Genomic DNA, 65,997 nt, shown 5'->3' with positions numbered 1-65,997 from the left:
CCCCATAATGCTCATCGCTATTTACTGAGCCCCTATATAGGGGAGGCACAGTTAAGAATGTGACAAGCGTTGCTCCTGTACTCTTGTAACAACCATTCCCAGGTCAGTATTACTGTCCCCATTACGTAGATCAGGAAATTGGGGCTTGGGGTGATCAAGTCACTTGCCAAAGGTCACGCATCTAGGAAGCAGTGAGGTCCACACAGCTCTAGATCCATCTTGTCCCCTTCCTGCTTCTCCCAATGTCCCTCGGAGTCCAGGGGTCTCCTGGAGCAGCAGCCCGTCTCTGAACCAACCAGCAGCAGCTTTCTGTCCCAGCCCTTGGCATAAATCACGTCTCGGTTCCTGCCCATGGGTCATTGGTTGGGCTCCCAGCTGTCTTCCGCCTAGTTCCAGGAGTGCGGCTATATTAAGAATGTGAACCGTAACATTAACACTTTAAAAAAATCCCAAAGAGAAAGGCAGAAAGAAAGAAATACCCCTAAAGAGTCTAATGTCAGGTCCAGCCAAGGGTCATAAATCAATGTCGGTAAATTTATAAACAGTTCATAAATGTAAGTGCTTTTTACAGGGCTGTTTGTTATTGTGGCAGGGCTGGGATGGGGCGGGGCCGTCCATCCATCTGTTTTCCAGTCGGGAGCCGCTCGGATGGCTCCAGCACCTCCAGCAGCAGAAGCGATAAGAACTGGGCCAGCACGGCCAGGTGATCTCGGCACGACGGAAACTTGCGGGAAGGTGGGAGAACCAGCCTGGATGATGCGTGAGCTGAGCCCTGAACTTGAACTGAGGTTTTGAGGACATTCATAGCAACAACATCACAAAGATGAATTTTTCTCCTGGTTCTCTTTTGGATTTTTCAAATTGATTTTTCTAAGTCTTCTGCTTTTAGAAGCTCTGGTGTGTCCTAAACTGAGGTGCATGGCCAAAAGGGAATACTCCAAAGCAGAGAACCAGATTCTTCACATGGAGTTCCCCCTGCGCACCTTAATGGCATGCCACCTCACCTTCACTCGGCTCATTCCAGGACCCAAAACCCAGAGACTGGGTTTAAAGACAGGCTTGGCCGGGACATACCCTCTGCCACCACAGGAGAGGATCTAGCTAGAAATTCCTGGTTTTTTAAATGAAAGGGGGGAATGGTGACCCCCGCCTCCTCCCATTCTGTCACCGTGTTGAGAAGCAGCAGTGCTTGGGCCCTGGGAGCTCACAGAGCAGGTCTTAAAAAGAGCTTCTTGGCTTCTCTCCATCAAGACTAGGAAACACACAATATTCCCTCCACCATCTTTATTTTTCTCTCCTCCTTTGACGTGCCCACAATCCACTTCCCCACCAGCCCCAAACCAAGACCCTATGCAAATGAGCTCTTGCCAATTGGTCCTGGGGGTGGAGGACAGAGAGTGGGGTTGCCTCCCTCTTCTCCCCAAAAGCTCCAGTTTCTAGAGCTCTGGCGCTGGCCCAGCCCAAACACCCTGTGGTACGTCTACCTCGACACCTGCTAGCCAGGTAGCCGGTTGGTAAAGGTGGAATGAGTGTGAGTGTTGACCTCTAGCCTTGGCCACCCACTTCCACGCCCTGGTCCCCTGAGCTAAGTCATTGATGAGCAGCTCAGAACAGTCATGAAGACCTGAAGGATTAATCCAAGCTGAGTCAATATGACTTTACTATTATACTCCACAAACTTAAGATCTTGTCTCTGTGGATCTTGAAGGTAGGTGATAATGAAAGGAGGTGCGTAGATCCAGTGCCTTCTAGAAACTTCTCCCACAGCAATTCTGAAACACATACATTTTTATTTAGCGATGATATTTCTGACACAAAGCAGCTCTTCTTATAGTGAGACTTTTAAAAAATGCATTTGCCCATAACAGTTGTTTCATTATTCTATAACCTTGCCCCCCAATTTCCAGGAGACTCTGGTCACTCTTCAAGAGGCCGCTGGGTCTGGGAGAACCATCTCGTACAGACAGAACTGCCCATGAAAAATCCCTTAACCAACTGTACCTTTCCAGGCCAGTGCTAAACAGGGATTTCATTTATTTGAAAAGTAGGTATTAAATATGTCAGAGATAGGAAGTTAAATGTAATGGGCCCAATTCCACACTCAGTTCCATATGCGTAAATCCCACTGATGGAGAACAGAGTGTGGCTGGCGCAGCAGAAGCGAGGTGCCTGGTCTGTGGGAGGAAATCGCGCTCTGGATGGATCTCAGCTGACATTCTCATGGACTTGGAGCCGAGGCTCTTAAAACTGGAAGTGGCCCTGAAGTTCCTGGTTGGGTTGCTTGGTTTTTGTTTTTGTTTTTGTTTTTTTTTAATCTTTAGGAGTTGTCACATTCCTGCCTTATTCCTCGGTTTTATTTTCTAACTCTCGGTAAACATTTGCCATTTCTCCTCAGTTTTGTTCCAGTTCAGCTGTGCTTGGGCGCAGTTTTCCAAGAGGGTGGCCAGGTGCTTGGCCAAGGAACAGGCAAACATTTCAGAGCCTAAGTTTGGGGAGCAGTCTGAAGGCCCCCAGCCACTGAAACTACATGTAAAGTCTTGCTACTCAAAGTGTGGGCCCTGGACCAGTAACATCAGCATCCCCTGGGAACTTGTTAGAAATGCAGGGTCTCGGGACTTCCCTGGTGGTCCAGTGGGTAAGACTGTGGGCTCCCAATGCAGGGGGCCGGGTTCGATCCCTGGTCGGGGAACTAGATCCCCCATGCATGCCACAACTAAGAAGCCCACATGCCGCAAATAAGAAGCCTGCATGCTGCAACTAAAGGATCCTGCATTCCTCAGCTAAAGATCCCATGTGACGCAACTAAGACCTGGTACAGCCTAAATAAATAAATAAATATTTTTTAAAAAAGAGAAAGAAATGCAGGGTCTCAGGCCCCACCCCAGACTTACTAAATCCAAGTCTGCATTTTAACACAATACCAAGTGATTCATGGGCAGATTACAATTTGAGAAGTCCTGGATTAGAGAACAGAAACTGGGCATGACCCCGTCTTCGACACGAATTTATCACCAGGCATTATCTTAAGCACTGCAAGAATCCGGTTCAGATGTTTGTGATAACTCTGCAGTGGTGACTCACCAGCCCAGTGGCTGTCTTCAGTGGCTGTGCCTTAGAATCACCAAGGGAACTTTTTAAAAATGGGGATGTGCAGACCCAACCCAAGAGACGGTGATTCAGCTGGTGGCTGGGAAGGGGCTTGGACATCTGTATTTACTTAGAGCTCCAGGTGATTCTACTGTGGAGTCAGGGCTGGAGGTCCTGGGATAAAATATCACCTTGCATAGTGAGACTTCTTTAGGAAGGGGAGTGATGCAATTTTCTGATTCTCCCAACATTCATAGCACGCTGGACCCCATGCATGATACAGAAATGGATACCGTGACTGCTCTCCAAGAGCCTGCAGTTCAGTTGAGGATAAAGTGAGATGCATAGCAAGAGGTGTGTGGTTTTGAGAAGCGCTAATGTTCTGTGAGGAGGGTTGAGGGGGTGACTTTATGGCAGGAAAGGATGCAACTGGACGGAGCAGAAAGAGCTGGAGTGCTGGATCTGAGAGGAGATGCATTCACATGGCATGTGAGAGCTGGGAGGACCTGAGGAATTTTCCGGTTTTGCCACAGAATACCACAGAGCAGGGTTTTTCAACCTCAGCACCATCAACATTTGGGGCCCGATAATTCTGGACCAAACTAACAATGTGGGGATGGTCCTGTGCATTACAGGATGTTCAACAGCATCCCTGGCCTCTACATGCCAGGAGCATCCATGCCCCAAAATGTCTCCAGACTTTGCCAGGTGAGCCCTGGGGGCAAAATTGCCCCTGGCTGAAAAGCACTCCCGTAGAGCAATCAGGGAAGATGGTGGTAGGTCCAGACACTGACTCGGAAGGTGCGCTGGGATCTGTTGTTAAGAATAAAAAGTAAGCTGCCCACAATATGGATGTTAGTCCCAACAACAAGGGGTGTGTTTGTGTGTGTGTGTGCACGCTTGCGTGTATGTCCAAGGGCTGGGTGCAAACAGTGGAAGTGGTATCTCCTCTCTAAGTGGTTAAAGCATGGAGGCTGGCACTCAATTACCGGGCTCCAATCCCAGCTCTATCACCTATTACCTACCCTGACCAATGTCCTCAATTTCCATGTGCCTCAGTTTCTCCATCTTTAAAATGGGACTAGCAGTGCCTGCCTCAATGGATTTGTTATAAAGATTAAGTTCAATCGTGCCATGGAGATAAAGTACGCGGTAAAGCAGTTCCCAGGTTTGAGCCCTGACTGACAGCATCAGCTCTGAAGACACGAGTGGGAGACAGGGACAGAGGACACAGGGAGACTTTCAAGTTTTGCTCTGTAAACTTCTGTTTGAATCCTGTCTAATGAGATTTCTATACTAATTGTGTAATAAAGCACACACGCAAAAGAAAGAAATGTTCTCGTTCAGCCCACCTCGTCTTTGTAAATAAACTTTTTATTTTGGAATTATTTTAGATTTACCCAAAAAGTTGCAAAATAGCACAGAATGTTCCCTCACGCTTCTCACCCGGTGTCGGTTTCCCCTCATGTTATCATCTTACATTTCCATGGCACAATTGTCAAAACTGGGAAATATTGGTACATCGCTATTAACCAAATTCCAGACTTCACTTGGATTTCACCAGATATTTTACGAATGTCCTCCTTCTGTTCCAGGAGCCCATCCAAGACACCACAACGCATTTAGTCATCCTGTCTCCTTAGACTCATCTGGGCTGCGCTGGTTGCTCTATCTTTTGTGTGTGTTTCATGACCTTCACACTTTGGAGGAGCATTGGCCAAGCATTTTGTAGAACGCCCCCCAGTTTAGGTTTGTCTGTTGTTTTCTCACGGCTAGACTGGGGCTATGGGTTTGGGAGAAAACCACAGAGGTGAGGTGGCCTCCTCGTCCCATCATGCTGGGGCCACATGTTGCCACCACGACAGTCACTGGTGAGGCGGACCTTGACCTCACCTTGACCACCGTGGTGTCTGCCAGGTTCTCCACCGTAAAATTGCCCCTCCCCCTTCCCACACTCTACCCTCTGGACTCGAGTCACTGTGCAGTCTACACTCCAGGAGGGGACAGCTTAAGCTGAGGAGGGAGTGTCTAGGTTTTATTTGGAGTTCTTCTGTAGGAAGATTTGTCTCTCCTCCCCCATTTATTTACTTACTCAGTCATTTATTTATACAAGTATGGACTCATGGATATTTATTTTAGACTTGGGCTTATAATCCAATACAGTGATATTTATTTTGTTGTTCAAATACCCACTTCATTTTCATCAGTGGAGAAGCCCTGAATTGGGTTGGGGGCTGGGGTGGGGGGCAGCTGATTTGTAGATCAGGGTCTCCAACAGGGAGATGGATCATGAGTTACAGACACAGAGCGGGGTCTCTGGTTTGGGTTGGTCTCCGTGAAGGCCACGGCCAGCGGGGAAGCAGGAAGAGCGAAGTCCATATGGCCTGTGGCAACGCTGCTGCCAGTGCGGTTGGGGGATGGGGGGAGCTTCAAGGGTGAGCCGTGTAGACAAGGGGACCTAAATGTGCCATTTCAAGGCATGTCCCATCTGTAAAATCTTGGGGAAGCCAAGGCCATGGTGCGGTTGAGAAAGAGACACTGTGGAAACCCAGGACTTTCTCAAGGATCAAAGAACAAAGTCTGTCAGAGCTGTAGGCTCTGTGTTCTGCGGGGGAAGGGGACGCTGGCCTGCTGGAATCCCCAGGGTGGGAGTGGGGAACACAATGTGGTGTGACAAACACGGAATCACGGGCTCTGACGTTCAAGGGGGTGTATCAGCCTTGCTGCCATTAGTCAAGCTCGAACAGGGAGCCCCACTGGACCCAACAGTCTTGACTCCAAGGTTGAGTCTTATCTCCTGCCCCATCAAGAGTCCACAGCGATGTGGGAGGCCCTCTTTGCTCCGCCTGCGGCTTCCCAGTGCCCGGACCTTTTGCTCCCTCCCCCAGGGTCCCGCCTCTCCCTTCTCCTGGCCTCCCATGTGGGCTCTCAGGCCCTCTCTGGTCATCCTGGCCGCACTGGTCTGAGAGCACGGCGAAGGAGGGGAGAGGAGGGAGAAGGACTCAGATCCTGCGAGCTGACCTCTTGCCAGAGCTCGGCCTTCCAGAGCCAAGCTGGCCCCGGGGCTCCTCCCTGCCCGGAGTTCCCTCTCCCGGACTCTCTCCCCCTTCAACTCCTCCGTGCATTTCCCCAGGAGGGAGAGAGGACCACCCGTCCTCTCTCAAATTCTTGTCAGACATCCTATGGGAAGAGTAAGAGACTCTATTGTTTTCACAGAGGAAGAGACAGAAAGGGCAGCTCTGCAGCGTCTTCTGGGCTGGTTGGCCTGTGCCTAGAGGGAGCCCACCCGCAGGGTCAAAGGAAGCAGTGTATGTAAGATAATCACCATTCTTAACTGGAGCCGTCACACTATCCTTTGGTGGCAGGCGGAGAAGTCGTGGGGTTTTAACATTTATCAGGAGGAGAAATGGGTCACAGATCAAGTGTGGAAGCTCAGGCCTAGTCCAAACCCCGGGTTTGGGCAGGTGAGTGTACAGGCCTGGGATGGAGGGAGTCTTGAGGGGTCCCCTTGAGGGGTCTTTTCAGCTGACTGGAAGCCGCGGGCTTCTTCAAGACTTCGTCCCATGGGGTCTGGCTGGTCAAGGCAAATATAAGTCACACTGGAAGGAGAGGTGAGTCAAAGAGGACGGCTTCCAGGAGAGGGGAGAGCAGACTGACCACAGACAGGCCCCCCAGGCAGCTTTCGACTCCCACACATCATGCGAGAGCCTTCCTGGAAGCTGGAATCCTCTGGCCAGGAAATGGTTTTTTTCAATACCAAAGTGAACCATATGTAGGTCCTGGGACCATCAAAGAGGAAGAGGAGGAGGGATGAGAAAGCCCTCGAAGAGGATGGGATGCAATTGCACTGCCCACAGATGGGCTCCCAGAAACCACCAAGGAGGTGCTATGGAAACGGGAGGAAGCCCCCGAGTGCGGGAGGGGCTTAGCATGGCTCAGCCAGGCGTGGCCACCTCTCCTGACCACTGCCCTCCAGGAAGGAACCCAGCCTGGCCGGCCCCAGCTGGAGGGGCTCCCACTGCCCAGCAGCCTTATTTCTAGAAGGAGCAGGTTTCTGTGAAGGTGGAGAGGCTGCCGGCCATCCTCTATGGCAGGAGCACAGGAAACACACGTGGCTGATTCTGTTTCCAACAGGAGGTGGTAACGGGGCTGCACAGGACATGGGAGACACAGTCCCTGCCCTCAAGGAACTGACCGTCTTCTTGAAGAGACAAGTCTGGTCTGGGAAATAGCACAGCCTGGGGGTCCAAGTGTGAATTGGAGCCTCAGTGAGGCCCTGGGGGTTAGCACCTGCATAGATGGTGTCATGATTACCTTCCTCACGTTACAGATTAAGAAACAGCCCAAGAGCGATGCACATTACATGTCAAGAGAATCAACTGAGGGTCTTGGAGGTGGGCGGGACATGAGGGATGGAAAGAGGACAAAGACAACCCCATGAATAACTTTCTAGATGGACTGCAGGGGGCCAGCTCGCCATGGACACAAATCCGGTTGTGACGTCAGAGATTCCTTCTGCAAAGCAAGCAGTTATCGCCCCCTTGGTAACATGCCCTGGTAGTCCCTTCAGCCTGAGGGCAGGTGTCTTGGCATTCCCGCTCACCTCTGCTTTTCAGGCCATCATTGCCCTAGGACACCAGCAGTCAGTGTCTGGGTGGGAGACTTGATTACGCAGGAAGCCTACAGTCTCACTGCCACCATTCCTCCGGAAAGTGCCCTGAGGCTGGATCTATCGTGGAGCCCGTAGCTTCAGCCCCAGGCCCACATCGCCTTCCTTCTCTCCTGTCCCAGGGAGGAGAAACAGGCCCGCTTCAGGACCTGCAGCTCCTGCCCAGCTTCTCATCCAACCTCTCCTGACACCAGGAAGCCTGGCTTGGAAGACCCTAGGTGACTTCCACTGCCCCCAGACTCAGCCCAGGGAGGAGAGTGACCTTCAGGGTTCCTCCAGTGTCTCTGAAACAGGAACGTGCTGGAAACCCCGGAGGCCCCAGGAGCAGCAGGCTTGGGCAGAAATGTCTCCATAAATACTTCCCAGGGGGTTTGATCTGATGCTGCTACCCCAATCTTGGAAGCCCTGGGACAATCCGTAACTGAGAGATTCAGGGAAACTGTGTCCCATGTTTCTGCACAACTCCATCTTTTTTTCCTCTTTCATGCTTAATTTTTTGACTCTGGCCCTGGTGGAAGTTTGGGTAGACTTCTCCAGCAATAGTAACCACATCAGTGATGATGGCTACTGCACTAAACACTGGCCTGTATGAACCAACTCCTGGACTAAGTGCTTTATAGGTATTATTTCTCTTCTTCTTCTTTTTTTTTTTTTCTTTTTTTTGGCCCCTCCACGCAGCATGCGGGACCTTAGTTCCCTGACTGGGGATCGAACCCATGTCCCCTGCAGTGGAAGCGTGGAGTCTTAACCACTGGATCAGCAGAGAAGTCCCTACAGGTATTATTTTTAATCCTTACAAGAAACATGCAAAATAGGTGATAGTCCCATTTTACAGATGTGGAAACTGAGGCCAAGAAAAGCTAAATAACTTGCTCAAGCTCACACAGTACATCGGTGGCTGAGCAAGGACGGAACCTAAGTCTATATGACACAGAATTCTTATTTTTTTCACTAGATCATTCTGCCAATCTCGACCAAACCCAATGGTACAGATACTCCAACTCAGGACCTCCCAATCTTTTTCACGTGATGACACACACAGGCAGCACAACACTTGTGTGGCACAGGGCAGCAAACAGGTGAGGCTGCTTGTGGAGGCGGTGACACACTTGGGGGCTCTGGCGGTCCCACACCTGGCTCTGCAGTGAGGATGAGTGGACGAGGAATTTGCAGTCTGTGACCCATTCCCAGGACCCCTTCTTGGAAATTCTGTCCTAAATTATTGATTCAAGCAGTAGTTTCCGACTTTGGCTAGTCACTAGAATCACCTGGGGAGCTTTAAACATTGCCTAAGCCTGGGCTACCCATACTCTCTGGAAGTGGGGCCTGGTTTAGGTATTTTTGAGAAGGCATTGGCTCTGTGCTGTTCTTGCTGATGACTCAGCCACACTTCCCCACCCACCCCCTACCCTTGTCCAGTCTCATGTTCCAACTCCTTTCAGGTACATATGCACATACACTGCATGCCCTACAAGAGCAAAGACCATGTGTGTTTTGTTCACCACTGGGCTCCGTGACTAACATAGTGTCTGGCACGTAGTAGGTGCACAATGGATTCTTTTTTAATGAATAAATGTTGAAGATCTTGGAGAGATTTCAGGCAAGGGTCTTCCATGTTTCTAATCGAATGGCAACTTTTTACATAACACAGTAGTTCATGTCACGTAGAGGGCTAAGATTCGTTCAGTTAACTTTTCTTTCTCCACATTTAGAATTTGAAACATTGGTTTGTACTTTAACACAGAGGTCTACATACTGATCACAATTCTCATCACGTGTGTATATAAATATACTACCCACATTGATTGATTTGCAGATCTTGAACCATCCTTGCATCCATGGGGTAAATTCCACTTGATCATGGTGTATGATCCTTTTAATGTACTGTTGGATTCAGCTTGCTAGTATTTTGTTGAGAATTTTTGCATCTATGTTCATCAGTGATATTGGCCTGTAATTTTTGTGCGTGTGATATCTCTGTCTGGGTTTGGTATCAGGGTGATGTTGGCCTCATAGAATGAGTTTGGAAGTGTTCCTTCCTCTGCAGTATTTTGGAATAATTTCAGAAGGATAAGTGTTAACTCTTCTTTCAATGTTTGGTGACAAGAATGTATTGTACAACATGGGAAATATAGCTATTATTTTGTAATAACCGCAAACGGAGTGTAACCTTTAAAAATTATATTAAAAATTTCAAAATAAAAAGTAAAAATAAATAAATATACTACCCAGACCAAGTGTTTTTATTCAGTTAAGAAAAATGAGCTATTTTTCTCCCCTGGCTCATGAGAAAGTATTTTGTTGACATTCAAATAAAGTAGAGGGAGTGACGTTTGCCCAGTGATAGTCATAATATTCACTTACTTAGGAGGAGAGAAAACAGGGAGGAACCAAAGTAATGGGGGGAATGTAAAATATGGCACATGAGGAAAAAGGGAGAGCAGGAAGCTTACCATCCTATGTAAATGGGTCAGCTCTGGGTCTTGGATAGGCTAGAAAGTAAAAAAAAAACCAAGGCTCAGATGGCCTCCCAGCTGGGACCATCCATCACCCACTGATTAAGAGTCAGCTGCCTCCAATGCCAAATGACTAACTTGGTTAAATCCAGTTGAGGCTCTGAGGAGGAAGAAACCCTATAGGATGAAGAGGTTGTGGAATGCTTCCTAGAAAAGGTAGGATTTAAACTGAGACCTCTGCTTCTGGCAATAAGGTAGACCAGGTGTCCAGGCTAGACTTCCTGCTCGAAATACTAAAGATGCAGGGGAAAACATTGGGGTTTTTTCACTATTTTCAAATGCCTCCATGAGTTAGCAAGAAAGTATGGAATACTCTGGCTAAAAAAATAAGTAAATAAATGAAGGCAGAATCAGAAGTTGAGAAGGGGACTGAAGCCGGCATCTGCCTTGAAGGAATTTTCTGGATCTACTGAACTTGAAAATTGACGTTTGGAACCTTATGAGGTTTGGTGGACAGGAGACCAAACCCAGGTCTGCCCAAGGTAGATGGTCTAATAGGAGATGTCCCATAGAATTAGAACTTCCAAGGGCCGTACATTTAGTGTAAGGGAGGACTGGAAATAAACCCAACATCCTTCCCAGATTTGGGGAGCAGGTAATACCTGCTAGGAAAATTGCTTATCTTGAATCGTGGCACTGGAGCAAAGGGGGAAATATCTGTCCTGAGAACTACAAGCCAGAAGCCTTGTGTATTTGTAGCCTAAATTCACTAAACATGGGTCATCTGAAAAAAACAAAACAAACAAAAAAACAACAAAAAAAAGAAACAGGCAGAATGTTTAAAGTGATCCCAGACTAGACAACTAAGGAAAAAGCAAACAGAAATTTTATTTGAAGGTGTTCACCTTTTCCCTAGGCCTCCAAGAATTCCCAGCAATTTCTTTTCTTTTTTTTTTTTTTTCTCGGTACGCGGGCCTCTCACTGTTGCGGCCTCTCCCATTGCGGAGCACAGGCTCCGGATGTGCAGGCTCAGCGGCCATGGCTCACGGGCCCAGCCGCTCCACGGCATGTGGGATCTTCCCGGACCGGGGCACGAACCCGTGTCCCCTGCAATCAGCAGGTGGACTCAATCACTGCGCCACCAGGGAAGCCCCTTCCCAGCAATTTCTAAGGAAGATGAGAAACTTGCAGCTAGAAATCACTACAAATATAAGGAAACAAGGCACCAAGATCAAGAGCCAGCAGAAATGACAGCAGAATCAGCCTGCAAAGACTTCTGGTTTGGGAATTATCAAATGGAATATAACCTATTTTCAATAAATGGCAGAGAATCTTTTAAATATGAGTGAAGGGTCCTCAGATTTATAAATGAATAAAAGAAGAACTTCTATAAAATAAAAGTCTGGAAATAAAATAAAATAGAAATTAAAAACTCAACGGAGACAATTGAGCAGCAAACCAGCACACAAAGAGAGACTTTGTGACCTGGAAGATAGTACTGGAGAAATGATACAGAAGGCAGCCCTATGCGATAAAGAGGTGGAAAACGTAAAAGAAATTAAAGGCCATAGAAGACAGAGTGAAAAGGTCCAAGATATGTCTAATCAGAGTTTCAAAAGTTAAGGAAGAAATAGGACAGAGGCATAATAGCTGAGAGTGGCCCAGAACTTAGGACTGACCCCAAGCCTCAGATTCAGGATTTGAGCTGAGGTGCAAAGATAGAAAGGGTGGAATTTGGATGCTTGGAGATGAAGCATGTGAAAAGCAGCAGGACCTCAGAGTGTGCCGATGGGGCCAACAACCTGGGCACTAGCCTGCTGGGACCAACAAGTTTCGGAGCCTCTGCGAGGCGTTGAAGCGCGGAACCTCGCCATTCCTCCCAACGGAGCATCAATGGGAAACATGCCCTGCTCCCAGATGACATAGCAAAAACAGCAGGGGTAGTTCTGTTTTGTCCTTGGGGGGTCAATATCCTTCTGAGAAAGGGAGAGAAGAGATAGTATTGATCCTGATCCATCGTATGGATTGGGGAACCGAAGCACAGAAAACAGAGATTCTGAAAACAGAGTTCTAAAAACGTTAAGTGGCAGCCCCGGGATCAGAGCTCTTTCTGTTCATCCCTGAGGCAGGCACCTCTGGGTAACTCACCCAGACACTCTGATTCACTATGTGTTTGGTAGATCAGCTGCAGAGTTGGATGGAGCCACTGGCATCCTTTTCAGCCCTGATGAGACTTTCAAAAGTAAAAGTAAAGCAAAAAGCACTCCAGGACCCAGGTCTGGATGCCTTCCCTACAGACTAAGTCCTAATTAGCCATGACTGCCTACACCTGATGACTTGGACCCGGCCGATTTTGATGCAGTGTTGACATCTATGTGAGTGACGTGCACATGAGTACATCTGGACCTAACAGCTGTCACTGGGATCTGAAAATGGGTGTGACCATATGGTTCTACATGCAGCGTGGTGGAACAGCAGACAGAAACTCAGCAGTGCCGAATTGCGTGGGTGAGTCTGGTTCCTCGTCCACCTCTATCATAACTTTCTCCTTGGTCATTCCAAGATGATTTTGTTTGTTTGTGTTGCTAGTGGTTATGTTCTCCAGTTCATCTGAACTCTAATTCCAAGCCTATGACTGTCACAAGTTACTTTACATCTTTAAGCCTCAGTTTTCTCACCTGTATGATGGGCTCTGTACTATGTCTTGGAATTAGGCAAGACTATATACATTTTGGTACATTTATCCATAAATAACATCAGGCTTATTTCTCATATTATGATTAAGTGAAACAGCCAAAGGATTCAATTCGCCTGTAATTAGACATGGTTAATTTTGGGTTAAAGTTTAGAAGGAAGACTTAGAAAATTGTCGTTGAATTTCAAAATGAAGTAGCAAGAATGTGAAAAGAAAGAATAAAAATGCCTAAGGGGGAAAATTAAGTGAGTTAGAGTTTCACTTTCTTTAGGTTCATATTTGACAGTGATTCTTAGCTGGCATAGCCTAACCTTTTTCTGGGTCTCAAAGACATTCTTCCTGTTTTGCCACATTCTGCATTTTCTTCCTCCACCATTCTAAATTTGGCTCAGAGATTGAGAGTAGGGCTGTGGGACCCGGCACAAAGAGGTAATGTTTGTATGTGTACATATTAGAGAATCAACAGTGTGGTCAGACAGATGGCTGTACCTGGAGCATGTCTGAGTCTAAGGGATGGGACGGACCCCAGTGCCACAGGCATAACTGCTGACAATTCAGAAAGTGTGTCAGAGACCAAATAATGTCGGGAAATTCCAGTCTACGTGTTTGATGAGCAGGCACAGTGGGTGGTCCTAAGGGATCCAGCAAGCACATGACAGTAGGAAAAGAAGGAGAGGAAAATTAGATTCAATCAAAGGGGAAAAAAAATTCCAAATGGTAAGTTCGTTCTATTTGGCTACGGTATAACCCCTCCAGGGAACATGGTGGAACTTGAGTCATTGAAACCTTGGCTGGGAAAAGTCATGGAGGATGTACGATAGACAAAGCTGGAGTTTGGATTAGTCTGGTGGTGAGAGCAAGAGACCCAATAGGTGATTTGCATCCGCGTTGCTCTGATTCAGCAGACATGCCCCCTGCCGACAGAGTCTGCTGAGAGGCTGAGCTGGGCCAGGAGGATGGGCTGAGCCTGGACGCGTGTGAATGGCTGTGTGTGTAAAGGGAAGTGTTTTCCAAGTCATCATTGCCTCGTTTCCTCAGGCTGACTAGGATGTTTGGATAGTTAGCACGTTCCCTCTCATAATAAATTTCACATTTCTTGCAGAGAGTTTGTTTCACAGAAAAAAAAAAAAAACATAGAAGCAGGAGAAGGATATTCCATCTGAGTTTGCAGGAAATAATCTTTTTAATTAGAAAGCTGCCATACATTTCGGATTTTTCAATAGTGCTTAAGTTCACTGCCGTCACGCGTATGTGTGTTTTTTAGAAAAGCACACTACGTATTAACTATTTGTTTTTCCTAGAAAGTACTGGTGGAGGTGTGATTTCTCTGAGATTAGACCATTTGGGGCGATCCATGGGACCAATATAGAATAGCATGTTCCGTGGAGTTGGGTTCCTAAAGGTATTTGAAGCCAGGAACCATCACTGTAAATACGGTATAAACCAAGATTTTACGTCCAGTATCATCCACACCTAGCACCAAGCTGAGTCAACAGACAGCGGTCCATAATGACATGTTGATTGATGGATTGATTTGGTAAGTTGCCCAAAGTCATATTTCCTCCAGGGTCTCTGTAGCAAGCAAATCCACGATAACTAGCTTTTTCAAAACCAGCTTGCTTTTCATTTCAGAAATACACAGGAATCCAAATGGGGGGTGGGATCTAGATTTTACACTGAGACCTGGATTTGAATGCCACCCTTTTCATGATTCATCAAAGGACTTAAGCAATAGCCCACCGGCCCACCCTGCCTTGGTTTCTGAATCTATGAGATCAGGGAGCTAGTTCCGGTACTTTCTGCTGTTCCCCTAACCTTGCGACACTTGGCCCTGCCTGGCGACAGCCAGAGCTACGCTGCCCAGTTGTTATCCGGTCTGCAGCTGCCCAGGAGTCAGCGATGGGCACCACAGCTGCTATTGAGGGAAGATGCAATGAGAATATTCTCATAAAGGAGTAGACGGTTTACCCTGGGGGGTTGCCAACACAGCAAAGCAAAGAGAAATCAACAATAAAATTAAAAAAAGAAAAAAAAGGACCCCCGGGGTTCTGGCTCTAATTCTGTTTCTGACCTGACTTGCTATCCGATCTTAAACAAGCCATTCAGTGTGGGTCTAGACCAAGTGTTACACAAATATAAAGGGGCATGAGCACAATTATTACTAGCAGTGATTCATTAAGGGTATGTTTGTCTGCTGTTTGTTCGTTTAAGCAGCTTAAAACTGAGGTAACACCCTAAAGAAAATCCAAATCAGACCCCCTTCTCTGGTTCTCTCTCAGTACTTTAATGCTGGTTGTTAAAAAGACAATGTGCCAGTGGTTGTCCTGTTCCCATCCAGGTCCCGCTCACTGACACATTAGTCATATAACTAGGGGAAATCACTTCACTTTCTGGAACTTGGAGTCTGCGGTGGTTCTAAAACATATCCTCAAATTCTTTACTCCCTTCCCGTAAAGATATGATGCCTCACTCACCTCCGTTTGAATACAGCCAGCTCCGTAACTCACTTCTAACTCACTGAAGTACAAAGTGCAGTGGAGGTGACGTTACGCGACTCTAAGGCTAGGACTGGCATGTTCTTGCAGAACACACACCTTTGGACCCCTGAGCTGCCCTAAAGCCACCTTGCTGGAAAAACTGCAAAGAGACAGAGATAGAGAGAGATGCCTGTGCCCCCAGCCATTCCAGTTTCCCACTTGAGAACCAGGCATATTCATAAAGGAGGTTTCAAGATGATCCCAGCCACTGGCATCCTGTGACTGCCCCCAAATTCCTGACCCACAGAAACTGTGAGATAATAAATGCCCGGGGTCATTTTAAAACACGAGCTTTGGAGAGATGCGTTAGCAGCAATGGGTACCTAATACAGGGACTTTCCATCCTCCCCTCTCCAAGGAACACCTAAGGACTCAGCATTATTCAGGGGGTGGGTCTCAGGCGGCAGTCTCAAACACTTCTTGGGTTTCCATGATAGGAACCCACATCCTATGGTTTTCCTGAAACAGACTTGGGAATCCAAGGAGCTGGAGACTTCTAACTCTGATACTGATCCTGGGCAAATCAGTTCCTTCGGACCTCAGTTTTCCCTGCTGTAAACAGAAGAGGCTTCCTCTTCTCTTTGTACTTCCCAGGAGTATAAATTATACAATCTGGAACTCACAGGTCCACGAAGCATTTTGAACTCCTCTGAAGGTCCTGTTTAAATTCAAGTACTGCCATGACGCGTCTTCCCCATAAATTCCCTGTGCGGGCTCAGCATCCTTCCAGGAGGCAACAGGAGAAAAGGTCTGGCTCTAGTTCTCCTGCTTCTGCTCTTTCCAGCCCTTGGCAAGTCACTCCACTGGTCACTGCTCTGAGCCCCATCTTGCCTGTAAGTTGGGTGGATTGGCCAATATCCTCTCAATCCCTTTCCGGCTATGAGATGCTACAAACGAGACAACTGAAAAGATAGGCTCACTGCTTCTAGATGTTTCCAACCAGTGAAGAGGGAGCCCAACTACTGCAAACACCAGGAAACGATAGGCAATTTAATATGAGATGGGGTGGCATTGAAGACAGGCACATCTGCAGAATCCAAGGCTCCGGACAGGGTCGTAGAAGTTTCTTCAGCTGCTCTTGAAGGATGGGGCTATGGATGGAATGTTTGTGTCCCCCACAAAATTCATAGGTTGAAGCCTATTCCCCAATGTGATGGCATTAGATGGGGGGCCTTTGGCCAATGATTAGGTTAGAGGGTGGGGACCTCATGAATGGCATTAGTGCCCTTACGAGAGGAGAGATGATACCCCTCTCCACCATGTGAGGTTACAAGAAGATGGCCATCTGCAAGCCAGGAAGAGGGCCCTCCCCAGCACCAGATCTGCTGGCACCCTGATCTTGGACTTCCCAGCCTCCAGAACTGCGAGAAATAAATGTCTGTTGTTTACACCACCCAGTCTGTGGTATCATGTTATAGCCGCCCCAAATGACTAAGACAGATGGAGTAATAGCCACAATCCTCAGTTGCAAACAACAGAATCCATTCTTGTTCATTTAAGGGGAAAAAGGAGTTTAATCAAGACGATTAGAGAGCTGGCAAAATGTCCAGGAGGGCCTGACTCTGAAGCCATCAGCCATAACGTACCCAACCACGAAAAGGAGTTTCTTAGAGAAGATCCCACAGCCACTCTGGAACTAGGACCCTCTGCCCTGGAAACCAGGAGCTCAACCCTACACCCTCCAGAATCAAGGGTCTCTGCTGCCCCCTTGTGGTTCCCCTGATGGGGGTACCACCTCAAACCCAATTCTCATGTGGACGCGTCAGGTACAATTCAAGGCACAGAGGTCTAGAGATGTTTTCTAGCTTCTCCCTTGATAACGCAGGATTTGTAATGTGGGAGATACCCCGAATGTAGGGACGGTGGGCAGAGAGATGTGCCCCAGGCAACAAGTGCCCGCAAAGATGGGTAGAGTGTGAGTTAGGAGAGGATGGAAGAGAGGGAGCCCTTCTGAGGGAGGGGCCGGGCCAGAAATAATGCGGGGACAGAACGTCCCCTGAGCTGGTGCGGAAAGGCAGGCCGAGTGGCTGAGGGCACAGCCGAATGGAGTGGGGCTGACAAGCCATGAGCCCCACACTCGAGATGCCTGTCGCCTGGCTGTCTGCGCCCCTTCCTCCTGGCTCGCCCCAGTCCCGCGCGGTCGTTTGGAAGCAGCCGTTCTTCCCAGAGCTTGCGTTTGGCAGTTGGCAAGGAGCACCCCACCTTCTCTCAGCAGCCGTCCGTCTTCTTGTCTTCCCCTTTCCATCGGGGTGAACACATTTCTCTTCTGCTGCACATGCCAACATACCTCGAATTTGCTGGCAGCAGGTACTTCTCATGTGTTGGTTTTGGAACCTTTTAGCAGTTTGTCCTATTTCTCTTCCATCTGGGCTAGAAACATGCCAACCAGGATTTCTCTGGATTTTTTTTCTTAATCCCGGGCTGCAACCCAAGGGAATGAGCATCCAGGACCCCCTGGGTCTCAGGGTCCATCACCGCCTGGTACCTGCCTCCCCTCCCCAGCTGTCGCTGGGCACCATGGCCCTCGGTCCCCCAGGCGTAGTCCCAACTTGTGGTGACCTCTCAAACTTAGTGCCTGGAGGCCAGGTTATTACAAAGGGACATTTGAGCTTCCACTGGAAATTGGCAATATATATTCTTGGCAGCAGTAAGGACAGGCTGTGAAAATTCTTTTGGTGTTGGACTTCTTTTAAGGAGTGGAGTTTGGTTTTAGCATACTCCCAGGCAATGAAATGGGAAAACCAGGCTAAAGATGGAGATGTACGAGAGTGGCAGGTGGAACCCAGAGTCCGGGGTCCAGAGAACATCAGTGCCCGCCACCTGGTAGGGGCTCAATTATCATCTGCCGCTTCGATGACTGGATGAAGTGTAGCAGCAACACATGGTGACATTTCAGCTTCACTTATTAGACCGACTGACCCCGTCAGGTCTACCTCCTAACCTTCTAGGTCTGTATCGCCCCTCCCCGCTCCCCTTTGGCACCAGCTGGAATGCCTGACCTCAACCCCTCCCACCAGGCTCCTGACCAACTTCGTCCCAGGTCCCCTGGCCCCCAGACCCCAGCCTCTCCAGTCCACCCTGCAGACCATGGTTACTGTTTATCTTCCTAAAAACAGAACTTCAAAATGTGGGATCCTGGATGGGACCCTGGTACGGAAGAAGAGCATCGGTAGAAAAACTGGGGAAATCGGAACAGAGCCTGAAATTTAGTTAATAGTAATGTATCAATGTGAATCTCCTAGTGTTGACAAATGTATCTAAGACATTAGCAATAGGAGGAACTGGGGGGATGGGTAAACTGAACTCTCTGTACTATCTTTGCCAACTTTTCTCTGAATCTAAAATTATTCTTACAACACAAAGTTATACCAAAAAAGCAAATCTGACCATATCACTCGCCTGCTTAAAATTAGGGTGACCAATAAGCTTATCTACGAAACAGAAACAGACTCACAGACATAGAGAACAGACTTGTGGTTGCCAAGGGGGAGGGGCGTGGGGGAGGGACGGACTGGGAGTTCCAATTCTAGAATCCCACTCCACAGAAATACATATGCCTCAAGATGTATGAACAGGATATTCTGCTATAGTGAAATATTGGGAATAATCTGCAGGTCCATCGATAAGGAAATAGCTATATAAATTGAGGTAAATTCAGGTGCCGGGCCGGGGGAGGGAGGGGGTGGCAAGGGAGGCGTGGGTGTACGACCCCAAGGGTCCCTTAGCCCTGGGTTCTGGGCCGCGGGGCGGAGACGATCCGTTGGTGGGGTCGGGGTCTGGGGACGAGGTGGACGCGGGCCTGGCCTTCCCGGCAGCGCACCGACTGCCCTGCGGGGTGAGGCCCCGTGGGGTGGGGGCTCCGCAGGGTGAGGCTCCATGGGGTGGGTGCCCCGCGCTGGAGCTGGGAGGAGCTGGCCGGTGGTTCCCTCCCGCAGACCCGTCGGCCCCAAGATGTACATACTCCCGCACCTGTACAACGGCTGGCAAGCGGATCAGGCCATCCTCTCGGAAGAAGACCGCGTGGTCGTCATTCGGTTTGGACACGACTGGGACCCTACTTGTATGAAGATGGACGAGGTTCTGTACAGCATACCTGAAAAGAAACGGCAGATAACGGGGGATCTTCCTCATCTTGCTGCGAGCCCTGTTTGGATACCCCAGCTGTTTTAAAAGTTAAAAATTCCTCAGTGATTTATCTTGTGGATATTACAGAAGTACCTGACTTCAACAAAATGTATGAGTTATACGATCCGTGCACTGTCACGTTTTTCTTCAGGAACAAGCACATCGTGATCGACCTGGGTACTGGCAACAACAACAAGATCAACTGGGCCATGGAAGACAAGCAGGAGATGATCGACATCATCGAGACGGCGTACGGGGGTGGGGGGGGGGGCCCAGAAGGGTCGCGGCCTGGTCGTGTCTCCGAAGGACTACTCCACCAAGTACAGATACTGAGCCCTCGTCCAGTCCTGGTGCATACAGTGCCGTGGAGTCATTGTCACGTGGAAATACTTTCAACTATTTAAAGCCTTCGAGAAAGCGTTTGGGAAAGTACACATAGCTCAAGGAGCTGGAGGGTTTTGCAGTGAGGGTGGCATTGCCTCCACTTTCAGTCTGCCTGGTCCTGTATTTTTGTATCAGCAAATATCTGTAAATATCTAGCTGATATAAATAAAATACATGGTGATGGGAAAAACAAAAAAAAATTTTTTTAATAAATTGAGGTAAATTCATACAATGGAATACTGGGTAGCCATTAAAACAATGAGGTAGATCTCCATGTATTAACAGGAAGAGATCTCCAACATATAATCTACGTCAGGGGTCGGTAAACTAAGTGCCACAAACCAAATCCAACCCCTGTCTGTGAATGTACTGCCCACGGGCTAAGAATCGTTTTTACATTTTTAAATGGTTGAAATGCAATCAAAAGAAGAGTAGTATTTTGCAATATTGAAAATTACATGAAATTCAAACTTCAGTTTCCATAAATAAAGTTTTATTGGAACATAGCCACACCCAATCATTTACATATTGTCTATGGCTGATTTTTTAAAAAATAAATTTATATATTTATTTATTTTTGGCTGTGTTAGGTCTTTGTTGCTGCACGTTGGCTTCCTCCAGTTGTGGCAAACGGGGGCTACTCTTCATTGCGGTGCGCGGGCTTCTCATTGCCGTGGCTTCTCTTGATGCAGAGCACCGGCTCTAGGCACGTGGGCTACAGTAGTTGTGGCACGCGGGCTCGGTAGTTGTGGCTCGTGGGCTCTAGAGTACAGGCTCAGTAGTTGTGGTGCACGGGCTTAGTTGCTCCACGGCACGTGGGATCTTCCCAGACAAGGGATCGAATCTGTGACCCCTGCATTGGCAGGCGGATTTTTAACCACTGCACCACCAGGGAAGTCCCTAGGCTGATTTCTTGATGCGGCGGCAGAATTGAGTACAGGTGACAGGGACCATATGGTTCCCAAAGCCAAAAATATTTATTATCTGGCCTTTTACAGAAAAGAAATTGCTGACCCTAATCTAAGTGATAAAGGGCAAATCACATATTGTATATGTATAAAATTCCCTTCATAAAATATGCTCATAAAAATTATATATATACATATATGTATTTAAGAATGTAAATTAATAGAAGAAGGTATGGGAGGACCCACCCTAAATGGTTAACAATGGTTCCTTATGAAAGAGGACCAGGATTAGAGAAGGAAAATGGATAAAGGGAGATTACATGTTTTATTACTTTACATTTATATATGTATTTATAGTCTTTCAATTTTATACTGAAAAAGTATATATATATATATATCTCCAGTCAATTCTTGTCATTTGCAGTAGTTATGTTCTATAAAGTCAATGAAAACACTGAAATACAGAACACTGAGCTGTTGCTTCTAGGGGAAATATGAGGTCAAGTTCCTGAGAGTCTCTGGTCAAAATATTTTCATTAGCCAATCAATCCATAACCTTGTTTTATGTGTGATTCTGTATAAAGACACCTGATTTAACATACTTTGTTGATCCATTAACACTGAACTCACAGCCAACAGCTCTGTAACTCAGACCTGAATGAAGCTTACCTAACACATGTATTTTTTCTGTAACGCACATCACAGCCATCTTTGATTTAGCAACACTAGACAGATTTTTCAGCACTACGCTTGGGGGCCATTTTAAACAACAAAATCACCAACAAAAAGCACAAAAATGCAAAAAACGTGGCACTCGTGAGATGGGGGAAAGGATCCTTGTTGACAGTATGAGAGCTGAAACAGCATCACTTTGTTTGACCTCAGCTGGGGCTGTGCTCATGGGTGACTCAAATCTTTTGTCCCTCTGCCCATGTCCACAAATGGCTGCGAAAGCACCATGTCTATTGATTAGTGGGTCACAAATATATTTTAGTGAGTAGAAAAATCCACATAATGGAACTGGTGAATAAGGAAGACTGGAGACATATATATATGTATATATACATATATACACATATGCATTGCTTTTGTAGTTAATCAACAAAAAATATGTTTACTATTTGCCCTTGACCAGAGTTGTCTGCAAAGTCTTTCTTTTGGGCAGCAAGCAGAGGGTCCTGAGCCATGCCTCTGATGGGTAGAGATGTTCATTTTTACATTAAGACAGCCCACCTTTCACCAGGACCCCCAACAGGGCACAGACAGCACAAAGCAGAGGACGTGTTAAGGCTTCCTCATGGCTGTTTCCCAAGTTGCAGGGTTGACTTCTTGGGTATCTGTGAACAGCTGTGTCCTGGACACACACGGATGGGCCAGCCAGAGGCGTGCAGTGAGGGGTTTGCCCCTCCTCACCCAACTTCCATTTCTTCATTCATTGATTTACTCACACCATTCATTCACGCAGTCAACACATTCATGAAAGACAAAGCATCATATGACATCCCTTATATGCAGAATCTTTCAAAAATGATAAAAATGAACTTATTTACAAAACAGAAACAGACTCACAGGCTTAGAAAACAGACTTATGGTCCCGGGGGGAAGGGTGAGAGGAAGGGATAGATTGGGAGTTTGGGACTGACATATACACGCTGCTATATTTAAAACAGATAACCAGGGCTTCCCTGGTGGCGCAGTGGTTGGGAGTCCGCCTGCCGGTGCAGGGGACACGGGTTCGTAACCTGGTCTGGGAGGATCCCGCATGCCGCAGAGCGGCTGGGACCGTGAGCCATGGCCGCTGAGCCTGTGCGTCCGGAGCCTGTGCTCCACGGAGGGAGAGGCCACGGCAGTAAGAGGCCCGTGTACCGCAAAAAAAACAAACAAAAAACAGATAACCAACAAGGACCTACTGTATAGCACAGGGAACTCTGCTCAACACTGTGCAATAACTTAAATGAGAAAAGAATAGATATATGTGTATGTATAACTGAATCACTTTGCTGTACACCTGAAACTAACACAACATTGTTAATCAACTATACTCCAATATAACATAAAATTTTTAAAAATTAACTAATAACTAGTAAAAAAAAGCACAGGGGCAAAAGGGTGCTGCCGTAGAGAAGGTGCCCGAGTCAAGTAATATTGTTTCCAGGTGGAAAAGCTGCTTTCAACTCTTCTCCTAAAATGAACAATGTAACTTCAGCAGCGCACAGGGCACTAACTTACATGTATTCATCTGTTGTCTGATGGGGTTTTGATCTCTGGCTCATCTTCCCACTGGCCTTTTGAGAGTCCCGTGAGTAGAACTCTGTCCTCCTGTCCTCCACACTCCCACAGAGCTTATGGAAGAGCTGAAGGGAGGCGGGGGTAAAATCAGAACTGGTCAGCAGGTGCAAGTCAGACCGAGTTAAGGCAATCAGACAGGAAAGAGAGGCACACTCAGGCCCACATGAAATGAAGTCTCAGCCTCACCTGAAGACATTAAAGGAATACCAGACCATCGGGGCTCTGGAGGTGAGGTCCGGTCCTTAGCGCTGGACGCCACCCCTCAAGCTGGGGCTCCTACAAAGCGCTGTTGCCACCTGTGGTGAGCAGAGGTGGGCCTCGGAGCTTCCTGACTTCTCCTGCTGGTTCTTCTCAGGTAACAAGCTCCGGAGGCTGACACACATTCCTGGAAACGCATCCCTCCTTAGGGCTTCGGCTACCCTACATCCCACCCCCCAGACTGTGCCCCAGACCAGGCTCCAGGGGATGAGCCAGGTGGCCAGAGGTGACTCCTCTCTGGGCCCTGTCCCTCCTCTGTGAAGCTGCAAGTCGTCCTGGCATCACAAGCCCCCAGCATCCCTTCTAGTTTGTAGAGTGAGGACCCGGAAGCTCTGGGAGCTGCCCCTCAAAGCACTCAGCCTCGGGCTGGGGTTGCCCAGAGACTGTGCCCTGAACCAGCCTGAGGCGTCAGGGCCCTACTGCTCTTCCTTTGAGAATTTCCAGTCAGTGTCTCTTTGTAAGTAGGGAAGGTGAACATGTCTCTTTTGTGTCTGCACTCCACACCCAAAGTGGAATGCACTCTCTCCACATGTGGTGGCCAGAGTGACAGGTAAGGTGGCAGGTAAGACCTGGGAGAGGGCGTGCAGGTGTCTCTGTGTGTGTGTGTGTGTGTATGTGTGTGTGTGTTCCGGTGCCTGTTTCCCTATGAGAAGAGACCAGACCTGGAGGAAGAGGGAGGTAAGAGAGGAGCTGGCCTGCTGGCATCTGGGGAATCGAAAAAAGCCTGCTGGCTTTTCTCCCATGAAAATCGAGGCTGCGCCTGAGGAAGCAGACAGTTCCAGTTCCCAGGGGTGGCCCTCAGGACTGGAAGCAGCAGCCTTTGTGGCCATTGTTTCAGCTGCGGGTGAGACTTGTATTGCTTGTGACAACAGTGGCAGAGTGTCCTACTGCAGGGCAGGGACCCCAACCGGCGTCTTCCCTGTCCCCCCAGCAGATCCTGCACCTCACACTCTAGAACGCCCCTCTTCCGTCCCTCTGTCTGTCACCTGCACTGCTCTGTCCTGGGACCCAGCCGGCGGGCTCCACCCACGTCCCGTCCACGCCATCTCGGGCTCACAGCCAGGCTCCATCTCTGTCATGGTCCCTGAGCAGCACTGCCAGAGTTCCTGGGAAGAGGTGGGTCCTCCCTGTGAATCCAAGAGCAGTGATTGCAAACTCTGGGAAGTTTGGCTTTCATACGTTCCAGAGAGAATGTTGCTGAACCCCGCCCGGGTTGGATGGAATGGGGAGACAGGGAGAGAGTACCAAGGGGCTGGGGTGGTCACCATTCCACTGTGAGGGAAAACAAGCCCGGGTCTGGGGAGTCTCACAGGTCCCTAGGAGCACTGGAATTAATACATGAAACTTCTATACCCTTTGCAAAAGACGATGTCAGTATTACTGTGTCCATTTTACAGGAGAGAAAACTGAGGTGTGAGTCCATTCATCCATGAGGTTCACGGTTTCAGTAGTAATACTATTTATATACATATATTTTATACTTTACTATATTATATCTATCTATATATACACACACACATGCACACTTTCTACCTCTATTTCACATTTTTACTTTCCCATCATCATTCTTGATCCCGACAGCTCTGTGAGACAGAAAGGTCAGACTGACAGTCTCTCAGCCCATGACAGAGCTCTGCTAGAACAGGTCTCCTGCATTTCTGGTTGGGAACACAGTTGATTGCTTAACTGCTTTCATTTCCAACTCACTGTCCCCCTGCCTTCCTTACAGAGTCCAGCTAAAGCTTCCCCCTGTCCCCCACCCCCACCCTCATGTCATGCCTGTGTCCCAGGGGAATCTGATCCCAGCAGTTAGGGTGACTCAAGTCTCTTTGCTTGTGTTAGGTTCAGAAGCCTGGGTTAGGCCAATCAACCCAGGATATCAGCCTAGTGGCTGCTATTATCCAGGTAGTGGCTTAAACTGACCAGTTCAAACTGAAAGGAACTGAAAGGAGTTTCCTCTCCTTCTCTCTGGACGTGACCGAAGAAACAAGTGCTAGAGCTGCTTCTGGCAGCCATCTTGCAGCCATGAGGCGAGTCAGCCTAAGGAAAAGAATTAGAAGAGGGCAGAGTAAGCAGGATTACAGGAAAACAGAATTAGCACCCTGATAAAACCCTACCTGAAGCCCTAGCTCTGGGCTACTTGTTAGATCCTATAGTAAATTCTTTATTGTTTAAGTCAGTTTGCATTGACTTTTCTCTTCCTTGTATCCAAAACCACCTTAATGGGCAGGTCTGGACGGACACACTTTCTCCCGCTTCTGCTGTCAGACTTCTCCTTGCTTTCCTCTGGCTCCTGTCAGAGCCAAGTCAGCACACATTGAAAGGGCCAGGGCGGACTAAATGCGTCTCCTGGACACCACAAATGTCTTTGTGGTATCTTAAGACTTTAAAAACTGTGCAGGGAGCTGCGGCCTAGCTCGGTCCTGCTTCCCATTAGGATAAACACATCCCTCAGCAGAGCGACCCATGCCCAGCTCCAGAAATAGCCTGCCCACCAGAGAAAATGCACTTTATTTGACAGGCTTCCACAGCCATATCATTATCATATAATCTCTTTTATCCACCCCTTTCCCCTGCCCTGGAACTCAAATTGCATCTTTAAAATGTCTAAATAGCAGTTTGGTGATCTTCAGTGATGCTATACTTGATACTGAGCTGGGAAAATCAATGTCAAATGCCCGACTTCAGAGAAGTTTGGGTGAGGGGTGAGAGGGAGGTTTTCCATCCAATTACTTTTCTGTGAAGAAATATGGGTTGAAAATACTTGACAAGGGACTAAGTTTCAACGTCCACAAGTCCAGCTTTTGACTTCCTAATCACCAACATCAACCCCACAGACCTCGCCTGAGCGCCTGTGGGCGACTTTCCACCCTCATTTCCTCCTACAAAAGTAGGAGTAGGTGGGGACTCCTCCTTTTGACTTCCTCCTCCCAGGCTAGCACAGCTCTGCATGGGTGCCGACGCCCCAAGGGCTCCAGGAGGAATCAGGCAAGATGCAAAGAGGCAGCCCCAGGAACAAATGGTGACGGCGTCCAAAAATGCCCACTGGTAAGGGACAGCGTCAGGACTGTGTCCCTAGGGGCTGCTCAGGGCAGTCACAGTATCAGAGTGAAACAAAGGAAGCTCTCCACAGGAAGAGGGAGTCTGCCCGGGGGCTGTGGAGGGCTGATGACGCCTGTTTCTGGAGGTGGGTGAACTCCATTTACCCAGGGCTGGCTCTGAGCAACACTCTGGGAAGTGGGCGGGAGTCTGTGTCCCGCCAGGTGGAGCTTTCACATTCCTCTTCCTGTTACTGAACACCTACTCCAGATCCTTCCTGGACCTGAGTGACAGACTCCAGCTCCCAGGGCTGAGCGAAAGGCCAGGGAGGCAGCCAGGATATAGGAGGGTGGCTTCCTAGAAGGGAATTAAGCCTTCCTTCTGCCAAATCCATTTCCAGCAGCAGCCTGGAGGACTTGTTGGGAGAGGAGAATGTGGGGCTTCTAATCCCCTGAGCACCCACTCTGTACCTGACACTGTGCTTTACAAGAATTGCATATCATGGAGATCACTGGGCCAATTTACAGATGAGAAAACTGAGGCTGAGAGAGGTCAAGGAACTTTCCCAGGATCACACTAGCAAGTAAAGTGGCTGGTGAGATTCAAGTCTAGGTCTTTCTGCCCCTTGAGGCCTGGCTTGTTGTACTACCTACCCTGCTTGCCTGCTTAGGTGAGGTGAGCTCTGACTTTCCTAACTGCCTCTTAAACTGACCTGGGGAAGCAAATAACAACTCCCTTCATTGGAGCCCACAGTATGCAGAATGGGGCAGGGGCTGGTAGTTACAGACCTGAAAACCAACCCTTTCCTCTTCCTACAAGTTGCTCCTGATCAATGCTGGGCACCCCAGGCCATCGCAGGAGAAAGGGCAATATGGAACTTCCTGGACGTTCTCAGGATCCCCACCGTCCCAACGCACACACATACACACACATACACACGCCTGCACACACAGACACACACAGAGATGCACACACAGACATACACATACAACAATCAATTTTTCTTGAGACCAAAATAAATGAGCGATATAATCGTATTTTCTTCAAGATTTCTGGAGTATCAAAAATAAAATTAAAAAAAAAGACCATTATCCCTACACTTTTGGTTGCGGAAAAATTCAATCATCAAAATGAAGTACAGAGAGGCAGAGCAGATCTGTTTCTCATGAAGAAGGTTTGGGGAGAGGCAGCTCTGCTGCGGGCACGCGTGTGTCCCAAGTGCCTTCCGTTGGTGCACGTGCTGCGGGTAGGGTGTTGTCCTGCTTGATCGTGACCCCTCATGCAACTCCATGCGCCTGAGCGTGTGTGCCGAAAGATCCAGAAGCACCAGAGCCCCTCGTCCGGTCAGAATCAGGCAGCAGAAAATCTGCATTTAATTGCAAATGTTGTAAAAATAATCATGCAGAAGACCGAGCTAGCATTGCAACTATGTGTCCTCGACTTAGTGCCTGAGTGTGGGACGTCTTTCTGCGGAAATGCTTATAGAGCTGTAAACTCTAAGCCGAGATTTCTTCAAGAACATGTCTTCTCTCGTTAGGATGATTTTACTTTGGAGGGTGTTCCCAGCCTTTTCCAGGAAAAGAATATGGTGGGGGACTTGTAGGGTGAAGAAGGGGGACAGGGAGGCCGACTCAGATGTGTCTTAAAGATGTCTTTGTTTTTAATTATCCGTGTACTGGGCTACGGCGCAATCAGCCTCTCTCCAGAGTTTCAACTCAGATCAAATGCTCTGTGCTGCAGTCTTACTCTCCACCTCCCAGACGGCGGCCTTTCCCCATTTGAAGATTATTTATTGCTTCTCAACCACCTTTCATGCTGCTAAATGTTTCTCCATGCTCAGTGAAGAAAACAGCCCAGCGGGATTTTATTTTATTTCCCTGAGTGCCGGCCTGTCCTCCCACTTCATCCCAGGGAGCATTTTAGGCTCGACAGTCTGCACACACCCCCTCGCCTCCTAGGGCAGCTCCTCGGCCTGGGTCTGGCCAGGGAAAGGTCCCCAGGGTCCACTGGTCACACGGCTGCCTCTGGGCCTGCACGACTCTACTTTCAAAAGAGGGGGAGAAAGCAAACTGCTTCTAGAAGCTTGCTGAGAAGCAGCTCAGTCCGAAATGCTTTCCTTCCAACTCCTCCACCCCCCAGGATATCCAGTAGGTGGGCACCCCTCCTGGACTTGAAAATGCAGATTTAGCCTAAGTGGGGTGAGGCCAGCCACCACCCTGACTCCCCACCCAGGTCCGAAATAAATTTACACCTCCTCATTTCTGTCCTATTAATCAGTCAGTCTGAGGAAAAACAAGCCAGCCAAGCTGGGCCAGTTGGACGAGTCACAGAATATATGTTTTCAGATATTTTAAAATTAATTTTATTTCCTGCTCATATTTAAAATTTTGCTTCCATTACCAGAATGCAACTGTGCTGGACCTCTTGTAAGGAAAACTGCAAATTCTATAGTTAGATTTCCCTCACCCACCCGCTGAGACTCCGTGCAGCGCATCCTCATAGGCTGTAACCCTGGGGGGTGGGCGGATCCCAGCCCCTTTCTCCTTCAGGTTCTGATTTCCAGCTCTGGCCCTCCTCCCTTGCCGGGCCTTAAGTCTCACTTCCTGGCCCGGCTTGGATGGCGTCTAGGGGGCCCTGAGAGCACCACCCACTCCCTGGCCTCGGGGGTCGAGGTGCCCCCATGTCAGCCTTGTCCCCCAGCTGCCCTGCTCTCCCCACCTTGCTCCTCCTCTTTGCAGCCCTTGCCCTTGAATGGTCCTCCTTCTTCCACTCCTGGGTCTCTTTAAAAAAACAAGAAGCCTGGGCTTCCCTGGTGGCGCAGTGGTTGAGAGTCAGCCTACCGATTCAGGGGACGCGGGTTCGTGCCCCGGTCCGGGAAGATCCCACATGCTGCGGAGCGGCTGGGCCTGCATGGCCGCTGAGCCTGCGCGTCCGGAGCCTGTGCTCCGCAACGGGAGAGGCCACAACAGTGAGAGGCCCGCGTACTGCAAAAAAATAAAAAAATAAAAAAAAAAACAAGAAGCCTAAAGAGCCAGTGGGAAAAAATTCTTAAATATATATTCTTTTAATATATGAATACAAACAATAAGTGAAATAACAACTACCTTCAAAAGTATCTTTTCTGTAAATTAGTCTATCTCAATTTTTAAGTACAGAAAATGCTGGCATATGTCACAATATGCTAGGAAGAAATGATTCTTGTTTTATGACTTTAGGTTTGTTTTTTTAAATTTTGTCTATCTGTTTTAAATATAGCAGTGTGTACATGTCAATCCCAAACTCCCAATTTATCCTTCCTCCCCCTGCTTCTCCACTGGTAACCCTAAGTTTGTTGTCTAAGTCTGTGAGTCTGTTTCTGTGTTGTAAATAAGTTCATTTGTACCTTTTTTTTTTTAGATTCTGCATATAAGCCATATCATATGTCTGTCTTTCTCTGTCTGACTTACTTCATTTAGCACAATAATCTCCAGGTCCATCTATGTTGCTGCAGTTGGCGTTATTTCATTCTTTTTAATGGCTGAGCAATATTCCATTGTACATATGTACCACATCTTTTGCATCCACTCATCTGTCGATGGACATTTAGGTTGCTTCCATGTGTTGGCTATTGTACACAGTGCTGCAATGAACATTGGGATTAAAGACCTAAATGCAAGACCAGAAATGTTTACAAGAAACTTTAAAATGCTCTCTACAGACAGAGACCATAATAACAGCAAACACTCACTAGAGTTTACTGAGCTCCAGGCATTCTCCGAAGCACCTTACATGGATTAGTTCATTTACCACCCAGAACCCTGTGAGGTGGATACTGTTATCATCCCGTATGAGGGGAGCCAAGGAACAGAGAAACCAAAACTTGCTTGAGGTGACCCAGCCAGGATGCGGGAGGGCTGGGCTTTGGACACAGGCAGCTCTTAACAATTGCATTATTCTATCTCTCTAAGGAGAAATTTTCTCTAAAGGGAGAAAGGCTTATTTTTAGTCTTCTTACTAGTACAGTGATATTCCATTTGTAAATTGGTCAATTACTTGATAATCTCAACCATACAGGCCTCGATCAAGAACTGAAAACATAAGTAAAGGAGACCTTTGAGACACTAAAGAATGCGTCACAAAATTCAAATCCAAAGTTTCCCGAGGAGAGCCGTTCAGGCCTTCCCACAGGATCTCCAGATGACAACTCTTACCTTACATACAGTCCTAACAGGCCTGGAGGGTGTTTGCCCAGCCTCAGCCTATTAGAAACAACGAATTAGAAAGAAGGTAAAATCAACCTTAGAGGGAAGCATGTTAAACCATAGCATGGTGCCCAGTCAACTGGCTGTATTTATAGCCAATAGAGATGACATTTGTGATGAATTTTAAATTAATACAGGGAAATGCAATATTCTAATTGTATCTAAAAATAAGCTGGAGGCAAAATTACATCTACAGTATGACTTCAACATGTAAAATAAGCAAACAAAACTCAAAACGATGGAAAAAGAGAAAGTAGGAATATACCAAAATGCATTTTTCTCTAGATGCCATGGGTGATTTCTTTTTCTTAATTTCTACTTTTTTTGATGTTTTTGTTTCAAATTCTGTGTAGTGTGTGTGTAGTCTTTTACGAGTACAAAAACTCCCAATAAACTTTAAGAAAGAGAAATAAGGAAAGAGGAAGAGAGAAAGTCCAGGGAGGTTGCGGGGAGGATGGAGGGGAGAAGGCCACCCCCAATCAGGTGCAAGCCCTACCACGGGTGATTAACCAGAGGAAGAGAAACTATTGCGTTCACATCCAAGAAATCAGAATGCCTGATGGTCTAGGTGCCACTTCCTGGAAGGGCAAATTGCTCTCCATAAATCAATCACCTTGAAAATATCACGATATAATCAACTGGCAATTAGAAAAATAACTACTGTTGACTAAGCACTTACCTCTTTCCATGCAAGCGCTTTACTTACAAAACCACTGGGCCTCAAATAGGCCTTGTGAGGGAGCTATGCCTTTCCTCAATTTACCCCTGAAAACCTGAGGCATGACAGTTAATATCCATTAGAGTGAAGGTTTGATTCTGTTCATGAGATCCAGCTAAGAAGGCCTAGAAGCAAGAAACCCAAAGTAGACAGATTCTCATTTAAAATATCAAAAATGAATGAACGCCTTTTATTCGTTAAAAGGTGAGTTTCAAGTGTGAGAACCACTTACCTAGCACACCTTGTGGTGCTAGGTCATGGATACCTGGGGATTCCAGGTGAAGTTCCCTAGAAACCCTCCAGCCCCTACGTCCTGCTGGAAATGGGTCCTGCCTTCTAGCACCTTGAAGGGGTGCATTCCCTTCTGTGAGGGTTATACCTAATACTGCCCTAACACTGGGCTTCATGCAAAGGAAGCTCTCAATGCAAGGGCCACTGAAAGGAAAGAAGGGGCAAGGGAGAGAGAAAGGTTCTGTGACCCGGGGGGCCTGCCTGCAACTCTATTGCACAGCCCTAGCTACTCAGGGAGCCTCGGATAATGACATCCAAGTAATCCGTTAAAATAGAAATGGGATCCAGGAAGCCTGCTTAAGGCATTAGGTCAGCTCTCTAATGAGCACCGTGTTAGAGAGCAGTACACAGGAGGGATCAATTTTGATGAAGGAAGAACTCGGTATGCCTGGGGAAGGGAGATTTTGAGTCTTTTCCTTAGAGTCATAGTTAATTTAAAATAAAGTTGTTTTCATAGCATCATAAATTTTAGCTCTGAAAGATACCTCAGCCATCATCTGGTTTCTAGTCCAATTTCCTTCTTTTACACATAAGGAAACTGAGTCCCAGAGAGGGGACTTGATCTACCCGGGGGCACACTGCGAATCTGTGGCCAAGCCTGAAGCAGAAATCACTTTCCTAACTTCTTGCTACACCAAACTCATTTTGACGGTGGGAACCTGAAACTGTAGTTTCTCTTCAAACCCAGCTTGCTGCTCCTCTGCTCTTCAAATTCTCTGTGAAGTGGGTTCCCCGGCCACATCCTCCTGCCCTTTCCATCTGGGATGGCTTGAGATAAGGGTCTTGCAAATGACCACCCTGTAAAACCCAAACCAGAAGGGGCCTCCGCCCTGGCCTAACCCTAACCTGTACCCAACCCAAATACCAAGCTTTTTGCTGAACCACAAAAGGAACTAAAGTCTTTCAGAGAAACTCCCAGGGAAGTGTTATGAACCAGAACCAAAAGGATAGGCTTTCAACGCAGCTAGAGCAGAACAGAACCTGGCATGTCAAAATGTCCTCTGACACTGAGAAATTCCAGCTCCGGGCCATTAGTGGGATGTGGATAAAGAAGAGAGGAGGTAGGGGTAGGAAGAAAATTCTCTCCCGGTAGAGAGAAACGGAAGGTAGTGGTCAGCTACCCGCTGACATGCTCTTTCCAGGTCCAAGCCCTCTTAGGGCATCTGAGACTCCGGTTTATGGGGAGGAACAGAAAGCTGAGCTCTGTGCCTCCGTGGCATTGATCTTGGGGGTCAGACACCAGACACTCCCTCCTGACAGAGGTGAAGCCCGAAGACAGAAGGAACATCAATGTTGTGTGTGTTTTGTGCAAGTGGTTGACCTGTGCTCTTGGTTATAGAGGTGATGCTGAGTTAGAAGACCGTACTCAAAGAACCCAGTGTGAATTGTATCTGGCTTCCCATCAGAGGGGCAGCATTTTAGGAATCTAGCAACTCGTTACATTGAGGTGAAAGTGCACATACGTAACAACACATGTGCACTTCTGTGAACCGCTGGAGCTTGTACCTTGGGAATGTCAACGTATCATTTGAGGCCAAACTCTCATTCTTCTTTCACTTTCCAAATCAGTGTCCTTTCCTCCACTGAATACACCTGATTATTCCACACACCCCCATGGTGGAAACAAATTCTCTCCTCTGAACACAGACGTGAGTACAGCTATATTTCTCCTAAAAGGGTGAATCTCTTCTAGTTCTGATTATGGTTCTAGATGTCTGTGAGCAACTTGGGGAAAGGTCCCCTGCCTGCCCTTTCTCCCCTCACACAGCACCCAGTGTGTGACAGCCACACTGTGAACGTTTACCAAATGAACAAATGGATTTTTAAGGTTGCTACCTCTTGAGTGTGGATTCTTAGCCTCCAAAGATGGGCTAAAGAGGAGCCATAATCCCTCTGAAATCATATGCAAATTTATGCAGATAGTCCATGCATATGTGCTGTTTGGGGAAGAGAGTCCAGAGCTTTAATCAGATTCTCAGGGGTATCCAGTTTCCAAAAAGGTAAGAATCATAGCTCCGGGATTGCTGTGAGGACAGACCAAATGACATGGTGCCTGTGAGAGAGCTTGGAATTCCACCTGGGGAATGTCTCGTGTTGAGCTCCTGGAAGTCAGCAGACAGGCCACGCTTCCACTCTCTCCCTCTGTCCACACCTCACTCGACAGTAATAACGTTAATGACTACCACCATTTTTCAAGGGCCTATTGGGCGCCAGGCTCTGCTCTAGTGTTTGCTGCATTACAAATGAAGAAACCAAGGCTCAAAGAGGAGGAGGTCACTGAGGGTCACAGCTGGTGAGTGCAGGGCTGTGTTCTGAACCTGAACCTTACTCCTCTGAGGTTGCTAAGAGGACACATGCAAACAGGACTCCAAATAGTGCTCTTGGGATGGCAGGGAACTCCAATTAGAAACTCCCAAAGTCCCAGCTATATAAAGTAAGTGTGTGTGTGTGTGTGTGTGTGTGTGTGTGTGTGTGTGTGTGTTTTGTGTAACAAGAGATGGATAGATGGATGGGTGTGTGGATGGATGGATGGATGGATGGGTGGATGGATGGAGGGACTGGGGAGAGAAAGGAACCCACCTTTAGCTTCTTCTAGATGTTTATCATCCAGATTCATAGGTGTGGCACAGACTCAATCAAATTGACACACCTTGATTTGGAGAACAATAAAGTCAAACAAGAATACAATAGTCTATGTTATGGGCTGAACTGTACCCTCCCCACCAAAAAAATTCATGTGTGAAGTCCTAACCCCCATACCTCAGAATGTGACTTTATTTGGAAATAGGCTTGCCGTGGACATGATCAGTTAAGATGAGCTCATAGTAGGCTAAGGTGGGCCTCTAATCCAATATGACTGGTGTCCTTATAAAAAGGGGAAATGTGGACACAAGCAAGGAGGACATCACATGAAGGTGAATGTGCCCTGCAAGCCAAGAAACACCAAAGATCACCAACAAACCTCCAGAAGCGAGAGGAGAGGCAGGGGACGGATGTTCCCTCCCAGCCCTCAGAAGTCCCGGCCCTGCGGACACCTGTGTCCGACTCCAGCCTCCAGGGACTGTAAGACAATCGGTGTCTGTTGTTGAAGCCCCGCCCCCCACACACACACTCTGTGCTGCTTTGTGATGGCAGCCCTAGGAAACACATACCCTCTCTCTCTTCCAAAGCAGAGTGAAGGTGTGAAAAGGTCCATGTGCGCTGAACTCTAGTCCTGCCCCACATGCCAAATTCTAACCTTTGAGTCCTCTACCCCCCACAACATGGAGACAAACAAGTCAACCAGCACCAGCGTGGCAGGACTGAGGGAAAGCTTTTCTGAATGGATTGCATTTTAGCTTGTTTTTCATCAAACTTGTGTTAGATTGTGTAAACTTCTTCATTCAAAACACTGTTCTCCAGAGGTTGGCATTGCTTATGTACTTGTACGCTTTCAATGAATTAACTAACCAAGGTTCTGGAAATCTGGTTGGAGCACACCTTGTCCCGGTGTCTAGCTTTACGATGGGAAAACCCTCCAGCCTTGACTGGGACTACAATGTGCTGGACCCTGGGCATGTTTCACCGAGGGGGAAGGAAAGAGGCCTGAGGACAGCCCCTGCCCACAGGGGTCTGCAGCCCGGCCAAGGAGACAAGACTGAAGGGTGACACACAGCACAAGGTCTGAGTCATGACAACAGGAAATAATTCGAGAGACATCACAGCAACAGCCAAATGGAAGATGCAATAACGAAGGTGATGAGTTTGGAAAAGGGAGCAAGAAGTTTAGGGACATTGAGAAGATGAGAACAGATAAATTAAAATGTGCAATAGCTTGAAATTCAGGCTTTGCCCAATGCAAGGGGAACTTGAAACTCAAGTTTCCAGATCGCATCTAAATTTAGAGCCAGAGTTTTCAGTGGGTTTGAAACCTGGCCAGATTGCCTATCTTTCAGGTTCTCTTGATATATTTGAAGCCACAGACGTGGCATTTCTAAACAGAGGAACTAAAAGTTAAAGGGAGTCAGCTGGGGTGGGTCTCTTAAGTATCATTAATGTCCCCCGAGTCCCAGAGGAAGAAGTCCTTCACCCATTGTAGGGGAAAGACCAGGCCTATTGTGTTTCAGATGGGTTTCGACCTGCTATCACTCCCCTGGGCTGGGGGTTATCGAGCACTTCCTGTGTGCCTGACAAGGCTTACCAGCCATCAGCTGAGGACCTTTGTTCTTCCACAGGCTTCCCAATCACCCCAATGGGTACGCCACAAATCACTCGAGAGGACCAATGATTTCATTCCAACCTCGTTCTAGAAAACTGTGAAATGCTATTGGTATGAGAAGGGCTGATGGGAGCATCCTGCAAAGAGGAAAGGCACAGGCCACAGAGCAAAGAACCCAAGATAAGAGAACATCTGTATTTTTCTGATCAGCTACTGGCTGTTGAGGCAGTGGTGGGCTTCCATGACCCCCCAAGAAGTAGGGGCTCCCAACTTTCAAGTAGGAGGGCCTCTTTCTAGTGTAGAAGTTGAGAGTAGTTATGTTTTTTCCATCTGTGGTAGAGAAAATTCCTACCGATGAAAAACGACTAAAATTCAGTAACATTTTTCAACTGATTTGCGTCTGGCTCCTTTCAAAGGACCCACGTCTGTCATGTACTTATGCGCAATGTCAATGATTCTCTAAGACTAGATCAAGACATTGGCTTGCTTACCGCAGAGACTTATTTGGTGAACTCACTGGCACGGCTTTATAGCTTTCGTCAATTTGCAGTTTGGTTGAAAGAATGAAAGTTTCTACCCTAATCTGGCCACACATCCAGTGTGTTTTAGAATTTAAAGTGTGGTGCCATGTGTTTAAAACAAGAGTGTCACTTTACAATGCGAAGTCCAGCAGAAGCTCAGAAATGCCCAAATGGTACAGAACAGGTGGGCTATCTCATTGCAGAGATAAAAGAGAAAAGTCATCATTTCATTTCCAAAAGCCAGAAAAGAAATCGTTTCCATCAGGCACAAATGAAGTACTAACAATAAAAAAAAAAAAAAAAAACCAACACCAAATCTATCATTCATGTGTGTCAATTGGGAAGCAGGAGCAGTTACACATTCAGATTTGGAGACAGACCTTCGTTGGAATACCTCCTCTGCCTCTTATTAGCACTCTGACCTTGGCAAGTTTCTTAGATTCTCTGAGCTTTGGTTCTCGCAAATTGAGATGTGTTCGTTCTATATCAGTGCATAACGAATTACCACAAACGGTGGCCTTAAACAAACACTCCTTATCTCACAGTTTCTGCAGGTCAGAATTCAGGGGGAGTCCTCTGCTAGGGAGTCTCAACACCTTGGAATCAAGGTGTTGACCAGTCTGCGCCCTCCTCTGGAGGCTCTGAGAGAGAATGTTCTTCCAAGCTCATTCAGGTGTTGGCAGACCCAACTCCTAGCAGCTGTGTGCTTGAGGTCCCCGTGTTCTTGCTGGCTCTTGGGCCTGACCTCTCTTGGCTCCTGGAAGGTGCCCTCAGCTCCTGGCCATGTGGCCTCCCCCACTGGCCCTTCACAACATGACAGCTCACTGCTTCAAGGCCAGCCAGAGAGTCTCTCTCCCTGCCTGTCAAAATAAAGTCTTATATAACCTAATCATGGCATCAACAATCCCATCCCCTTGGCCTTATTATGTGACCTAATCAGGAGTGACATCCTGTCATGTTCACAGTTCTGCCCACACCTAAGGAGAGGGAATTAAGCAGGACGTGTACACCAGGAGGCAGATCTCTGGGGCCATCTTAGAATTCTACCTACCAAAGCGTTGTGGGTTTAAATAAGACACTTTATGTAAAGTGCTTAGCTCTGCACCTGGCCCACAGAAAGCTTCCCCAAGTGGTAGCCGTAGTCACTACCATCAATATGTATAGTAGGCAAAATAATGACACCCCCCCCCGCAAAAGATGTCCTTGGAAACTGTGAATATATTATGCTACATGGTAAAGAGAATGAAGGTTGCAGACAGAATCAAGGTTGCTAATCAGCTGACCTTAACATGGGAAGATTATCCTGGATTAGCTCCTTATGTTATCACAAGGGTCCTTCCAGGTAGCGAGAGAGGCAGAAGAGTCAGAACCAGAGAGATGGCAGCATGAAGAGACTTGGCCCAACGTTGCTGACCTTGAAGATGGAAGAATGGACCACAAGCCAAGGAATGTCGGCGGCAAGGGACGTGGCCAAAGCTGGAAGGGGCAAGGAATAGATTTTCCCCTGGAGCCTCCAGAACACAGTCCTGCTGTCACCTTGATCTTAGCCCAGTGAGACCCATGTCAGACTTCAAACCTCCAGACCTGTAAGAGTATAAATTTGTGTTGTTTTAAGCCACATTTATAGTAATTTGTTACAGCATCCGTAGAAAACTAATACAATGTTATATATTTTATGGGGGCTAAAGAAAAAGATTAAAATGATAGCTTTCAGGGTGCATATTGATTCGCTGACCATTTATAAAAGCTGGTTGGGAAACTGTGAAATGGAGAATCTAAAGTGGGGTAGGTGACGGTCTCCCTGGGTCCACCCTGCTTAGCCTGAGTGTATGTGTTATGGAGCATGAAGACCAACAACGCGCTTCCAACGGAGACTGACGTGTCCCAGAGATAACAGTGAAGAAACTAGGGCTGAAAACACAGCAGTGATGTGGGGATTGGATGGGATTGCTGGGAAATAGTGGATGAACTGTCTTTTGGAAGAGAACTTAGAAATGTCATGTACATTCCCAAGGGGAGATCTACCGGATGGAAGCTACCAGAACTCAGCACTCAGCTCAGTCTGAGTCATTGCTTCCTGGAAGTCAATGATCAGTAACTACAGAGACCAGAACTAACAATGGCTTAAACAGAAGAAAAGTGTTTTTCTGCTACGGTAAATGCCTTCTGGAGGTGAGTGGTCCAGGACTGGTTTGATGATTCCATGATGTCATGGATCCAGGCTCCCTGATGCACTGCTTCCCCAAGGTTGATGCTCTCACCCACAAGGTCCAAGACGGAGAAGCACATCCACATTCCCAGCAGCAGGAAGGGGGAAGACCACACCCTTTAAGTTCACATCCCAGAAGTTGCATACCTCACTTTTACTCTCATTCCAATGTCAACAATGTAGTCATATGCCCTCCCTTGGCTGCAAAGGAAACTGGGAAACTCATCCTTATTCTGGGTGGCCATGCAACCTGCTGAAAAATTGGAGATTCTATGACCATGGGAGAAGAGCGGAGAACTGATATTGGGGGAAGGGGAACCAGCTAGCTCTGCACAATGATGACAGGGTTATTTTAGATTATCCTCCCTGTGATATGGCCCCTCACTGGTTTGGCACTCTGGTAGCATCCTGATTCCCTTTTTGGAAATGAACTTCTCTCCCATGGTAATGAACTGTGTGAAGGGACTATTAACAGAGGTGCTTCCCTGCTATAGCCAAGAGTTCCATCATTCACTCTACCTCCAGCCTCAGGGAGAGACTGATTCCTGGTACTCCTGCCCCGAACTGCCTAGTACCTGCCCTAACTCAGACCAGGTCTCAAACCTTTCCTTACCCGTCCAAAAAATATCCTTCCAGCTTTGATCAGTTAGAGGGGGTTTCTGTCACTTGCCACCTACGACTCCTCACAGATAACACCTGTTCCTGGGTCTTCCGGCAGAAGCTTGCAACATCTTGGCAAATCCAGAAGCAATCCTGTGGGAGGGCAGTGCACTTTCTCCTATTGCATCAGAGAGTCAGAAAGCAAAATACCCACTAAATTAAATGATTCATGTAGGGATTTATATTGACATCGGTAAGACACTCAGGGATAAGCAATCCAGCGTTGGCACAAGTTTAATCCCCTGTTGGCCATTAAACAGGGGTCGGCAAACTTTTTCTGAAAAAGTCAGACCATCAATAGTTTAGGCTTTGCTGGCCACGCAGACTCTGTCACCACTACTCCATTCTGCCACTGTAATGTGAAAGCAGCCACAGATAATACATAAAGGAATGGGCATGGCAGTGTTTCAATAAAGCTTTATTGACAAAAACAGATGGCAGGTCAGGTTTGACCTATGGGTCCTACTTGGCCAACTCTGCTGTTAAGGGCCCAATTCCTTCTCTCTCTTCCTGCTCTGCTTTAGCATGTGGCTTTTGTCATCATGCTTGTCCCATCATTGTCACAGGTGGCTACGCCACCTCTAGCATCATCTCCTTTTAAAGAATCTTGCTAGATCCCACCCAGTGACTCCCACCTACATCTCACATGACCACCTCTAGCAGCCAATAAAAAAATTGAAACATAGTGGTTTTTAGAGGGACACTTTCCACCCTGAATAAACCAGGGTCCATCATTGGAAGGAAGAAAGGGAGGGAGGAAGGGAGAGGGGAGGGAGGGAGGAAGGCAGAGGGCAGGGAAGGAGAGAAGAGAGAAAGGGAGAAAGACTGGATAAAGAGCAGGCGCTGAGCAGTGTTTACCGCACGTCCTGTTCACCCTGGTGCCTCCACATTCAGCACAGTGCCGGGCACACGGCGGCAAGGAGGAAGAGGATGGTAACCGCTATAGAATCAGGTGCTGGGCTAACCCATTTCCATTCATTTGTTTGTTTAGCCCTAAAACCAACCCTGCAGCATAGGTGTCATTATTCTTTCAGGTTTACACACTGTGGAGCTGGAAGTTAAGCATCCTGCCCAAGGTCACAGTTAGGAAGTAGCACAGCCAGGATGCAACCCCGCCTCTGCCTGACTTGGAGCCAGCGCTCAAAGCCACCAGGACATGTTTATGGAAAGACTGAGGCTGAACCAGACGACCTTGATGTTGACAGCCCCTCCACCCTGATAGGCTGTGATAGCTACCATTGCTTAAGCAAACTGAAACAGAGACTCTCTGTGGTTTCCACCTCATGCCCAGGACCACGCTCCAATTACTGTTCTTTCCAATTTCTCTCTCCCCAGTTATGCTGACCATATTTTCTGAAACAAAAATCAGGACACATTCATCTGGCCCTGGCCTGACACATGGCCTCCCAACATGGCAGACTGTTTGAAATCAAGACTTCTTGGAAATTCTGGGACACAGAGTGGCTGCCCCGAGGCCCCTCTGAATCGGGGATGAAGGCTTCACCCAGCCAAGACACAAGGACCAGAGCCACCACCTGTGACTTTCATTTTCATTCAGGAAAGATGGATGGTGGCTGTGGACATTTGGAAAATGATGGAACCCAAAGGTTTTCTTGCCTCAGAGCAGAGATCAGGCGATCAGAAATCTGCTGGAAACGTTGGGTCTCTGGAGTATGAGATTCTGCTTCACTGAGGCAAATATTCTCAGAGAATCGGAAGGTAAGAGCATCATAATGACCATGCGGGTTCTCCCTGGCGAGCCAGGAAGGAAACCACAGAGGTGAGTTCAAACAGGAGCTAGCCAGATGGACTCACTCAACTTATGGACTCTCAGAACAGGAGTGAAGAGGGAGCCGTGACCACCTGCATTTGTCTGCCAGCATCCCCCTCCCCTTCAGAGACAAGCCCTCTTCTGCCTTTGCGTGTCTCCAGGCACCTCCATGCTGCCCCCCAGGCAGCCCAGCCTCCTCCCGGAAGGTACCTGGATATAACACCCCCTCCCAAGAAGCCCTTCCCCATCTCAGCTGCCTGCTCACCAAACAGGTACATCTACCTTCACGCCCTCACCTATTTTATAGCTGAGGACACAGTGTCACTAGAGATTGAGTGACATCTCACTGTAGTCCAGAAGAGGGGCTGGAAGATAAGGCCTAGAAACCCCCATCCCGACTCATGGGCTTGCTGGTCTCTCTAACCCACCCTGAATGCAGACCCAGAGGTGAATTGGAAGACTTTGTAAGCAGGGCAGGTGCGTGAGGTACTGTTGGGAAGCTGGTGTGAGGACTGACAGGGGTCACCACAACCCTCCGGGCTTGAGCTGAGCAAAGAGCCCAGGCCAGGCCCCTAGTCCTCTTCTGACCATGCGCCAACCACGCAACACCTGCAGATTCCCCAAAGGGCCAGGATGCCTCAGAGCTTCTGTCCACACTGCTCTCTGACCTGGGATATTTCCCCCCCCCCCGAGCCCCCTGCCAGAAAACAGGACCCTTGAGGAAGGGAGGCCGTGTTGTGTGATCCAAAAAGCACTACCGTAGAGCTCGGGGAGCTCTGCTCAATGTTATGTGGCAGCCTGGGTGGGAGGGCCGTCTGGGGGAGAATGGATACGTGTCTATGTATGGCTGAGTCACTTTGCTGTGCACCTGAAACTATCACAATATTGTTCATCGGCTATACTCCAATATAAAATAAAAAGGTAAAAAAAAAAACAAACCCGAAAAACCAAAAGAACAATCTCCCATCTGTAAATTGAGAGAGGAGGGTCACCGTCATGAGCTACCAGGAAGATCTGATAAGAGGATGTAATCAGAGTACCTTGAGCCATACTGGAGCCAAGGGCAGAAACATGGAGAAGTGAAGGGTTCTGGGTATCTGGACCATCACAAAAGGAAAGGGACAGCCCAGGGGGAGAGGACGGGGACTCCACAGCAAACTGTGTCAATGTCACAAGTTGTCCTAGGACAAGGGAGGACAAGGTTCTTTTCTAGCCTTGATATAAACTGTATCTTCAGACAGAGGCAAAGCGTGGACTACGGAGCCTGCCGGCCTGCGTTCAAATCCCAGCTCTGCCACACTACCACTTGAAGAGAGCAATAGAGACACATCCCACCCATCCCTTCTCCAGAGCAGAGGCCCTGCGCCCCTCATCAGCAACTCCTAGCATCACAACCTGCCCCAACAGAAGCCCTACAGCCTGGATTTACTCTCTGTACCAGAGTCAGCACCTCAGAAGAGAACCAGCAAATAGGCTGTGAGAGCCATCAGTGGGAAGCTGGCCCTCAGGAGGTTCTGACCTCCCGTGACCACCCTATATCAGGACCCCACACATGCCAGCCCTCACCACCCGGTTGCTGATACCATACACCTGTGAAGGGCTCAGACACACACATCTTTTTAAAATTGAAGTATAGCTTATTTATAATATTATATCAGTTTCAGATGTACAACATAGTGATTCAATTTTTTTTCTTTTTTTTAACATCTTTATTGGAGCATAATTGCTGACAATGTTGTGTTAGTTTCTGCTGTATAACGAAGTGAATCAGCTATACATATACACATATCCACATATCCCCTCCCTCTTGCATCTCCCTCCCACCCTCCCTATCCCACCCCTCTAGGTGGTCACAAAGCACCGAGCTGATCTCCCTGTGCTACGCGGCTGCTTCCCACTAGCTATCTATTTACATTTGGTAGTGTATATATGTCCATGCCACTCTCTCACATCGGCCCAGCTTACCCTTCCCCCTCCCCGTGTCCTCAAGTCCATTCTCTACGTCTGCATCTTTATTCCTGTCCTGCCCCTAGGTTCATCAGAACCATTTTTTTTTAGTTTCCATATATATGTGTTAGCATACAGTATTTGTTTTTCTCTTGTATTTTTATAGATTATACTTTATAAGGTTATTATAAAATATAGGCTATAGTCCCTGTGCTGTACAGTATGTCCTCATAGCTTATTTATTTTATATGCAGTAGTTTGTGCCTCTTACTCCCCTACCCCTATCTTGCCCCTCCCCATTTCCCTCTTCCCACTGGTAACCACTAGTTTGTTCTCTCTATCTCTAAGTCTGTTTCTGTTTTGTTATATTCGTTTGTTGTATTTTTTAGATTCCACATATAAGTGGCAACATACAGTATTTGTCTTTCTCTGACATATTTCACTAAGCATAATATTCTCTAGGTCCATCCATGTTGTTGCAAATGGCAAGATTTCATTCTCTTTTTATGGCTGAGTCATATTCCATTGTAGATGATAGATAGATAGAGATAGATAGATATCACATCTGCAAATGATACGACCAATAAGGGGTTAATATCCAAAATATATCAACAGCTCATATAACTCAATATAAAAATAAAAGGCACATGAGTCATCTTAATGTCTCCCCAGCCATGGTTGAGAACCATTGGGTCAGACCACCTTCAGTGAAGGTCTTTGAAGGGCTCATGTTAGGGGTTGATGATTAAATATGGCTCCATTCAACCCTCATTTCTTGGAGAACTGCTCTGTTGCATGAACTTGTGCCAGGACCTATGAAGATGCACAAGGCAGGCTCCCAGCTGAGAGTGAACAGCTGGAACACGACGACGACCTCTAAGCATTTTCTAAACCCAAGATCCAGGGCGCCGTGAGGCACAACTCTAGGGGGCACCCTTCACACCACAGACATGAGAGATGTCTCCAGAGGGTGCTCCCAACATGGAACGGATGCTTATGGTGCCCGGCAGCTGTGCTACCTGGAGCTCCCGCAGGAACCTGAGTAGCTAATGAAGGCAGAATGCTGGTTCCCTCTTTGGACACACATGGATAACAGTAAGGTACTGGCCACCTGCAGTCCAGCTTTATCTCACTTCACTCATTCCAGAAACATGAGCTCACTACACTGTGAGCTCCTGGCAGCATTTTTATACTGAAGATTAACATATAATGTATGGTGCATATAATGTAAGAATTATATGCGTATAAGAATTACATCAGATTCTATTACATGTTTTCCTCCTTTTCCTGTTCACTTCCTGTATTAGTTATCTACTGCTATATGACAGATTATCCCAAAACACAGAAGCTTAAAACAGGAAAAAAAAAAAAAATTACATCAGAACAACAAGTATAAGCTAGGACCGCCCCAAGCAATGGAAAGTGTGCCCCTCCCACCCCCTCCCACTCACAACTTCTATTCCTCCTGTTTCCCCTTGGGGCTGGCAGAGAACTTTGCATATAGGAAATATTGAGAATATTAAATATTTCTTGCTTGATGGATTTACTTCCTTCTTAGCAGCTGACCCAAGTACAATCTTCGTTTGAGACCGTCCGGCTTTATAGCACCAAAGAAGCAGTAGCCTGCTCAGGGTCTCTGCGTTGAATTAACTTCCCTGGTAGACAGAGCAAAACCAGGTTGCAGGTTGCTTCCACACCCAGACAGCACAACGAAAGGGCACACATCCAACTCGCCCCACCCCCCAGGGGTGGTCAAGGGGCAAAGTCATGGCCCCGCCCTCCAACATGGAGCCTTGAGAGGGGATTAGTTCCTGATGTTTAGGTCGAACTGGGGTGGACGGGAGGGGGAGTTCCACTTCCCTTGCAGAACATAGTAGAATAACAGGAGAGCACTGGCAGAGTTGCCAATTAATTTCTAGTTCCATGAACTTTTGGACCAACGAGTGGCCCTGAATCCGCAGTCAGTCGACCAAGACAGTGAAGCCGGTGAAATCGAGACTTATTACCTCTCTGTACTTCTCAATACAATTTTGCTAGTTGCCAGGTCCCCAAGCGGCTCCTCCCACTAGAAACTTCCTCCACTGGCCGCAGGGCTTTTCCTGCACTCACCTCCGTATCAAAAGGTGCCTGTCCTACGTACGTATGTTAATGCCCTTTACCGTGGACCCTCCCCCTTCAAAATATAAAAGCCTGCTCGGATGTTGATGCCTGCTTATGGTAAAGCAGGCTGCCCCTCTCTGGTTAGCTGTTTCTTTTTGATGGGAGCCTCCTTGACCTGAAGGCGTGTCTCCCAGGAGGAGAATTTCTATTTCAGGCCAAAGGGTAGTTGGACATCTTTGAGCTCTTTAAAATTACATCCTATGTAAGTGGACACTTCTCGCCCGACCCACAAAAACACGGAGGACTGAGGCCAAACCCATCAGTAGCTGGAAAGTGGTGCTCTGGGGCGATGGGCCGTGTTCTCTGGTTTTGTTTGCGACTTGCTCACAGCCCAATCTCTTGAAAATAGACCCGCTGCCATCTCTGTGGCTCACGTCTGTGTGACTGGTCCGGCCACAAAGCCCATCTGAAATGACAGACACTCGTACAGAGCAATGCAGGGGATCGGCCCCAATCGGGAACGCAGAGGGCTTCTTGGGGGTCAGGGGATGAGAGCACAGGCCTGTTGGCAGGTATTATGTTCCCTGGCAAGTCTAGAAGAGAAGTGAGGAGAGGGCAAGAAGCCCAAATGGCCAAGTGTCTCCAAAAGCTGGAGGGTTGAAAGGCAAGGAAGAGAGCTCTCTTGTCTTTTTTTCCTGGCTCTCCTCACATCTGTTTTTATTTTGCCAAATGTACTGAAATTAAAATGCTGATTAGAATTAGAGTCTCAGTTTGAGGCTTCAAACAGGACTCTCTCTCTCTACTTAGGGGACTGCATCTCATCAGCTACTCAGCAAGGAACACATGGTTCCCACTTGTGGGAACTGCAGCGCCCCTCACCCGTCGCAAATGTATCCAGGGACTCCGCCTATCTGCCCCAAGTTGATGCTTCCGGGGACCAGAAAATAACTGTCCCCTGCACCCGCCGAGAGCCCCGATTCCCTGAACTGTTGAAGATCGCCCCGTCGACCCCAGCACAAGACACCCTCAGCCCATCTTTCAGCGCCTCCTCGTCCCTGCTTCAGTGCCCTCCCCCAGGGCCTCCCGGGACACTGTCCCTCCCTCAGACCTTTTAGGGAGAAGGAACATTTGTTGAGTAGCAGGTACTCCACTCAGCACCTAACACTCACCATCACATTTCCTCCCCATGACCCAGATGCAATGACAGAAGTATCTTTCTGATCACCCAGATGTCCCTGCGGGAGTGAAAATATGAAATAATCTTGATAGCTCCAAAGCCCATGGTCATCTTAAATCCCTATTTCCTACTCCCCCCCCAGCCACTCAAAACTTAACTGTCAGCCTTTCTAAACCCTTGGCATCTAGCTTTCTGATAAATAAAAGGCAGTAAGTGCTCAATTGTTCACAGCTGCTAATGGTTTCAAATGGTTTAAACACCTGCCCCTTTCTTCCTAGCTTTGTCCAAGATCGCTGACTTTCAGTTCTGGATACCCAGGTGGTGCCTCTCTCCCCACCTCCATCGCCCCCTCCCTTGTCTCTCTATCTGTTGGTGACAGACCCTCCGCTCTTCCCCAAAACCCAAACCCAACACCACATGAGGGAGAAGCCAGTGAACTTCGGTCCAGAGGGAGATGAGTGGAGACCAGGCAGGGCCCTTAGCTATTGCTGTCATGATGAACAGATCAAACATACATACTGTGGATTCAGGGATGTTTCCATCTCCCAAAGGCCGTCTGACCTGTGGGTTACGGGCCCTTGGTGCCCTCAGACTTATTGCCAACAGTTTGTGACTCCATATATATGTCCAGCAGTGTTGGTATGTCACATAAATGGATATAAACAGAGAATATAACATACCACTTCTCAAATGTATATAGATTAATAAAGCACAAATTCATTTAAAAGCACTTTGTACTTTCCAAGTATAGCTACTATTATACATGTATCTGTGAAATGTTTTGAGCTTAAAAGAAGCCTACTGAAAAAGGTTAGGAGTCGTGGATTAAAATATTACACAAGCTTCATCCCAACCTCAGCATCGTCAGTTTATCGACCTTCAGTTCATTCAGCAGAGGTTTGCTGGGTGCCCACTATATGCCAAATACCCTTCTAGGTGCTGGGGTGGTATCCATGAACATGGTAGACAAAAACCTCTGGCTTCGTGGAGCATACATTCTGGTAGGAGGAGATAGAAAATAAACAGGCAAAGGGTATTGTATGTTAAGTAAAAGTGCATAAAAACAAAATAGGGCAGGATAAGGGGAACTGGAAGTTTAGGGTGGCAGGACTGCAGTTTTGAACCTGGCAGTCAGGTGGACCTCACTGAGATGTGGCTTTGACTGCAGGACTCATTGATTATGGGCTTTCCAGCAACATTGTCAAGCCAAAGACTTCCCTTTGGGTAGACATTTCCAGATATCAAAAGGGTGCTAGGGAGATGTTATGGGGCCCAGGGGGGGCTTTTAGAACCCCACAAAGATTCCTCACAGACCACCACATAGGCACAGTCTGTCCTCCGTGCCTGGCCTCACAGAACATGAAGGGACTGAATAACTTTGGTCTTTCCATTACCTGAAAGGAAACAACAGAGCTCCTTCCTAAATACCCTTGTGGAGGAGAGCATAAGCCCCAACCTTATTCCCTGTGGTTCCTTTGGGCCAAGAGGCCAGACCCCTCACCATGGGGCCAGCCACACACAGGCAGGCCACCCACCCCAGCACACTCTTGTTCCAGAGCCACCTGCCCATCCCCCACTCCGTTCTCAGCATCCTCAGTCTGTCTGCATTGCCTTGACCTTGACCAGCCTGGCACCACTTCCCAGCTTCCCACTGCTCTCAGTCTAATGTGGGCCACACCCCTTTTTGCTCCTGACTGGTCGAGGGCGGATGCAAATACTCCAACTCCCAAAAGCAAAGATGTCTTTCCAGGCCCCTGGCATTGAGAATCATGCGTTTTCTGCACCTATTTTCCACTCCCAGGCCACCATCTTGTAGATTACCAGTAACGCTTTCTCTTTGGAAGGTCTTCCCTCACCAAGAAACAAAGTCCCAAGGTGCACCCATGAGAGGAGGACAGGGGTGCTGGCTGTCATGTGACCCCCTCCCCCATGCTCCCCACAGCAGCAGCAATTCAAACTGAGCCTCAGTAAATTTCCCAGTTACCTCCTGGGACCAATCAAACTCCGGAACTACCGAAGCTCTGCCCTCGAACACCAGGGGCCAGCCTCTTGCCTTATGACCTTCGTGTCGGATAATTTGCCAAAAGCCCTACTCATGGTCCCCTCCTCATGAATCAGGTGGGCTCTCTGGGCCCGGGGGCACCTCTCGGTGGCCCGGGGTGGGACCCATGTAGGGGGAGCTCTCAGATTTCTCCCTTTGGGGAATGGAGTCAAGGCATGGAGTGCATAAGGGATCAGGAGCTCGAAAAAGTCCTGGAACAGAAACAGCATCCCTTCTTAGCCTAGGTTCCAATCCCCTCTCGGGCACATTTCAGTCCTGGTCTTGAATTTTTCAATGCTTTTTTCCTTTATCATAATAACTGTTGTCTTCTGGTCATAAAGCATCAGGGCAGTGGTCACCTCTTGGAGACACACAATAGGGAGGTTCCGGGGTGCTGGTGAACATTCTGTTTCTTGACCTTGTGGTGGTTGAAAGGAAGTTGACTTCATAACCATTCAGTAAACAGAGCATATATGTTTTATACTTTTATATATATTGTATTTATTACATATAAAGAAGATGCTGACATGAAGACATCACCTGGTCCTTGAAGGGCTGTGGTCTCCTTAGGGCCTCACTGGCATGTGTTCCTGACCAGACGCCCTCTCCTCCCTCTCCTCCCCCTCCCCCTCCCTCACCTCTCCCTCCCCGCACTCCTCCTCATCTTCCCTCTCCTCCTCCTCACCCATCCTTTGCTGTTGCCTGCCCTTCTGGTTTCTCTTCCTCCCCACCTTCCTGCAGACATCACCGGTAGCCCGCAGTCAATCCACTCCTGCCCTTTCTTTCTATCTTTGTCTGAGATTGCTGACTTTCAGTTCTGGGTACCCAGATGGTGTCTCTCTCCCCACCTCCATGGCCCCCTCTCTCATGTCTTTTTCTATCTGTTGGTGACAGATCTTCCCCTCTCCCCCCAAACCCCAAACCAACATCACATAAGGGAGAAGCAAGTAAGCTTTGGTCCAGCGGGAGATGAGTGGAGACCAAGCCGGGCCCTTACCTATTGCTGTCATGATGAACACATCAAACCTACTCGTGGACTTGGAAATGTTTCCATCTCCCAAAAGCCGTACCTCTGTAGACAAGACTAGAACTGATAGAGAGGCAAAAGGAAGACTCAAACAAATGAAAGTCACAGCACAATCTTGGAGAGGAAGATTCAATGTCAAAATAAAATGTCAATCTCTCCTCAATTACTGTTTTAATTAAATGAATTCCCAAAAAAAATGCTAGCATGTATCTTTCGAACCAGAGTATATGGTTCTAAATTTCACGTAGAGATAAAAACAAGTAAGAATAACAGACAACACTGAAAAGGAAGAGAAATGAGAAGGTCTTACGCTACCAGATATTAAAACATGTTCAGTGTTTTAAAGAACTGACATACCGGCACATAGATACACCGATGGAACAGAATAGAAAGACCAGAAATGGGTCAAAATAACATAAGATTTGTTATGATAAAGGTGGCATTTCAAATCATGGATAAAGAAACTAGATTATTCAATAAGTGGCATTGGAATGTCTTGCTAGCAAGCTAGATAAAAATAAACTTGGGCTCACTCAATTAGAAAATTCAAAATTGGTCAAGGACTTAAAAGATAATAAAACTATAAAAGTGCAAGAAAAAGACATGGGAGAATTCTTTAAAAACCTTGGAGTAGAGAAGGCCTTTCTAACTCTATCAGAATATCCATATTATAAAGAGAAAGTATGATTTGATTATGTGAAAATCAAAGCTTCTGCATGGCAAAAAAAAACCAAACAAACTAATCCTAAGCAAAAAAACAAAAAAAATTTAAGTCAAACCAGGAAGAAACCAGGAAGAAACGTTCACAACTTATCTCATTGACAAACAGCTAATGTCCATAATAAATAAAGAGCTCCTGCAAATTAATAAGAAAAAGATCAACGGAGGGAGTGGTGGTGTGATGAATTGGGAGATTGGATTGACATACATATACTAATATGTATAAAATGATAACTAATAAGAACCTGCTCTATAAATAAATAAATAAAATAAAATTCAAAAGAAAAAGACCAACAACACAGCACAAAAACAAGTAAATGAGAGAAACATAATTTTTTAAGAAAAGAACTACAAGTCTCTCTTAAGCATTTGAAAATACATTATAACCTCACTCATAAAAAGAGAAATGTAAATTAACACTATTTCACTTTTTTCCTATCAGAATGACAAAAATCTGAAAGTTTGAACACACATTCTGTTGGTGGAACTGTGCAGAAAGTGGCACTCTCACATATTGCTGATAGGAATAAAAATTGTCACAATAAACCCCTATAGAGGGCAATTTCGTATCTATCAAAATATAAAATACCTATATGCTTTGACACAGCGATTCCTCTTTTAGGGATTTACCCTTCAGGTATATTGAATACCTGCAAACTGTCATATGTGGAAGATATTCACTGCATGATGATTTTTAATAGCAAAAGGTTAGAAAAAACCTAAATGTATATCAGTGGGGAACTAGTTAAACAAATCGTGGCATTCTTACAATCTATACATCTGTTGAAAAGAGAGAGAGCAATCTTTATGCTCTTTATTATTGTATGGAAATACTTCCAAGATGTGGTAAGTGAAAAAAGCAGGGTGCAGTATAGTGTCACACTGTTCACAAGAAAAGCAAGGATAAAAATAATGCGTATTTCAATTATCTCATAAATTTACAAAATAAAATCTGCATGGGAATAATGAACTAACAGCAACAGTTACCTGTCAGATGGAAGGGTGGGGACATGGGTGGAAGAGTGCCTTTTTATGCTATACTTTTCAATATTTTTTAATGTTTGAACCCTATATATGTTATCTATTCAAAAAATAAACTTAAAACAGTACAGAAAGAGAAAAACAGAACCAGCACTTAACGTGGCTTAGCTATAAAGGATGTGGCTGGCAAACAGGCACACCCCAAAGAGGGCCCCCAAAGCAGGTTGAGCAATGACAGTCTGGTTAGATCGAGGGGCAGCTTTGGGGCAGAGGGTTCATTGGACACCTCATTCCGCCATGTTTAATTTTTTGCAAAGTCTCAGCGGTTTTATTGCCACTCACCTTCCTAACCAGAGCACACCTAGAACCAGGCACTTGAGTCCCCAGAGACACATTTCCATGGTCCTACCTCCCTGGTGCTGGGTGTCTTACCCAGGGACCCCTTGCCTTCCAAGGGTCCAAAGTTGGCCATGAGGCTAAGGATATGGAAGAAGGAGCCAAGATTTTCCTTGAAACTCTCCCTTCTTTCCTTCCTTCTACCCCACTGTCAGCCTGGCCCTCTACCTGGGTCTCTAAACCAGGTGGGCGGTCTCTTCATTTAGCTCTTATCGCCCTCTCTGTGCTTCCCCTTAACTTTCAACCGTCCTGCTGCTTATTTTCTAGCGGCATGACCTTGGGCAGTTCACTGCTATAGTTTGCTTATCTGTAAAATGGGAAGAATGGAAACCAAACCACTTCCTAGGTTTGTTATGAAAAGCAGGTGATAGTATATAACTGAAGGGGCTATTTTGATGTAAAGGGTTACATTCAACAAAGCAATTAATGCCAGCAACCAACTAGTAAGCCTCCAAATCTCGGTGACTTAGCACAATAAAGGCTTATTTCTCACTCAGGAAAATTCCAGTGCCAGTTGGGCGGCCTTTCTCCATCTCGCAGTTAGCCCACCTGGACCACGTGGTCTCCAGGGTTGCCGTAGCCTTTGGAGAAGCCCAAAGAAATCTCATCTTTGTCCTATTCGCTAACCCGCAGGATGTCAACACATCATCTGTTTTCCCTCCACCCTCTCCCACACAGGAGCCGGGCAGCCTTGCTGGGCCAGGAGGGAGGGGACAGCAGCCAAGATTCCCACCTGAGCGTGGCGCCAGGTGAGCCCCTTAATTGGCTCTACCTGGGGTAAGGCACTGCCGGGGAGGACAGAAAAGCGGACAGGTGCGTGGCACCAAGTAGGGACGATGTTGTAAGGACCAGAGTGAAATGGAGCCACTGGGTCTCTTTGCATTTTGCCCCTGACTCCTCGGCTGCCGTCGAGCCCAGCTCCCCCGGTGACTGTACCAGGCGTCCAGCTGTTGGAGATACCTTGCCACTTGGCACTTGTGTAGGACCGTGGGGTCCGTGAGGGGCTGTCACACATCTCATTCTCTTTGCCTCAAAACTCCCGTTGTAGGTGGCCTCCTGCAGCCTTTAGTGAGAACCCAGCCAGAGGAGCCAGGAGAGGTTTGGGGGTCAGGAAGTCTTTCTTTGGGGTGTCCCTGCCTTTCTCTGGGAAGGTCACTTTCCATTTTGAGGCCAACATGGCAGTGAGGGTGAAAAGCAGGAAGGCACCATATCAGGGAGATGAAGCAGAGAAAAACCAAAGCAAATTCTGTCCCCACCCCCAGCTCCAGTCCTCACATCCCTACCTTCCCAGAAGAGCCTTGCGGAGGAGGAAAGACATGGGCAGAGAAGGGCGTCCTCCCCAGGGCTCCCTGCAGCTGCTAGCTGCCCCCTGCACAGCCAGCTGCGAGGGCTGCTTCCTCTCCTGTGGGCACGTCCTCGCCATGCTTCCCGGGAGGGTGGTACTTTCAGTCAGCCACGCCGGGGAGGAGCCCCCTCCACATGCCAGATGGCCCTCGCCAACTTCCTGGGGCCTGGACCACCCCGGCCCTCCCCTAATAGCCAAACAGAGGGCTCCAGTCTCATCCCGTGTGAATGTCGGAGAGCAGCTCTGCCCCCTGATCCAGAGACTCCTAGGAGGTGTCCATCCCCAGGGTCGCCCCTCCCGTGGCTGCTGTCCTCCTTCTGTGCCCCAACGTGACCCCCACGGCTCGTCCTCCCTTCCTCAGGGTACCACGAATCCACACCTGCTCTTGTGGAAAAGATCAAGCCAGGAGCCCACATAAGCAGGCAGGGTGAGACCTCATCACTCTGGAGGGCCCAGTGCCTAGCCAGCCACCAGCACAGACACACTCACACACTCACGCACACTCAAAGCAGACTCACTCGGGAGCTGTCTTCCTCCTCGGGCCTCGCTCCATCTGTCCTCCCTCCTGTCAGGGCCCTGTCTCTGTGGCCAAATCTTCTCTCCTTTCTAGGACCCCTAACACACCTCCCCCACCTGCCAAGGACAGGTTACAAATGCGTAATTTCTTAATCACCTGGAGTGTTTTCTCTTGCAAACATCACCAAGGACAGGTTACAAATGCGTAATTTCTTAATCACCTGGAGTGTTTTCTCTTGCAAACATCACAAGGAGGCAGAATCATGCGGTGGAGAGGAGAAGGGAGAGCCTGGGCCCCGCTCTGGGTTTCATACCCCAGCTCTGCCACTGGCGTGCCGTAGAACTCTGACAGTGACAGACCTCTCTCAGCTTCTTCATCTGTAAAACCAGGACAATGCTATTACTTACCCCACGGGGGTGACCACCGTTTGAGGACTGAATGGTGTAATGCATGTAAAACACTGCAATGGTTTGAATGGTGGCCCGCAAGAGACGTGCCTACATACTAATCCCCAGAATCTGTAAACACGGATTTATCTAGAAAATGGGTCTCTGCAGATGAAATTAAGGATCTCGAAACAAGATCATCCTGAATTACCCGAGTAGACCCTAAATCCAATGACAAGTGTGGACTTACAGCTGGTTCTCTTCCAGGCAATTCTTAATGCTCCTGGGATCGGTTTTTTCATGGGTGGTGGTGCTGTAACTGCCTCAACCCTGCAGAGTCCCAGGAGAATGAGACAAAAACCTGAGCTTTCATTCCGCAGGGAATGAGCACTGGGACTCTGAGCAAGTCTCAGTTTTCTCATCTCTAAAATGGGAATTTAACCTCTCCTATTCACTTCATAGAGTACTGTGCGGTTGGGTAGAAATGAGCCCAGGTCCGTAACTATGACTCATTAAACTCGTCGTTTGAATAACGATTAAAAAAAAAAAAAAGACAAAGGGCATCTATTGTAATGACATCACTCTTTCTATCTCTGCTGCCATAAGAGTGTCCAAGGATGAATTTGCCTCTTACAAAGGCTTCAAGATTCAGGTGTCTCAGCCCCCAGGGAGAGCAGGAACTGGCTCCAGGAGCTGGAGGAGGGCACAGGGTGGAGCAGCGAGGTTTGCATGTGGCTTTGATTTCAAGAAGTTTGCAGCTGAGAAGATGATCCTTGCAAAGGCAGTGGCCTTACGAAAGGCTTAAGGGGCAGGATGCTGGGACTCGAGATGGAATTCAGCATTCCTGAAGTTCTGAAGCCTGACACTTTTTATGTTTTAAACCCTCTCCCTTATTTCCTGTTACTCTTTTCTTCCTGGCTGTAATCTTACCTATTAACTTGGGAGCAACGTGATTTAAAGACGACACGGGGTTTCAAATAGTTTCAAGGTGCTCAGAGTTTTAAATAAACCACTCAATTCTCCCTCCTTTTTTTTAAACTTTATTTTGCAGCTCAGAAAAAAATCTGGTTTTTTTTCCTTTCAGCACTTTTTGATCAAAGTCAGATTGATAGAGTTTTTTAAAGTAATCTTTTAAAAGACAGGCTGAATGGACTTCCCTGGTGGCACAGTGGTTAAGAATCCGCCTGCCAATGCAGGGGACACGGGTTCGAGCCCTGGTCCAGGAAGATCCCACATACCGCGGAGCAACTAAGCCCGTGTGCCACAACTGCTGAGCGTGTGCTCTAGAGCCTGCAAGCCACAACTACTGAAGCCCTCACGCCTAGAGCCCGTGCTCCACAACAAGAGAAGCCACTGCAATGAGAAGCCTGCTCACCACAGCCAAGAGTGGCCCCTGCTCGCCGCAACTAGAGAAAGCCAGTGTGCAGCAACAAAGACCCAACGCAGCCAAAAATTAATTAATTAATTAAAAAATAAAGCTATAAAAGACAGGCGGAATAATATAGGTTAACTTTATTTTTCCAAAACTGATGTACAGATTATTTTCTGTGTTTCCTGTGTCTAATGGTTACAGCCATCATTTAATGTTGTTTTGCTAACAATAATTGTACCCAACATTTGGTAAGGACTTTCACCTTCATTACTCAATTATTTTTCACTACCACATCATTCCCATTTTACAAATAAGGAAACTAAGGCTCAGAGCCCAGGGCTTCACAGCCAGTAGAGTCACATGTCAAACTCTAAGTTGCTGTTCACAGGTAGCTCTCAGTCCCTCAGAATTCCAAGGCATGCCCTTGGATTGTATTTCTGGAACCTGGAATGCAGCCAAACAGGGCTGGCTTGAAAAGCCCAGATAGAGGAGCCAAGAGGTTGAGTTCCCATGACACAGGTAAGCCCCTGGGCTGGAAAGATCATTAAGGTGAAGGTGCAATCCAAAGGAAGCCTGCTGAGGCAAATGGAGCAGAGTACTGTATCCTCCAAGGGCTGACAGAGCAAAAATGAGTGTGCCCTGGTCCAATGCTCTCATCTGGCTCCTAAGAGGTCACATACGTAAGATTCAGGCTAGGGTACAACTTAAGAGCATAAATTAATGGGCCTGTACCAATGGGGTATTTATTGAGCACTTACTATATCAAGCACTGAGCCAAGTGTCATGGGAACACAAATGGCACAAAAGACAGGTTCACCGTCCTCAAGGGACTTCTGGTCTAGTGAGGCAGGCAAGACTAAAACATGCAATGGCAGAAGAAATGATGTCGGTATTCAGTTTCATAGCATAAACCAGAAGTTGCGTAGGAATCTAGAGCAGAGGAAGACCTATGGGGACCAGAGGCCATTAAGAGACCTGGAGGATAGGATGAAGAGGGCTAACATTTCTAATCAGAGTTCCAGAAGGAAAGAAGAAGGAAGATGGAGAAGAGGAAATTGTCAAAGAGATATATGGCCCTGAATGGGATGTCAGGACCATTTTCTACTTGGTTTCTCTAAAGGAAGGTCTTTTCAGTGGGTATTTGGGGTTCAGGTGGCCACTGCAGTATATTCAGCTGGTAAATTCTCCTGAACGCCACACCCTCTAATGCAGCCAAGGGTAGGGTGTCAGGGAGAAGGTCATGCCAGAGGAGGCTGAGTTTATCAGTACATCTTTGAAGCTGGTCTTGGTCATGTCTACACCTGGCTTTTGCCTTCTTAGTTCTAGGCAACCCACTCTAAATTCTCTCCACCTCCACCATTCCAACTCTTCAATACAATAAAACCTTGAGTAGCCAAAAATCAAGATGATACGACAACTACCCTCTTAAGAGAAATGTTCTGCATTTTCTTTAAAAGCTCAACTTCCAGAATAAACCCTGGGATCAGTTCACATTCAGCCCAAATTCAACAGTTCCTTTAAGTGATTATTTATGCTCATAATTCTATCTCTGAGTAACTCTGTCATTAGACAAAGACTCAATTGTATTCACTATCAGAGGCTACACCCTCTGTAAGGTGACAAGGCAACTGCAGACCTCAGGCCTCGGTAAACCAGGTCCCAGCTCTCCCAGCACAGGGATGGGGGCTACCCCGCCATCAGGCGCATCATCGTCCACATCATTCACAAAGGGCAGTTTGCACGGACTACACAATCTACGTATCCTTTATATATTTTTTTTCTTTTTTTTTTTTTGCGTACATGGGCCTCTCACTGTTGTGGCCCCTCCCGTTGCGGAGCACAGGCTCCGGACGTGCAGACCCAGCAGCCATGGCTCACGGGCCCAGCCGCTCCGCAGCATGTGGGATATTCCCGGACCAGGGCACGAACCCATGTCCCCTGCATCAGCAGGCGGACTCTCAACCACTGCACCACCAGGGAAGCCCCATCCTTTATATTTTTGTCTTCTTTCAAGGAGAGACATTGTGTCTTGGGGAATGTCCAAGTGCAGAATCTATTGAACCAGACATTTTTGGCTATGTGCTTAGAACAATTTTAAACGCTTCTCTACGCTATGTAAAAGATAAATTAAACGCAGCTTTACTTCCCTTCTGGAGCTGTTGCCCAACAATACGCTGCCTTGAATGTGTGAGGCTGACAGACATTTGCCCCATCAGGTCACAGCCAGATTTCAGCCAATCAGGATTCAGCAGAGACTGGCCCTCTCGCTCTTCACTTCACTCCTCCCCACAGAGTCACTCCTCATTAGTCAGCCATGAAAATAAACCCAGAGCAAAGCTAGAGCAACAGCAGACGTAGCCCTTTAGAAGCATCATGGATCCACTGAAAAAGTGAACTCCTTGTGTCTAGTAACTAATGATAATAAAGTTTTACCTTTTACAAAGATGTCAAGAAGTAGTAGAGAAGATGACAAAGGTGGACCTTATTGGACCAGGTTGTGTAAAAAATAGACAAGAGATGAATTTCAGAAAGAGCCAACAGCTTTATACCTGATTTCTGCCTAAAACCTTGCTGCTTCCAGAGCTGCCTCTCCGTCGAAGTCCTCTTACGAGATGGGGAAAGGGGCTGATAAATTCTGCTGGGATTTTCAGCCCTCAGATATATATATAATAAAAAGGTTGCTTGTTAGTCAATCAGCTATTCAGAAGATTCAGTCAAACAAAGCCGTTTCCTGGACTTCCCTGGTGGCGCAGTGGTTGAGGATCCACCTGCCAATGGGGACAGGGGTTCGATCCCCGTTCCGGGAAGATCCCACATGCCGCGGAGCAACTAAGTCCGTGTGCCACAACTACTGAGCCTGCACTCTAGAGCCCGTGTGCCACACTACTGAGCCCACATGCCACAACTACTGAAGCCCACGTGCTCTAGGGCTCGTGTGCCACAACTACTGAGCCCACATGCTGCAACTACTGAAGCCCGCACGCATAGATTCCGTGCTCCGCAACAAGAGAAGCCACTGCAAAGAGAAGCCCGTGCGCCACAATGAAGACTGGCCCCCACTCGTTGCAACTAGAGAAAGCCCGCGCACAGCAATGAAGACCCAACCCAGCCAAAAATAAATAATTTTTTTTAAAGTCTACTGTAAAAAAAAAAAAAGCTCAACTATATATTAAAAAAAAAAAACAACCCCTTTTCTTAAGCCTGGAAGGGACTCAACAATTAGGTCTATAGGAGTGCAAAAAAAATCACTTTCGGGTCCTGAAGCTATGTTTCCATTAGCAAGCTTTAAATACTAACAGTAATAATAACAACAGTAACAACAACAAGCGTGGGCCAAAGTCTGAGGCTCACAGTTTAGACAACAATGCTGTTATTTTCTAAAAGAGCCTGTCATCAAGCTAGAACTTTCGATTTAATGAGCTTGAGTTTCAAGGACCAGGAAGTGGACTTGGGTTTCTGCTCTTTTCCAGGTGACAAGTATGAATTGGCCCCTCTCCATGGGACAATGGGTATTAAAGTGTTCCTCCTCCTAGGAAACACATGTAGGGGGACCTCTCTTCAAGCAAATCCTGTTTGTTCCACTTCGGACCTATTTTCCTTCCATATTACCACACAGGAGGGATAAGAAGATAAAACCTGGAGAGAGAGAGTGGAGGTCACACAAATCATTTGCTGCCTGACCCACAGTGACTTGCCGTGGTTATGTCTATGCTCCCCACCAGCTTCTTCAAAGGCCCTGCCCCTCCTTTCTCACCCTTCACATCTTCAAGACTCCAAAGCCCCCAGACACGGTAGTTTATCAACCTCAGCCAATCACAGTTGACTAGCTTCAGTGATTGGCCCAAAGGGTGGATCACATGACCAAAGACCTTTCCTGGTGCTTTTAAAGCTAGAGCTAAAGAAAGAAGCCCTTCCCTTTTCAGTGATAAATCTGGGGAAAGTGAGTCCAGAGCAGTCAGCAGCTATGGCTCCACTGTGTAGAGAAATCCCATCTGAGGTAGGTAAAAGTAGAGGAAGGCCACAGACAGACTTCTAGCAACTCCAAGTTCCCGGTTGCCACCTCCCCCAGACCCACCCCTTCCTTTCCAGATTGCATGAGTGATTGAAGTCTCTTTGCCAAGGTTCGTTAGTTGGGTTTCTGTCACTTATAGCCTGGAGTCCTAACTAGTGCAGGAAGTGCCCTGTCGAGGGTCCTCAGCTTGTTGGTGGCTGGGCTGAAATGAGAATCCAGAGCTCCTGATTCCACCTCATCAGGTCACAAGGGGCTTCAGCTGGCTGAGTGACCTCAGACAAAACACAGCCCCACTCTGGGCTGGATACGGGGTTCAACTCCATGATCTCAAAGATTTCTCAAGAAATAAAATTCTGTGGGTTCTTTTTTTTTTTGGTTTTAAAGCATTGAAGAAGGAGAAAGAAAAAGAGTAAGAGATAGTAGACCTGTGTGTGTGTGTGTGTGTGTGTGTGTGTGTGTGTGTGTGTGTGTGTGTGTGTGTGTGTGTGTGTCTGGAGAGAGAGAGAGAGAGAGAAAGAGAGAAAGAAAGCAGCTGCTTGGGAAAAAAACAAAAAAAAGGCACAATCAATCCTTGATCCCTATTAGAGGGTGGAGAAGCGAGAGGATTATCAGGTGCTCTAAGACAAGCTACATCAATCAGTTGTATAGAAAAATTGATTTTTTTCGTTAGAGGACGTGCAACCCCAAACCAAGCTTGTGGAGAATCAAATCACCTATAGCTTAAGAAGAGCCAATGTTGGTAACTCAAGTTGGTGTGGCAGAAATAGCAGGGGGCTTTTAGGCCTTTATAACTTGGTGAACAAGATGATGCCTAGAATAGATGGGTCACCAGCCAAGTGCAGAAACTTCTGTGGCTCAGGGATTTCTACTGTTACTGGTGTGAGTGATGGCAGAAGTGAAGTAATTCCAGGTCACCTGTGAGGGAAGAAGCTTCCAGATAGGGTCAGTTCTACAGCACAGTTCTCGGGAGTGTTCCTGGAAGCTTACTCTTGAGTGTGTTTCTCCAGTTCTCCCAACGGGTCTTGGAGTTAGTCAATATCTCTTAATCCAATTCTTTTCTGGTTAAACTAGCCGGAGTAGATTCTGTTGCTTGCAACTGAGAACCATAATATGCAGGTATCTGTATGGTAGAATGGAGTTTGGTGAGGAAGGGAGTACCAACCATATGCTGGGAATCGTAGGTAGCACAAACATGACCGTGTGTATCATCTCCTGAGAGGCCCAAGAGATAGGTACTGCTGCCTTCATTGTACGAGTGAGAGAAACTCCAATCAGAGAAGTACGGTAGCCTGCCCAAAGTTACCCAGCAATTAGCAGAGTCCAGATTCATATCCAAAACTGAATCTAAAGGGCCCTTCCATGGCCGTGCTGGCATCCTGATATCATACTTTGAGCCTCTAGACCTCTGAGAAATAAAAGCTTGTTGTTTATCAGCCACCTAGTCTGTGGTATTTTGTTATAGAAGCCCAAACAAATGGACGAATATAATCCTCACACTGGCCTTCTTTCACCTCCTAGAATATTCTAAGACCCTCCCTGGCCATTGGTTCAGCATTGTATCTCCAGGGATAGCACCAAACTTGGCACTTAGTAAGTAAATGTTCAATAAATATTTATTGATTGAATGAATGGATGATTCCTCTAAGGGGGTTGCTATGTTGAGTCTTACCATATGGCAGAAGGGGTTTGGAAGAACTCAAGTTGTACTCCCCAGAGCCCCATGACTGAAGTGCTATGAGGTATAAGATCTGGGCCATTTCCCCTTAGTTTTGGGGAAAGAGACAGAGGAATGCAAAAAATCAAAGACCCTCTGGGACTTTTCTAAAGGATCTCAATGATCCTATCCATTGGGTTCATTCCTTTCCACTCCCCAGTGGACTCAAGCTGGGGGCATGGTTGGGGAGCTTGGAATTGCTGGAGAAGGGGGTCTCTAGACACCCTCACTGGAGAAATTCATTAGAAGAACATTCAACTCTACCCAACAACTATGTATACACATGTGTGCACGTGAATATACAACTTGCGTAGTTGATCCACAAATCTGGGTAAATAACAAACCGTCAGGAAAGGGAAGAAGAGATGAACAGGTAGAGAACTATTACTGGAAAGATGAGTAAAAGTTACATAACACTTCTCAAGGGAACTTCGATGGAGGCTTGTCCCCAACCAGCAAACATTTGTGTCTGGTCCCAGAGACCTGGTTTGGGTATCCCAGGCTGGTCTCTCTGGATCCACCCTTATGCCTTTTCATTCCCATACTTCGTGGCAGTGGTGATGTGAAACAAGCATCATCATAATCGTTTAACCCATCTTGGTTCTTTTGTGGTCACTGCATCTAAAAAATCACAGATTCTTTGGAGGTTAACAAATGATTTATTTGCTTTCTTCTTAAGTAATAGAACAAGTCAGTCTAAAACTCACAAAATACCTTGGAGACCACTGAATGTGGTCCCTCCTAATTTTAAAGCATGGGGAAACTATATCCCAGAGAAGGGAAATAGTCTGCCCTGAGTCACACTGCTGGCAGAAGCAAGCCTCAAGCCCAGGTCTCCCAACACCCAATCTAGGTCTCTTGTCACAGCACCACACGTCCAGCCACCCAGGACCACAGGCTTGATTTACACCGCAACCTGTGAGCTCTTACAGTCTCTAGCTGGGGCTCCCCACCATGCCATGGGGGTCTGGATATGCCTCTGACCTCACACGTTGACTTCAGCAACACCACCCGATTGGTTGCTCTGCCATACAGCCCAAGTCTCCCATTGTTAATCATCTTTTAAAAGAGTTTAACATCTGCTGCAGGGAAATTTACTGGCCTCAAGTTACCGGCTATAATTTTGGTCATTTGGGGGAAATAATGATGCTATAGTCGTCACTTTCCAAATGTTGCAGGAACCCGACCCAGATCAAGAAACCTCTCAATAAATCAGCTCAAAAACGGCATCAATTTCTAGCCCTGCTATTTAGAATGTTGCGGCTCTGAATCAGTGTCTGGGCTGAAGAAAGCATCCAACTCAAAGTCTCTAGATTTTAATAATAGCTACCATTGTTCAAAGAGGGATTCATAACTCTCAATGGATTCCAGCCAAAAATCTGGAGCCAGACTCTGTATTTATGTATGTTTGGATGTACTGAGTGCTCTACAAGTTTCATGAGTGGCTCTTTCAACATGGGAGATACCCAGATCTCCAAGCCTTGGTCCTGCTTGTGGACATCACCCTGGACTGAGCCCTTCCTGCTGACAAGTCTTCTTTGGCTCTTGATTTATGTACAGATGAGCAGCATCATTGTACACAAGGACATAGGTCATTATTAATAAAAATAACAGCTAACCCTTATGGAGTGTTTGCTCTGAGCCAGGAGTCATTGCATTAATTCATGTAACCCTCACAACCCTATCAGGCAGGTACTATTATCTTCATTTTACACATGAGGAAAGTGAGGCACAGAATGGGTAAATGGTCATATATATGGTAATCAGAGGAGCTAGGGTTTGAACTCAAGCCGTCTGGCTACAGAGACCTCTCCCCTCTCTCTTTCCTAAACAGCTTTACTGAAATACAATTTACATACCATAAAATGAACCCTCTTACAGTGTATAATTCAGTGTCTTTTTTAGTATATTCACAGAGTTGTCTAATTATCATCAATATCTATTTCTAGAACATTTTTATCACCCCAAAAGAAACCCTAGACTCATTAGCAGACATTCCCCAATTTCTCTCATCTTCCACCCCTTGCAGTCATTAATCTACTTTGTGTCTCAATGAATTTGCCTGTTCTGGACATTTTATTTAAATGGAAGCATGAAATATGACCTTTTATGACTGGCTTTTTTCACTTAGCATGTTTTCAAGATTCATCCATGTTTTAGCATGTATCAGTACTTTGTTCCTTTTTTATGACCAAATAATATCCCATTGTATAGATATACCATTTTTGTTTATCAGTTCACCAGTTGATGGACTTTTGGATTGTTTCCATTTGGGGGCTGTTATGAATAATGTTGCTATAAACATTTGTGTACAGGTTTTTGTGTGGACCTATGTTTTCTTTTCTCTTGGGTATACCTAGGAATGGAATCACGGAGTCACATGTTAACTCTGTGTTAGGCTTTTGGTGGTTTTTTTTGAGGAAGTGCAAAACTGTTTTCCAAAGTATCTACACCATTTTACATTTTTACTAGCAATGTATCAAGAGTACAATTTCTCCGTATCCTCACCGACACTTATTGTTTTCCGTTGTTTTGATTATAGCCCTCATAGTGGATGTGAAATGGTGTATCATTGTGGTTTTGATTTGAATTTCCCTAATGATTAATGATGTTGAGCATCTTTTCCTGTGCTTATCGGTCATTTATATATATTTTTTTCTTTGGAGAAATGTCTATTCAAATTCTTTGCCCACTAAAAAATGGTTATGTGTCTCATTGTTGTAAGAGTTCTCTGTACATTCTGGATACAAGTCCCTTATCAGATAAATGATTTGAAAATATTTTCTCCCGTTCCGTGCGTTTTCTTTTTACTTTCTTGATGGTGTGCTTTGAAGTTTTAGTTTTCACAAGGTCCAATTTATCTATTGTTTTCTTTTGTTGCTTGTGTACTTTATAGAGTATCTAAGAAGGCTTTGCCCAACCCAAGTTCATACAGATTTGCTTCTATCTTTTTGTTCAAGAGTTTTAAAGTTTTAGGTTTTATATTTAGGTCTTGATATGGTGTGAGGTAGAGGTCCAACTTTATTCTTTGCACATGGATATCCAGTTGTCCCAGCATCATTTGTTTAAAAGACTATTTCTTCTCCCATTGAATGGTTATAGCATCCCAGAGGGCTCTCTTGACTACTACACTCAACTGTCTTAAAAGCTTTTGGAGGATGAACACCCGTGTGTGTGTGTGTGTGTGTGTGTGTGTGTGTGTGTGTGTGTGTAACAAAAAGCAGCTGGAACTAACTAAAGCAGTAACCTAAAATGCTAGTCTCTCCTGAACGTGAATCATCTAATGGCTGAAAGTCTAAAGGGTAAAGATGATGAAATAAGACCAAGACCAGAGTATCCATCTGTCCTCCAAAAGCTGAAACATCATTGGAAAGGACTTAGGGTCTTAGTAAAAGTCTGAAAAATGAAACTCACCCAAGGAAGGAAGAAGGAAGACAACTCCATGAGAAGATGCTGCCTAAACTAGCAGGCATCCTCTCACCTCTTAAGTGGAATCTAGTGTTCTCTGCCCAACACAGCTGAATGAACATATAGAGTCAGATGATGAGACTGGAGCTTCAGATCTGTGATGATTTCTATCAGTCCTTCTTCTGAGATCTTAGCATTATTCCCTTCTTTGTCACAATTCTTAATATAATAACTTCCTAACTGAGTCACTCTGCTGTACAGCAGAGATTGGCACAACATTGTAAATCAACTACACTTCAATTAAAAAAAGATGGAAAAAATATGTATAGTAACTTCCTGCCCATCATTCGGGCCAAATTCTGCCTCATCAGTGACTTAGGGTCCCCAACTCTTAGCCGCTCCTAGAGTGAGAGGTCATGATTTTATTACCCTGCCCCTTTTACAAACATCTCTTCAGCCTCAGAAGGAGCCCTGACATTATCCAGTTAGTGATTCATTACCTCTTCTCTAAAGACAGCACCTCATACATAAGGGGTGTTCAGATAACTCAGAAAGCCATGACTTTCAGAAGTGATTCCTTTGGGGTAGGGGTGATACTAAATTGAGAAAGACATCATACTACATGGGACTTAGAAGTGGTCAAGGCCCAATCATTTTGCCTTGAAGAACTTTTGTAGGGTTTGCTTTCCTTTCCTCCACTTTCATCATGAGCCACTTCCTCACTCCCTGAAGTGTTACATAAGTCAGGGTAAATAACACTAGCTGCTGTAACAAATAATCCCCCAATGTAAAGTGGTTTAACTCAATAAAAGATCATTTCCCTCTTCCACAAAGTCCAATGCAAATGTTCCTAGCCAGTGGGAAGCCTTCTATGCAGCCACCCAGTACTCCAGGGTCCTTCCATCTTGTGTCTCTGCCACACTCTGAGTCCTCTGCTGGACCCTTTCCATCCAGCCAGCAGATGGGAACCAGAGGATATGGAATACTCAGTGGTGTTTATGGGCTAGGCATGAGTGACATGCTTTAGCCACATTCCATTGGCCAGAACTCAGTCACAGGGACAGACCTAACTCAAAAGAGCCTGGAGGAGCAAGATCTCCTGTGGCCAGGAGACAAAGGAAGTGTTTTTGGTGAACACCTGGTAGTCTCTGTTGGCTACTATGAAGATGCAGAAATCACCTGCCACGATGACAAAATCTTTATGCGGCATCCTGGCTGTCCTAGTGTGTTCCTTCCTCTGAGCTCAGAAAGGTCTCCCTGGCCACCTGCCTTCATTAAGTGTGACCAGATCCATGTGAAGAAGGCTCACAGGCAAATCTGCAAGCCAGACAGTGAGATGAGTCTGGTCAGAAGCCTTCCTTTCCCTAATAGTTCAAGGCTATCAAATAAGAATTTTACAAATACCCAGAAATGGTCAAAAGTCAAAAAGAGATTTTAAAAGCTTGAGCTTAGATTCCATCTAAGAATGACCAGAGGATGTCTGCCAGTTTAGACAGCATCTTCTCCTCATAGAGTTGTCTCCCTTCCTTCTTCCTTGGGGAAGTTTCATTTCTCAGACTTTTCCTGACCTGGACTGGGTCTCCTGGACAGGAGACTAAGGTTGGACATGTAGGCTGAAAGGGCATGGCTTAGGGAGATCAGGAAAAGCCATGTCACTCCAGAGGGCTGAGCACAGAGGCAAAGCCAGATGCAAGGCCATGGAGCAGAGCCTGGACATCAGAACAAAGCATGAATGAATGTATCAGTCTAGGCATTGAGGATCCACAGCCACTAACATCACAAAAAAGAGAGACAACCA

The 65,997-nt window shown here is 46.9% G+C and overlaps 1 pseudogene; it reads left to right on the top strand.

Annotated features, from left to right (window-relative positions):
- The first annotated feature begins 19,359 nt into the window (after positions 1-19,359).
- Positions 19,360-20,115, top strand: LOC132528167 (thioredoxin-like protein 4A; annotated as a pseudogene).
- The last annotated feature ends 45,882 nt before the right edge of the window (positions 20,116-65,997 follow it).

Source organism: Lagenorhynchus albirostris, chromosome 10 (genome assembly GCF_949774975.1).
Source record: "Lagenorhynchus albirostris chromosome 10, mLagAlb1.1, whole genome shotgun sequence".
NCBI classification, from domain to species: domain Eukaryota; kingdom Metazoa; phylum Chordata; class Mammalia; order Artiodactyla; family Delphinidae; genus Lagenorhynchus; species Lagenorhynchus albirostris.
This window is presented reverse-complemented; position numbering and strand designations above follow the sequence as displayed.